Below are 72,089 nucleotides of genomic sequence, written 5' to 3'. Positions count from 1 at the left end.
TCAGCTTTGGGTCCTGTAGTGCCTTTTTTTCCCTCAAAGTATTTGTTCATTTTATCATATGTCATAAGATCAGTTCTCGTAAACTGTTGATAGGTTTTATGCAAGTATGAGTCTTCACATGCATTTCTATCCTTTCTATATTAGAGGGAGGAACAGAACAAAGCAGGACAGAACAAAACATATTCCTATAGACACATAAAACTAAAAAGACATAATATAAGACTGCTGTACAAGGAGTTCTACCATGGTTACCGAGTTGTCTCTTGTTATCATCTATATAATTGGCTATATCATTAGATAAAGTATAATTATCAGTACATAACAGTATTAATCATATATCAGCATATATCAGTACATAACAGTATTAATAGAAATACCACTTTGTAAGTAGTGTAGAACTACAAAAACTGGTAGCAATCAAACCAGAATGGGTATCATAGTGAATCACTGTCATTTTCAGTATAGTTGTCTATACTCTTTGACTTGATACTATCAACCTTAACAATTTTGAATAAAATCTGTCAATAACAAACAGCAATCAAGAAAATAATATTTAACTAAGATCACTCATGATATAACAGTATAAGTTATACAGAGATCCAGATTAAGTTAATAGGAAATTAAAGATGATTGCTGTGCTATATCCTGATATTTTTGGGATAGCTGTCTGTGCCCTTAGATCTAGTGCTTGTATACAAACTGGGATGGAATAAGTTCTATCTAAGCAGAGTAGAGCGAGTAATATGGGTTTTAATTCCTGATACATCATTAGCAATATCTTCTGCTGTCTTTTTTAAGACTATTCTTCCCCTTTCACTCCCCCCAGGTTGTACTGTGCATTTTTGGGTCTCCCCAACATCCTCAGTTTTATATTGAGAGGGAAATCTGTTGTTTACCTAAGTGTTTCTGAACTTTCTCATTCCTGGACTTGATCTCTAGTTGTATTTCTTTATTTATTAAATCTTGTCTTTCCAACCTAACCATAAATACTGGTCCAGTTGCCCCTATTACTCTCTGGTTCCCTATCGCATAAAGTTCTGTTTTCTAATATTTGATTTTTGGTCCATATACCCTTCTTCACATTAATTATATCTCCTATTAAGAGCATCTCGGTGGACCATACCTCTTGATCCACTCTGCCTGCAATTCTCTCTCTTTTTTCCCCTTAATTTAGTGTGGTTAGGCCATCTATATTAGAAATTATATCCAACTTTCTCTGCCTCATTTCTGTTGTGCTCTTTTTCTGTCATTAGTTGTCTGTTTGTCTTCTTCATTTATCTTTTTGCACCATTCATTGGGGCCTCTCGGCCACAATTCTTGGAATCCTGGTGCTTTTCTCTCTCTTTAGAATATCCTGCGGTGCTCTCTGTAGAGTTGGATTGGTGGCTGCAAATTCCCCCAGTTCCTCTTTATCTTGGAAGCATCTTGTTTCTCTACCAATTTCTAGGGACAATTTTTAAGGATACATCAATCTGGGCTGGACGTTATTTTCTTTCAGGGCTTGGAATACTGTGCTCCATGCTCTTTTCTATTTGATGGGTTGTGCTGAGAAGTCTGCCGTAATTCTGATGGGCTTTCTCTTGTAAATAATCTGTTTCTTGTCTCTGATAGCTTTTAAAATTCTGTTCTTATATTAGATTTCTGGGATCTTGATTATTATATGCCTGGGTGTAGCTCTGTTTTGGTTGTAGGTGGCTGGAGTTCTGTATGCTTCATACATCTGAGCATCTTTTCCTTTTCCTATATTTGGGAAGTTTTCCTTGATTATTTCTGTCAACAGCCTTTGCACTTCCTTTGTTTGTACCCCTGCTTCCTCATTCACGTTCTTTATTCTTAAGTTATAGATCCTCTTGTCATCTTCTAGCCTTGTATTGTTACTGCTTGTTTCCTTGCTATTTTTAAGAAATTTTTCCTTTCGTGATCCCACATTGCAAACCTGTCCTCCAAATTGGATAATCTATCCTTAGTTTCTTTCAAGCAGTTTTACCAGCTTTCAATGGAGTTTTTAATTTCCTGGTAATCTCTTTGAACCTACTACATGTATTCTATGTTTTCTCTATTTTCTTCATCAAACCAATTCTCCCCTTTTTTTGTGTGTTCCTCCATTCTTTCATCTGTTTTTTCTTGAGAGGTGTTTAGCATTTCTTTTATTATTCTATTTATATCTTGCTTTACTTGGTTAAATACTTCATTTTTTACCTCATCTATGAAGTCCCAGAGATATTGCTTTTATGTCCACTGGTGCTGTATTTGATATTGCATGTTTGTCATCCTCAATCTCCTTTGCATTTACCTTTCCTGGATCAATGTTCTCCAGGTTGGGGGCTAGGGACTTTTTCTTGTTGCTTCCTCTTCTCATATTTTTTGTTCCTTCCATACAGGTGTATATAGGAGGCCCCAGTTTCTTTCTTTGTTGGTTACAGTTCATCTGAAATGCGCTGACTAGGTGCTTCTGCCCACTGCAGTGTACTATGGAGGTACTGAACAGGGAAGCCTAGGCTGGGCCCTCCTCTCCAGGACAGTCAACCTGCTGAGGGCTTCACTGCATTAGGGTGCACAGCCAGGCATAGGGACTTGGTTTGGGCTAGCCTATTGGGTCTCAGTCTGGGGCATGAACCAGGTTAAGCACTCCCCACTAATCTCCTTGAGAAGGGAGCAGCTGATTGAAGTCACTAAAACTCCTTGTTCTCCCCAGTCTGCCTGGTCCCAGAATGTCATCTGTTGGAGCCCCTTTTTTCCTATAGAAAGGTTTTATTTCCATAACTCACCACAGGTCACTGCAGGTTCCCTACCAGCTCAGTTTTCCATTCAGTGCAAGTCAGTTTCCAGTGAGTTGATGCAGCGGGATTTCAGAAGGCTTGGTAAGTTGCCGCCAGGTGAGTTTGGGCACTGCAGCAGGAGACCCGAGCCTTTAGCTTTTCCAATCATACCACCGGGATTGTAGTTTGATTGGTTCTTCTCACTTTGGGTCAAGAGGATCATCTACCCATGCTGTATTAGGACTCTACACACTGTATTATGTTTAATTCTAAGTTGACTATCTCAGGGAGCCTCTGTAGCCTGCTGTTATCTGTCCACCATCTTTACCAGACTCTCTCTGTCTTGTTTTTGAAATCCAATATTGTTCTCACTGATTTGTTCTGTTTTATTGCTTTGTTTTGTTTAGTGTTTTGTTTTGATTGGTCTTGTTCTGTTTTGTTTAATTTTATTATGTCTGATGGTATGGGCAGCAATTTTTAAAATAACAAGATCCATTATAGTAGCCATGTTGATTCTCTTTTATTGTATTTTGCAATCCTATACCACTTTCACTGCTTTATTTTGATTAGCTTTATTCTGTTTTATTTTATTTGGTTTTATTCTTTTCAAAATATGCTTTGATTCCTTTTTTCTTGATTGGCTTTATTCTATTTTGTTTTGTTTGATTTTATTACATCTAATGGTATGGACAGCCATTTTGAAGAATACAACAGACTTTCTGGTAGCCATTGTTGATTTCCTATTATCTGGTTTTGAAGTTCTTTATCACTTTCAATGTTCTGTTCTTATTAGCTTTGTTCTGATTTGGTTTATTCTCTTTAAAATAAAAAACAAAAGAAAATAAAATTTGAAAGAAAAACAGCAAGTAACCTACAAAGGCAAGCCCATTAAAAAAACTATTATTTTTTCAGTATAAAGCTTAATGGCCAAACCAGCCTACAGTGAAGTTTTTCAAGTCCTAAAGTAAAATAATTGTTAGCTCAAATTGTTAGAACCTGCAAAATTAGTCTTCAAGAGTAACAGAGAAGGCAGGCATGCAGTATGGATAGATAGAACCAGACAGATCTGCCTCAACTTGCCCCACACTGCCACCAGAAGGCTCCTTCCTGTGGGCAGCCAGCAAGGGCAGAGAGAAGCAAACAGATATACCTCCACCAGCCAGCCACTGGCACCAGAGGACGTCTTCCTGGGGCAACCAGCATAGGAAGAGAGAGCCAGAAGATCCACCTCTGCCAGCTGGATGCCACCACAAGAAGGCTCCTTCCTATGAGCAGCCAGCATGGGCAGAGAGAACAAGACAGATCCACCTCCACCTGCCAGCTGACAGCTGCCACCACCAGAAGGCTCCTTCCTGCAGGCAAGCAGTGTGAGGAGAGAGAACAAGAAAGATCCACCTCCACCTGTCAGTTGCTGCCACTGAAAGGCTCCTTCCTGTGGGCAGCCAGCACAAGCAAAGAGAATCTGAAGATCTGCCTCTGCCTGCTGCACACTGCCACCAGAAGGCTCCTTCCTGTGGACAGCCAGGAAGAGCAGGGACATACAGTGAGGTAAGCCCTGGGCATCTATAGGCCACCACTGGAAGTCCTTGGTTCCTTGGGCAGCCATCACCCACTGGGAGGATCAGGCACACACACATCTTTGTGTCTGCCACCATCACGGGAGTCCCAGTGTAGACAACACAGGTGGAGAGAAGACATACACATCTGGTCATTGGGGAAGGCCTAGTGTAGCTGCACAGGTCTGGAGGAGCCCACATCCCTCTACCTCTCTGTACTCTAGGGTTAGAGGATCCCAGATGCCTATTCCATTCCTCTATACCACTGAGGAGCAGCCAAATTGGGAAGTGTGTGGGGACCCACAACCAGCTTGTTGGGAGAAACCAGGAAAGTGTAAAGACAAAAGAGCAAAAGGCAATCTCAGTCCTCCAGCCCACACAGAACAAGTCTAGGAGATATATTCATGGAATAAAATGAAAGTGACACACCTGAAATCTCTGAGAATATAGCAACTAAAGTGAAGAAACAACTTCATGAGATTGTAAAAGCAATCAAATCAGAAAAAATGTCAGGTAAAAGAATAAATCTCAGACACAATGAAAGAAATGCTCAGCATATCTAAAGAAGACATAGATAAAAGTTGGAGCATAGGAAAATGATGGAAACCTTGAATGAACAATATAGAAAGGAATTACAATGCATGAAACAGATTCAAAGAGATACCCAGGAAATTAAAAATTCAACTGAATGCTGGCAAAACCATTTGAAAGAGACTGAAGATAGACTTTCAAACCTCGAAGACAGGCTCATAGCTAGTGATTGTGAAAGGAAAGAACTTTAAAAAATAACAAGGAATTAAGAAATAGTTCAATGGCTGCAAGATGATGCAAAGAAGAATGTAAGAGTGATAGGTATAAGTAAAGAAGCAGTGGCCAACAAAATGAAATTACAAGGCTTTTTACAGAAGTAATAACAGAAAATTTCCCAAACATGGAAAAAGGATCTGTCATGCAGATAAATAGGAGGCATATAGAACTCCAACTAACCATAATGAAGGTAAATCTGCACCCAGACATATAATAATCAAGATTCCAGAAATTCAGCACAAGAACAGAATATTAAAACCTATTAGAAAAAAGAAACAGACCATCTGTAAAGAAAACCAATCAGAATCACAGAAGACTTGTCAACGCAAACCATCAAGTCAAAAAGAGTTTCGAGTGAAGTGTTTCAAATCCTGAAAGAAAATAACTTTCAACCCAGCTTGATATACCATGCAAAACTATCTTTCAAATTTGATTGAAAAAATCAGATACTTCCATGATAACGAACAACTGGAGGAATTCATGACCACAAAACCAACACTATAAGGTGTGTTTAAGGATATTCTAGAGAGAAATAAAGATGACCATGATTCCAGGAACAGCAGCAGAAGAGGACTGTCAAAGAGGACAGGCAATCAAATGAAGGGGGGAAAGTGGAGGGTCAAAGGCAGGAGGATAGCATGTCAAAGATAAACCAATAATGCTGATTATAACCATTAATGTAGATGGCCTCAATTCATCAATAAAAGAAATACAGGGAGAGTGGATCAAGAAACAAGATCCAACAATATACCAAATAGAAGAGACACGTTTAACTGGAAAAGAAATTGGTGGATTGAAAATCAAAGGAAAGAAAACAATTGTTCCATGTGACAGGAGACCAGAATAAAAGCAAGGGTAACTTGCCCATCAACTGCTGAATGGATAAGAAAGATACGGTATTTTCATACAATGGGAAGCTATCCAGCTATAAAGTAGAATAATCTCAAAGTTCTTGTAGGTAAATAGGTGCAACTGAAGATCATGTTCATAAGCATAACAGGTTGAACTCATGTGGGTGAACCCTAGCATAAAAAACAGAAGGAGTAAATGGGTCCAAAAAGCAAAATGATTATTGTCAAAGTGATAGGAGAGGAAACACCTGGGAAGGAAAGGTGATCACTACTGTTAATTTCTTATTGTCTTATCTTGAACTCTTATATTGTTTTCACAATTTTGTTAGGTTTGGCTTTGTTCTGTCTTATTTTGTTAGATTTCATTTTGTCTGATGGTATGGGCAGCTATTTTGAAACTAGAGGGATGTATTATGGTAATCATGGTTGGTTTCCTAGTATCTCGTTTTGAAGTCTTATAATGCTTCCATTCATTTGTTTTGTTGGTTTTATTCTGTTTTTTTTGTTTGATTTTATTATGTGCAATGGTATGAACAGCTGTTTTGAAGAAAATGAGATATTGTGGTAGCCATTGTTGATTTCCTATCATCTTGTTTTGAATTCCTATCATGCTTTTATTCTTTTGTGTTGTTTGGTTCTATTCTGTTGTGTTTTACTTAATTTCGTTGTGTGTGATAGTGTCTTAGTTACCTTTAACCCGTTGCTGAGACAAAATACCTCATGACCAAATTTGGAAAAGGAAAGGTTTATTTCTTACAGTTTTTGGAGGTTTCAGTTCATACTCAGTTGGCTCCAAGGCAGGGTGGCATGGCGGGGCCACAGTTCATGGTGGCTGCAAAAGGCAAGGCAAAAACCAGCCAAGAGAGCAAAACATGCCCTCTTCCTGCGATTACATTACATCCTGGCCTCACCCCTGGGTCAGTGTAGCACTCACACCCCTAATCCAAGTGCTAGACAATGAACCAATCACAAATGCATAATGCAAATGCATGAGGCCTGGAGGCCACAGACATAAACCATGATAGATAGCATGGACAACTTTTTTGAAGAAAATGAGATATAGCAATCATTGTTCATTTCCTGTTATCTGGTTTTGAAGTCCTGAAATGCTTTCATTCTTTTGATTAGTTTTATATTATTTTGCTATGTTTGATATTATTTTATATGAAGGTATGGTCAAATATTTCAAAGAAAACAAGAGACATTATGGTAGCCACTGTTGATATCCTGTTGTCTTGTTGTAAAGTCCTATGTTACTTGCATTGTTCTCTTCTTATTTGCTTTGCTCTTTTATATTTTTTGTTTTATTCTCTTTAAAATAAAAAATGAGAAAAAAATATTAACAGAGAAGTAAAATCTTTCCACAACAAAGAAATTCCAGAGAAATACATGACCACTAAACTAGCACTGAAGAAAATACTTATAGGAATCCCAGATGAGACAAGGAGGCCACTGGCACAAAGAGCTCAAAAGAAAGTCTACATGTAACTGGGAGAGTAATTAAAAGTAAAAAATAAAGGAATCAATGCCAGAAAAATAATGCAATAAGAGGATTCAATAAACATTTTACAATAATAAATCAATGTCAGTGATCTCAATTCCCCAATCAAATCAAATAGACTGGGAAATTGAATTAAAAATCAAAATGTGACAATATACTGCTCACAGGAGAAACACCTCATCCAAAAGTACACAGACTGAATGTGAAAGCATGCAAAAAACATTCCATTCAACTGGAACCTGAAAACAAGCAGGAGTAGCTGTCTTACTTTCAGATGTAGTAGGCTTCAATTCAAAATCATCCAAAGAGACAAAGATGGTCACTACTCACTGGTAAAGGGAACAATTCATAATAAAGAGATAATGATGATGTCTTGGTTACTTTTCTCTCATTGCTCAAAATTAGGGAAGGAAGGGTTTATTTAGCTACAATTTTTGGAGGTTTCAGTCCATACTCAGTTGCTTCCAAGGCAGGGGACATGGCTAAGGGGTAACCATTTATTGTGGCCACATGTAAAAAGAATGAAAAGAGCAAAAATGGGAAAGCATGCCTCCTTCACTATCTTGTATTGTATGCTGGCTGCCTGCCCCTTGGCTAGTGCAGCAGCCCTCACACTGCCAAGTCTAGTGCTAAACAATGAACCAATCACAAACATGATTCAGCTGCTTTCAAAAGGCCTGCCCCCCCATGACTACATGAGGCTTTGGGAGGACGTCCAAACACAAATCATAATAAGTGGCAACTAAGGGGGAAAAGTGGCAAGTATCTATGCACTGAAAGTCATTGCACACAATTTCATAAAGCAGGGTTAATCAACTGCAGTTGAAAATATTCAGAATAAAAGGCTAGAAAATGACAAGACGATATATAACTTAAGAAAAAAAAAAACTTGAGCAAAGAAGCAGGAGTAGCCACAAATGAATTACAAAGGCTATTAACAGAAATAATTAAGGAAAGCTTCCCAAGCATCGGAAAAAGAAATGATATCCAGATAAATGAGGCATACAGAACTCCAAACAACTACAACCAAAACAGATCTACACCCAGACATATATTAATCAAGATCCCAGAAATCCACCACAAGAACAGAATATTAAAAGCAGTCGGAGAAAAAAAGCAGATCACCTACAAAGGAAAAATCATCAAAATAATGACAGACTTATCAAGACAAACTATCAAACTGAGAAGAGCCTTGGGAAAATAGTCCAAGCCCTGAAAGAAAATAATCTCCAACACAGATTGATGTACCCTGAAAAACCCCCTCTCAAAATTAATGGAGAAACAAGATGTTTCCAAGACAAGGAGGAACTGGGAGTTCATGGCCACCAACCCAACCCTACAAAAAATACTGAAGGACATTCTAGAGAGAGAGAAAAAAATACCAGGATTCCAGCAACAGTGACAGAGGGGCCTCGGTGAACAGGACAGACAGTGGAATGAAGGAGAAAAGTGGGCAAATAGCAGAAAAATAGAATAGCAGAGATAAGGCAGAGAAGGTGGTCTATAATATCTAATATAGATAGCCTTGATACACTAACGAAAAGAAACACAGAATAGATTAGGAGGCAGGATCCATTGAGATGCTCTGAACAACCTGAAAGAGGGTTAATAAACTGAAAGTCAAAGATGGGAAAATGATGCTCTAAGTGACAGGGAACCAGAGGGAAATAGGCACAACTTGTCCAGCAGTCGCAGATAGGTTGGAAAGTTATGACACTCTTGTGCAGTGTAAAACTACACAAGAAGAAGGAAGGAAAGCCTTGTGGCTTTAGTAAGTAAAGGAATACAGCTCAAAGACAAGCTCAGGGGTAAAAAAGGTTCAGCACCACTCAGATAGATAACAGATTGACCCCCTAATCTAAAAACTAAAGGAGCTAGTGGGGCCTAAAATATACAAAGCATCCTGAGAAAGGGAAAGGTGAGGAATTGCCTAAAAAAGGAAGGCAGAGGATACTGTTAATAGTGTATAGTTTGATTATATTTTGTTCTGGTCTGTCTACTCATACTAGATTTGAGGGCACAGACAGCTATCCCAAAAATAGCAGACTATACGACAGTAACTATCCTTAATTTCCTATTAACTTAAACTGAAGCCCTGTATTACTTACATTGTCTTACTATAACTGATCTTATTTGAAGCTGTTTTGTGAGACTGCTGTTTTGCCTTAACTGAATTTATTCAAATTTGGTATGCTTGATAGTATCAAGTCTAAGAGTAGAGGCAACTACCCTGAAGATGACTAGATGTAATAAGATACCCATTCCAGTTTGATTATTAACTGCTTTTGAAGTCCTAAAATGTCTCCAAAGTTGTGTTCTTATTAAAATAGCTATGTAATTCTATGTTCAATTATATTATGTCTGATGATGTGGATAATTCTACTGAAAATAACAAGAGAAAGCATAGTAACTACTGTAGATCACCTAATATTGTGCTTTTATATGTCTTTTTCATTTCATGTTTTTCTAAGACTTTGTTTTGTTGTCTTCTTTTGATCTGTTTTTCCCTACAATACAGAAAGGATAGATATACATGTAGCAATTCACACATGGGGAGAATTTCTAAACAGTTTACGGGAACAGATTATATAATGCACGTTGTAATAAACAGATACTCTGAAGAAGAAGAGACACTAAGATACCCAGTGCTAATTCTGTAGCATTATGATATAAAATCTAGCAATACTATTACTCACTGTTCAGAGTGATATTAGTTTAGTCTATTATGTTTAATTTTAGCATATGTAAAGATAAGGACAGATACTCGAAGAGAATGAAAGACATTATGGCAGCCATTATTGACTTCCCCAAAGTCAGGTCTTGAAGACCTAAAAAGTCTTCATCATCGTGTTATGATTAGATTAGTTCTATAATGTTCAGTATGTACTCAATGTGTGTAAAGATGGGGACAACTACTTGGAAGAAAACTAGAGACGATAAGGTAGACAGTAAAGATCTCCAATGGACTTGCTTTAAAATCCATGTTTCTTAAAATTGTTTCCTTATGATCTGTTTTGTTATGTTTAATCTTACCCTCTTTAAAATAAAAAAAAAGACTCATGCATGTGTAGAACCTATAAACAGTTTACAAAACTGATCTTATAATGCATGATGAAATGAAGAAAAACTTTGAAGAAAAAGAGACTCTACAGTACCCAGTGTTGATCCTTATACTGTCATGACGTGAAATCCAGCAATACTATTATTCTTCGTTCAGAGTGATTTTAGCCTGCTATGGTTTGTTTAATCGCAACATAAATGAAGATATAGATAACTGTGTATATGTTTAAGTGTATAGGATTGATAACCATATTACTAAGTTTTTGTTGGATAGTTGACAGAACCATTTGCAGTCTCACTGTTTTAATCCCCACTTTGTATGTTTCACTTTTGTATCTTGAACAACTATTTGTAAGAGGACAATATGTAATCATCAACTAGTGATTTCTTACTGTTTATTTTTCTTTGAAAGTATGTATTTTTTCTACCCATTTTCTGTTTTGCTTAGTCTTTAAAAATAATAAAAAAGAGAAAATGTCCAAAAGGCTTGAATAGATATTTCTCAAAAGAATGCATACAAAAGACCAATAGGTATATGAAAAATAAACATCACTAACCACAGAGAAATGCAAACCAAAACCATGAGGAGATATCATCTCACTCCAGTTAGAAAAAGGTCTGATGAAGATGTGAAGAAAAGGAGACCTTTACACACTGTTGGTGAGACTATAAATTAATACAGCCATTATGGAAAACAGAGTGGAAGTTGCTCAAAAATTAAAAATAGATTTACCATATGATCCAGCAATCCCAGTTATATATATATATATATAATCTGCATTTCTTAAGGCAATAAAAATTTCCCAGGCAACGAAATCAGTAAGTTGAGGAAACATCTGCACTTCTATGTTTATTCCAGCATTGTTCTATGTCTTGGAATCCATAGAAATGTTTAACAGAATCAGAATACTATCTTGGGAGTGGTACAGCACTTGCCCAGCTTAGGCAAGGCCCTGGAATGGACTCCTAGCAATGAAGAAAAAAAGGAGGGGATACTGTTTAGTACAGTATTTAGTCATTAAAAATTAATGAATTTGTTCTTGCAGACAGAAATGAACTTGGAGGATAATATGTTTTTTCAAAATTTTATTTAAAGAGAAAAAAACAAAACAGAAAAAAGGTTCAAGTAATACAGAATTTCAAAAAAAAATAAACAGTAAGAAATCACTAGTTAATAGATTACATATTGTCATCTTAGAAATAGTTGTTCAAGTTACAAAATTAAAGCATACAAAGTGGAGATTCAAACAGTGAGACTACAAACAGTTCTGTTCAATGGTCCAACAAAAACTTAGGAGGATAATATGTTAAGTGTAATAAGCCACACATAAAAAGACAAACATCACATTAACTCAGTCATATACAGATTCTAAAAACAGTTGATCTCATAAAAATAGAGTAGAATAGTGATTACCCAAGAATGAAGATTGGGAGAGCCAGGTCATTGGGTACAAAATTAGGTAACAGGGATAAGTTCTGGTGCACTACTGCACAGCAGGGTGATTATGGTTAACAATAAAGAAATTGTGCATTCCAAAATAGCTAGAAGAGAGACAGTTTTTCCTTCAAAGAAGTTATAAATGCATAAGGTGATGCAGATGCTAACCACCCCCAAGATGAACATACACTATATATTTATTAAAATATCAAATTGTACCTCATAGATACAATTAAATAATATTTGCTGTATACACCAAAGTATACAATATTTGGTGTATGTTAAACATCCAAAATAATTATAAAATGCACAATAAAATAAAATTTCCTTTACAAACATTGTCTGTAAAATTGCAAGCCATTTTTTATGGTTGCTCTATAATTTAACCAATCTACTGTTTGGCAGTATTTAAATAAATCTAATTTCTTTTTTTATAAACACCTTTCTTGCAGACATACAAGGCTTTGTAGTTTGCCAATTGCATTCTAGAAAGTTCTGGATACTTCCAGAGGCATTTAAGGCAGATAGAATGGCATACCTTCCAGGGAGCCTACTGTCTTCCCAGACAGCAAAACTGCAGTTTAAAAAAAAAAAAAAAAAAAAAAAAAAAAAAAAAAAAACAAAAAAACTAGTCTTTATAATTTGAAAGATCTGTCTTACCCTACTTATTAGTTATGCAGCCTTAAGAGGGATATGGTTCTAGATATTCCATATACCCTCTCCCTCTTCCAGCCTCATTCCCGTCCCTCTCCCAATCCCCATCCCCACCCCCACGCGCTTTCACGCTCCGTGGCTGGGCCTATGGCAAAAGCCAAGAATTAATTAGGGGCGGGGATCTTGCAGCGGCTGTCAGGAGGTCGCCATATTTCTGTACGGCCCTGAGGTAGTCCAGGCGGTGGGTCTGGAGAGGTGCTGACGGGGCGGGGCCGCCGCTCTGCTCCGCCAGACTCACTCCTCTGGCTGGGGACAGGTGGCTGGAGTGCGCCCCGCCTCCACCAGCTGCCGGGGAAACTAGGGAGAACCAGTCCGCTAGGGCCGCCGCCAGCAGCAGCGAGTGGGAGTGAGTGAGTGCGAATCGGTTACGGCCAAGCGAGGAGTCCGGCAGCTGCAAAGGAGTACCGAGTACCGCGGCCGCCAAAACAATGCTCCTGTACCGAGGGGCCCCTGGGGGCCCGGGCGCGCCAGGCCGAGGGCTGGCCCGGCCAGGCAGCGGCCCACACGCCTTTGGAATCCGCCTGAGCACGGTAGGTCTGGGGCCGAGGGGGCGGACTTGCGCGCGGGTCCCGGGGATGTGGGGCGCCGGATGAGGACCCCGCAGGCAGAGGCCTCACGCCGGACGGGACCTTCTTTTGCCCCCAGATGAGCCCTCGCTACCTACAGAGCAACTCCAGCAGCCACACGCGCCCCTTCAGCGCCATCGCGGAGCTGCTAGGTGAGTGGCACGGCATGGCCAGCCGTGATGGCCCGCGGCACTGGTGCCAGCGTGGTGCGGGACCGTCTAGACACTAGGAATGCGAGGAGCCTCGCGGGGCGGGGCGGGGCGGGCTGGCTGGGCTGGGGACCGTAGGACTGGCCCCGGCTCCGCCTGGGGAGGAGTGCTATGACTCCGCTGGGACAAGGTTCACGGTGTATCCGAAGAGAGGATTCTGTGGAGTTTTCTCTCCACAGAAATATCCCGTGATGTTCTGGGCACTTTAGGATAGCTTAGGATAGGATAGCTTAGTTAATGATCGATCAGAAGGAGATGGATAAACTATCAGACCCCAAGGAAACTGGCACTAGTAAGGGTCAACGACAAACGGAAAGCTCCTGGCTAGTAAAAAGGCCTTGTATAGACCCAGCAGGGTCATTAGAAAGGTCTGAAAAAGAGATTTCTTTAACTTTTGAGAGAAGAACATCTAGGAATGATGGGACATGTCTTAGGAGATGACACGAGTGCATTTGGCTCCCTGAGACTGCAAAGGACTGAGTCTGTGATCCACGAGCGCCCTCACACTGCCGGAATCAATACTGAAGACACAGACACCTCTGGCTCTGTGGGAGTTTGCTTTTAAAGTGTTTTCAGTGGATCCCTTGAAGCCAAGTACACCAGTTTTTGAAGGAATGTGCTAAATGCTGTGTGGAAGGGAGGAAAAAACAATCCTGCACTAAATGCAGCAGCATATAAAGCACAATATAAATGCTTCAAAAATTGAAAGAAGGGAGAAAGATGTATGGGACAAGGTAGCACAGAAAATCTTGGAAAGGTTTCAGAGCTGCCTAAATAAGCCCCAGTCCCTGCTTAAGTCATAACTATGGCCATGCCATGAGAGTGTTTTTAAATTAAGCTTTTGGTACAATTTAGATATGTATAATGATAACATTCATTGTAGGGAATTTGTGTTTCTACATGATATATCCTGATTCCTCTTTTTTGCCCATTCCCCTCACCTCCCTTCAATCCCCTTCCCCTCCTTATTTATATTTTATCCTTCTTTTCCCTTTCTTTCTCTCTCCCCCTCCTTAGTTTCCCTTTCCTTTTGAACAACTTCTTCCTATTTCACAATTTCTTTGCACATTCAGTCTAGGACTTGAGGTCCCATTTGACCCACCCGTTATTCTTGATATCTTCACAAAAGAATTAAAAGCATCATACCACAATGATATATGTGCATCCATGTTTATAGCAGCAGTGTTTAATAGTTAAATCTTGGAAACAGTCCATATGCAAATCAACCATTGAATGTGTAAAGATGTGGCTTTTTTATACAATGGGGTACTGCCCTGCCATAAAGAAGGATAAACTTGATACATTTATAGCTAAATGGATGAACCCTAACACCATGCTCTTAAGTGAAATAAATCAGATACATGTGTAAATATTGCATTGTCTCTCTGACATTGAAAGTACAAATAAGAACCAAAATGTATAACAGAAATTGTTATTTTAGTCAAGAAATTGGCAGCAGGAGAGTCAGGAGAGTTACTTAGAAGATGATGAAGAATTTTCATGATTAGTTTGACTCTAACACAAAATGCTTTACATGTATAACTTAGAAGATGTAGGGAAAAAAGTGACACTGGCACATTTAGGTTTTGTGCCGGGCCTTCCAGAGAATATTAGAAGAGGGACATAAGATCTCTGTGGATGTAACTTACAAAAAAGATGAAAAGGGGGAGTTGACAGTGAACATAGTGGGAGGTGGGAGACAAAAAAAATGTTGTGAGAGATGTCTTGTTCTTTAACAGTTGCACCCTGTTATATACATTATGCATACTTACGCATTATAGGTGATTCATCGAGTTTCCAGCTTGTAATTTTGAGTACATATGATTGTCTTAATTGTTTAATTTTAAAGAACCTTGACTTGGCCTAAGATGGCCAGCATGCATGTGAGTATGTGTGTATATTATACGCACATATGCATACATATATACAAACATAGATTTTAAAAAGCTTATCACATATATTTGTGATAATAGAGAAAAAGAAGATCAACATGTTAACTGGTAAATCAAAGTTTAAATTTTGGATTTTTCTTCAACAATTTTCTGTATTTACAGCATTAGTTTTCTAGTACATACATTCAATAAATATTTAACGAGCATCTACAGAACATAAGGCAACTGTGTTCGATACAAAAATGAATATAACAGACTCATGCTTCTGGAAAGAGACATAAAACACATGCAGAAAGTTCATTCTTTATATAAAAAATAGAAAATTATATATCAGCAAAGATAGGTACAAGTGCTATGGAAATTTAGAGGAAAGAGGAGTGACTTGCAATTTATCTGGAAGAAGAGGTTGAAGAAAAGCTTTGTGGAGATGATAACATTTGAGCTGAGATTTGAAGAACTGGGACTGTGCATATGGTGGCAGGAGGGTATTCCAGGCAAAAGGAACAACTGGATGAATGAAAGTATAAAGAATACTGATTATTGAATTTAATTAGAGCATAGAGTTCACAGGTAGCAAAAATTATTGGTCCTTAGAGAATTTACAAAGAACTTTCACAGTTATCTTTTTAACTTTGCGCTTTGAGGTAAACAGAATTATTTGTTTTCATCGCACAGATGAAGAAACAGAAGTTCAAAGAATTAATTTCCAAGGTTACATGTCTACTAAGTGGCAGATCCAGGACTCAAACACAGGTCTTTTTACTCCAAGTACCAAGTAGGAAATGAGGTTAGAAAGGTAAGCTGGGAGTAAGATGTGACTGAAAAATTCTGATATTTGACATGATACTCTGATATTATCTGACCAGAAGAATGTCATGATCAGAGTGTGCTTTAGGACAGTCAGTCTTGCAGGACTGTATAAAATAGACAAGAGAAGAGAGAGACATTAATTTGCAAGATTAGTTAGGCTGCAATAATCTTGAGAGGGAATAAACTCTGTGAACTAAAAGAATGATAATGAGAATTAGAAAAAAAACTAAGAAAGTCTAAGGATGTATAGGACAAGAAGAAGTTTAAAATGATTTTTTTCAGTGCTAGAGATTGAACCTAGAGTTTTATGCATGTTAGCAAGCACTCTACCACTAAGCTACACCCTTAAGCCCCTAAAAATGACTTTTAATTTCAAATTTATAGTCATTTGAATGCTGACATTGTGTGTGTGTGTGTGTGTGTGTGAGCGCGCGCATGCGCGTGTGTGCATGTGTGTGCACACAGAACTAAAGAACAGGCCTGTGACAGAAGGTAAAGACCTTACTTTCAGGCAAGAATACTTTTAGGTACTTGCAGGATGTCTATAAGTCAGTAATTTGGCACCTCGTCAGTATCCACGGGAAAGGATGGGATGCTCATGAAGCACTATATCAAAGCCATCTTAAACTCTTCTGGGAGGCTGTCAGGTTTCATTCCGTACCAGTTTTTGATAAAGTATCAGGCTTTAATTACAATGCTTTTTCATAAGACAGGGGAATATTGGATCAGGTTAGGGTGTTAAATAGATTTCCCAAGAATCCTATGCTTCTACCAAAACAGTGGGTGATGTGAAGGCAGAGGTAGAGACCCCACTAAGAGATAACTCAAGTCAGTTTAGGTGAGAGAAGACCCCTTGAGAATGGGTAGCAAATGGGCTTGTAAAGGGTAAAGCTGCTCAGGCTATGAGAGTGCAGCTCTTGCCCAAGTAGTGGCTGAGGTGAGAAAAGTAAAGTTCTCTCATCATCCTATCTGTTCATAGGCTAAATGGGCTGGGCTAGTGGAAAAGTTGAATTCCCTGGTGTCAGATAGCATGTGCTACCTGATGGCCAATTTTTAGAGGGTTAAATCAACTATCAGATTGGTGGCTTATTCTTATAAGTTCATCTGTTGAAGCTGACCTTGTTATTATTATAATTTCATTTGTTGAGGGTAAATGAAAGGTCATATAGAACAGAGGCAGGAGGGAAGCTTTGCTTGCCCACACCTGTTTGCTGATTTCACTTTCCCTGGAACTCCAACTGACCCTGGCCTTTTATGTGCCCCTTCCCCCACATAGTCTGAGCTTCCAGCCAAGGAGATACAATATATAGCTGCTCCTGGCGGCTACTATGAAACTTTTGAAGTGCCTTTGTTAAAAGTTGTTGTATTCCTATAAGAAAACATCTAGTAAAGTTTGGGCAACACTTAGAGTTGAAAAAGTTGAAAAGGTGATTTTCCTAGAGAACTGTGAGCTTATTTGTTCAAGCCACTGTTGTCTAAATGTGCAATTAGAATTGACATGTGTTACGTGTTTGAATTGAGAATGTTCAAAGTGTTAGAAAAAAATTTCCATTTCTAGGATTTTCCGTATATAAATGATGCCCAATTGATTGATAAGTTTATCAGTGTCAATGTCTTTGACTGTTTACTAGGGAGAGTGGCTGATAAGGGCCTGCTTGTGAAGTAAAATTTCTTGAATTATGTAGGCAGCCATACAGTGCTGAGTTCTTCCATCAGTTAAAGAAACAAAAAACTGCCTCTTACAATGTAAAGAACTATATACCTGATAAAGTTTCTATTCCATGCCAACTTATAATTCTTGCCCAAAGACAGCCCACTTACCTTACCATGTTATATGGGCCTAAGCCCCACTTGGCCCTTAAAGATCGATTATCAGATTTCTTAACCCACTTCTGGAGCTATTGATAATACCTTATAGCCTCTTGGATTTTTTCAGATTATAATCAGTGACAGTTTTATTGATCAGTGAATCTAGCGGTACTACCATGGCTTTCCAAGTTAATCTGTGTATCACTTTATTTAGTCGACATTCTACATGTCCAAGTGAGTGTCAACTCTTAACTGTATTTGAAAATTTGTATTTTTGAATATGTGCAATACTCCACTTTGTTGTAAGGGTTGTTTCCAGCAGAGAAATGACACGGTTTGATTAAGGGTAATTGGACAAGTTTACAAATAAGGCCCTACCTGACCCTCAGCCTAGCTATGTGGTATCAGTAAAACAGTATAGGGTGCCAAAGCAAAGAAAAAAGGTAGAAGGAAAAGCTGCTATCTTTCTTAAAAAGATAACAAGGACAAGAGTGGTTAAGGACCCTATTTATGTTAGTCTATTTTGTGCTACTAGTGCAAAATACCTGATACTGAGTACTTTATAAGTAAATAATTTTATTTAGTGCACATTTATGATAGGTGGAATGTCCAAGCAGCATGATACTAGTGTCCTGCCAAGGGTCCCATGGCTGCATCACAACATGACAGAGAAGCTAAAAAGGAACAGGGTCATGTGCAGACAGGGCCAATCACACAGGGCAGCCTCACTTTGTAGAACTTACTGCAAAAAAATAATCTTCTGTCTTAGTTACTTTATGCTCGTCGCTGAGACAAAATACCTGATGCCCAAGTTGGGAAAGGAAAGGTTTATTTCTTACAGTTTTTGGAGATTTCAGTCCACACTCAGTTGGCTCCAAGGCAGGCGGGCGGGCATGGCTGGGCCACTTTTCATGGTGGCTGCAAACAGCAAGCTCAAACCAGCAAAGAGCAAGACACACCTTCTTCCTGCCATTACATCACATCCTGGCTCCACCCCTATGTGGTGGCACACTGACACCATCAATCCAAGCACTAGACAATGAACGATCACAAATACACAATGCAAACTCATGAGGCCTGGGGGACACAGACATAAACCATGACATCTTCTATCATACCTGACCACAATAAATCCCTTCCACGAGCAGCATCCTCAATGACCTAATTACCTTGCACTATGCCCCACCTCTTAAAACTTCTACCACCTCAATACTACTACACTAGGGACCAGTACATGAACCTTTGGAAGATAAATCACATCCAAACAATAGCGTTATCCAACCGCTTGTGCTGAGTACCCTTCTGCTCAGACCAGTGAACCCTAATCAGATTTGTGAGTTACATATGTCACTATTTGACTAATACCTGTGGCCAAAAGATGTAACTATTAGATAGTGACATCCCTGGAGCTGGGGACATGGTGCATATGTTAAAATATGGCTAGAGTTGGTATCTTTATAGCCTTAGTTACCCCAGTGTGAAGATGCAACTCAGGAGGAATTGTTATCTTATATTTTCTACTTTTAATCAGTGTTCTCCATTTCATAAATAGTAAACATCTTCACCTTTAAGATTGTTAGAGACAACAGAATAGGTCTTATTCTCTAAGCAAGCTTGCTACCATTCCCTGATTTTTTTCAGTGGTCCTTATGCTATAAAAATAGATCATGATAATGCATGCATTCTTTAAACAGAGGGGGTGCTGTAAAAAACAGAAAATAAAATTATCTTTAATCAATCATAAAATATATAATGTGCATCTATTTTACTAAAATTGCTGACTCGAACTTTCTCTGTAGCCACACTTTACTATATGCATTCATGAGTAGTAAAATGACTAAAAGACCAGAATAAAGCACAATCAAAGCAAAGTGATCTGTAAACAATTGTACTTTTCCTACAGACCCTAAAGATTAAAAGGATCAAGGCAGATTGCTGATAGGTCATTATGTGAAATCTAAAAATCAACTACATAATTCTGTCATATCTGTTGTTCTCTCTAACTCAGTAAATGCAGTACCATTAATGCCCCTGCATACCTTCTGGGACATCCACATGAGGCGAATAAAGGACAGTGTTTCATGTCATGGGGGTACTGAACTAGAGATTTTGATAGAAAGTTGGAAAAGGGGATCTAATATCACAGATTTCTACCTTTTGCAGATAATGCTGTAGACCCAGACGTATCAGCCAGGACAGTCTTTATAGATGTTGAAGAGGTCAAGAATAAATCTTGTTTGACCTTTACTGATGATGGATGTGGGATGACACCTCACAAACTCCACCGAATGCTCAGGTAAAAGTGTCCTAATTTTTTCATCTTGTGCTCATGAATTCTATTTAAAACTTAATCATTTTCTTTAATATTTTACTTTCCTTTTATTCATTCATTCAACAAATATTTATTAAACATATCTTAGTGCCAGGGTACAGATGATGAAGACAACATTTTTTCTGCCCTCACAGAACTTACAGTCCAGCTTGCAATTAAAACAATTAGATAATCAAGTAATGATAATACAATGTGATAAGTATGACAGGAAAGCATAGGATACAGGAGATGAATCAACAGGGGAACCTAATCTGATCCCAGCATTTAATAAAAGCCTCCACAGTGATATGCTGAGATCTAAGAGCAAGTAGAATTTAAATAGATTTTTAAAAAGTGGGGGCCAGGGAGAAAATAATGAGAAGTTAAGCAAGGAAAACAGCAACTATAAAGACCTGGGGACCTTCACTGATCTGAGACCTTTTTCAAAGCCTACTTAACCAAAACTCACTGTTAAATCAGAAGTATTAGGGTTGGGATGATTTGTGAATTAGAACCATGAAGATGCCTGGCTATAATTAAAATTCATAAAAGATAAATAGATGACATTTACATATATAATATTTGAAAAATTTACAGTAGAATCACAAAGTTAGGAAATTCTCTTTTCTGTTAAATCTGATAACAAATTTCTGTGGCCATTCTCAGTTCACTTAATTACTTTAAGAGGTCTATACTTAAGAATAAAAGTGCATACTTTATTATCTTCACATATCACTCGGTGCAAAATCAGTGTTTCCTTAATTCTTTCCTTCTGTCTTCCTTTTTAGCTGATGGAGTTGATTACTGTGTATGTGGCTTCCTGAACTAGAGTGTGTGAAGCCCAAGTAACAAAGGAAGGGTGCTGAGGAGGAGGGAAAGGGCTCAGAACCCTAGAAATGGAAAACAAATTCATTTGGTCATAGTTCTTTTTGAAGATATTCAAAATTAATAACACTGTAGGGAAATTCCTTTGATCCAGCAAAGAAACAAAATGAAATTTGCTCAAAATAAGTGGTTATATTTTACTGCTCAGCAGTATGTATGCTTATGTCTTACACTTCTAATTAGAATGTTAGTGGAAAGCATCTAGAAGTGAGACAAAAATGTGTTTAGTATATTAGTGAAAGGAGAGAGCTGGTCCTATCCTTTAACTTATAACATTGATTTTTATCTCCTAAATGTAAAAAGAATTAAAATGTGTTATGCATCTGTACCAATTCAGAACAGTAAAAGTAATCATTATGTACTATAAACATGCATCTAAAACATAAAAATCAAAAATATATTTTAGATAGGGTGTCTAGTTGTGTATGTACTAAAATTAATTATCAGTTATCAATTTTTTATTTTAAAGAGAATAAAACAAAACAGAACAAAGCAGATCAGAGCAAAGCAATGCAAGTGACACAGGATTTCAAAACAAGACAACAGGAAATCAACAGTGGCTACCATATTGTCTCTTGTTTGCTTCGAAATAGTTCTCCGTACCTTCACATACAATAAATCAATATAAGACAAAATAGTATAAAACCAATCAAAACAAAAGAATGAGAACGTTACAGCCTTTCAAAACCAGACAATAGGAAATCAATAATGGCTACCATGATGTCTCTTAGTCTCTGCAAAATAGCTGTCCATACTTTTATACACATTGAAATTAAATAATTGAAAATAGACTAAAACCAATCAAAACAAAGAATAAAAGCATTATTACACTTCAAAAAAAGATGATAGGAAATCAGCGATGGCTACCATGATGTCTTGTTTTCTTCAGTGTATCACACACATATTAAAAACACACATAATAAAATCAATTCTTGTAAAGTCTTTAGGAGAAGTTCTAGGCATATATATACCTATACATGTACATCTATCGTTTCTGTATTAGAGGAAAACCCCTCAAATTGGGAAAAAATCTTAGTCAACTGTCCGTCAGACAATGGACTTCTGTCTAGAACATATAAAGTGTTAAAAAAAATCAGACCCCAAAATTCAAAGGCCAAAACCAAAAATGGGCATCTGAGATAAATACACACTTCTCTGCTGAAGAAATACAAATTGCAAATAGATACATGAAAAAATGTTCAGTATCATTGGTGGTCATTAGAGAAATGCAAATTAAAACCACACTGAAATTCCATCTCACTCCAGAAAGAATGGCCAGGATAAAGAAAACTTCCAACAACACATGCTGGAGAGGCTGTGGGGAAAATGGAAGTCTCCTATACTGTTGGTGGGAGTGCAGACTTCTGGAACCACTGTGGAGATCAGTGTGGGGGTTCCTCCAAAAGATGAGATTGGATGTCCCATTTGATCCAGCTATTCCACTTCTCAGCATATTTCTAGAATAATTGAGAATATCATACCACAGTGGTATGTGTGCACTCATGTTTATAGCAGCAAAATTTGTAATAGCTAAGTCTTGGAAACAACCCAAATGCCTATCACCTGAGGAATGGTTAAAAAAGATGTGGTATTTTAATAAAATGGAATACTTCTCAGCTGTAAAGAAGGCCCTCTGTAAAGAGACTTTTATAGGTAAATGTATTCGACTTGAGACCATATTCATAAGTGAAATAAATCAAACTCACATGTGTAAATACCATATTGTCTCCTTTGTGTAACAAACTGAGAGTTAATAAGATACAGATCTTCAATAAATATGGTGAAAGGGTAAGACAGTACTCCTAGAGGAAAAAATAACTCTGATAGTGAAGAGAAAAGAAGGAAGAGAAAAGAAAAAAATATAAATTTGTGTATATATACACTTAAGATTACTAAGATGATTGTAATACGAATTCTGTTAATTTTGGAACAAAACAGTTAACATTCACAGGGTTAGATCAGTTTTGCATGTCTATATATGATAATTTGAGTAACACTTTTGAAGATTATGTAAAATAACAAAATTTGTTTTGTTCTTACTACCTTGTTTGAAAGCCTGCATTGTTATTGTTTTGGGCTCTTTTTTATTGTTATTTATTTGTCTCTTTTGTTTCTTGTTTTTCTTATACTCAATTGTTTTACAAAAAACAATTGCCTTCTTAATTATTTTTCCCACTACATCTTATCGCAGTGACATGGGTGTCAAACAGTAGGCACAGCAACTCTAATCACCTTCCATTTCGTCTGTAGAACTATATATGTAAAAATTGGTGTTTTATAAGATAGGAAAAAAGGGGAATGATTTTAAAATAATTACAACAATTGTTTTATTTTAAGATGAAAAAAGAATAAAAATGATGATACGGAATTTCAAAATATTAGATTAACAATGCTTCAAAGTAGTTGTTTAGATTCCAAGATATAGGCATGAAAAAATATGATCAAACAATGAAAGCATAAGCTGTTCTTTTGAATGAACTGACAGAGATTAGTAGTATATTTATCTATCTTGTATATATATATATATATATATATATATATAATCTTTTACCTTTTTTCTTTTCTCCTTTCCCCTATCCCAGTTGTTCTTTCCTTTTGAGCAGTTTCTTTCACTTTCGCAATATCTTTTGTGCGTTTTGGCTCTTATTTACTCTTTCATTTTTTTCCTTTGGTACTGGGGATCGAACTCACAACCTCACACTAGCCAGGTAGGTGCTGTGCCACTGAGCTAAATTCCTGGCCCCCCTCTTTCATTGTTTTAAACGAGGGACGCAATGTGATATTTACACATAGGAGTCTGATTTATTTCACTTATGAATATGGTTTCCATTTGTGTCCATTTACATATAAAAACCTCAGGATTATACTTCTTTGTAGATGAGTAGTACTCCATTATATAAAAATACTTCATCTTTTTTAACCATTCCTCACTTGATGGGCATTTGGGTTGTTTCCAAGATATAGATATTACAGGTTATGCTGCTATAAACATGAGTGCACATATATCATTGTGGTATGATGTTTTCAATCTGAGAAAATACTCAGAGGGGGAATAACTGGATTGAACCGGACCTCTAATCCTAGTTTTTTGAGGAATCTCTGCACTGATTTCCACAATGGTTGTACCAGTCTACACTCCCACCAACAGTGAAGATGTGTTCCTTTTTCCCCATAGCCCCATCAGCGTTTATTATCATTTGATTTCTTGATGATAGCCATTCTTTTTGGAGTGAGATGGAATCTCTCAGTGTTATTTAAATTTTGCATTTTACAAATGACCCGTGATATCTAACATTTTTCAAATATTTATTTGGCATTTGTATTTCTTCATCTGAGAATTGTGTTTTCATCTCAGATGCCCATTTTTGGATTAGGTTTTTTAATTTGGGGATCTGATTTTTTTTAATTCTTTATATGTTCTAGATCAAGTCCTTTGGCTCAGGGACAGTTGACTATATTTTTTCCGAATTCGTGGGTGTTTCCTCTAATACAAAAATGATAGATGTATATGTGCAGGTATATATATGCCTAGAACTTCTCCAAAAGAGTTTACAAGAATTGATTTTAATATGTGTGATAGTATGAACAACTACACTGAAGAAAACCAGGCATCATGGTAGCCATCGCTGATTTCCTATCATCTTATTTTGAAGTGTAATAATGCTTTTATTCTTTGTTTTGATTGGTTTTAGTCTGTTTTCAATTATTTAATTTCAATATGTATGAAGATATAGATGACTATTTTAAAGAAAACAAGAGTCAGCTAAAATTCTTTTCCCATTCTGAGGGTTTTCTTTTCATTCTGTTGGCCATTTATTTTGTTGTGAAAAAACTTATTGATAAGGAAATATCCCAGTTGTTGATTATTTGAAGTACTTCCTTGCAGTTTGTGTTTTGTTCATGAACTCTCTGCCTACCCATATGTCTTCAAGATTTCTACCTACTTTCTCTTCTAGTAGATTTAGTGTTTCCATTTTAATTTTTAGATCTTCGATCCATTTTGAGTTTAGTTCAGTGCATAGTGGTAAATATGGATCTAGTTTTATTCTTCCACAAGTAGAAAGACAATTTTTCCAGCACCACTTCTTAAAGAGGCTGTCTTTTTTCCAGTGAACATGTTTAGCCCCTTTGTCAAATATAAGGTGCTGAGTGTCTATTACAACAATTTTTGTTTTATATCCACTCACTTATCCATGTAGTGAATTTTTACTGAAGATTTATATGCAAAATACTGGAAAATAAATTTGAGAACCAGATAGACATCCTTGCTGTCAAATTGCTGACTGTTTAGTCAGAAAGAATAGCTGACCTGTAATACAATTAAATAAGCTATTCTACACAGCAGGAAGTCTATGAAACAAGAATACAGTTTCTTAACAGAAGGATCTACTCTAGCCTAGAGAATCAAAAAAGAATACTGTGAGACATTTAAAGTGAAATATGAAGAATTAATGTGTTCTTTCAAAATTTTGTTGCCTCCCCAAGGAACAAACTAGGCTAAAATTTCTTTCACCATAATATTATACCTATCACATCATGTGTGTTTCCTGGTGTTTGCTCTAGACAATTGTTCATCATATTTAAAATTTTACTTTAGAGACAATTTTAGTGAGTCCTTAATAGAATATATACTGGATTTTTTTGTGATTGTACCTTAACCTTGCATCAGCTACAAGATACCATTTATTTAAGAGATAATTTATTTGTGTGAACTTCTAACCAAGAACTCCACTTACCCCAACTTCTTTTAAAATAATTGAGCCAGACATGCTGATATGTGCCTGTAATCTCATTGCTCAGAAGGCTGAGGTAGGAGGATTTCCATGAGTTCAAATAACCATATATATTTGTTCCATATGGTAGATAAGACTCTAACATATCAAGACTTCTGAGTTTTCAGTGTGACACTAGATCTAAAATAGAGGCAGGTTTTAGCACATGAAAGATCTCAGAGTTAGTTTAAAATTAAAACATGACAGTTCTCAGAGTTTAAATTTAAAGGCTCACAGACAATACTAACTCAATGCTCATGAGGATTTTTTTTGACAGAGCACTTCCCTAGAACTTGCCTTTCGTTGTCATTAGATTTATTCATGGCTAAAATGTATCCTTTAAAGGACAAAATTATATTACTGCATAATACTTTGATATAGAAAATTGAAAGGTGGTCTCCTTTCTTAAAAAAAAAATCACAGCCTTTAGGAAATGGAAAACAGGTACATCAAATCTATCTTGCTTGGAAGAGAAAAGACAAGACTAAGCAGTTTGGGATACAGAGTCTATTTTATTGATGTTGCATAAGTGTCTAATCTGTCTTATTAAATCTTTCCTTAGACTTTAAACTTTGAGGGCAAGAATCGTCTCTTTTATTAACAATCATATCTCTAGTGCTTAGCTCAATGCATAGCACAAGGTAAGTGTTGAATAAATCCTTATTGAATGCATGATAGTCTACTTCATTTTAAAATTAGTGTTTCTGGAAGGAAGAATTCTTTTTTTGTTGTTGTTGGTACCAGGGATCATACTTACAACCTTGCGCTTATCAGGCAGGCACTTATACTGCTGAGCCAAATTCCCAGCCCATGAATTCTTTAAAAAATACTTTCACATTAAGAAAGAGATAAAGGAAAGATCATAATTTTCTAGATATTGTATCTTTGAATTTTTAGGTTCCGTTATTTGTTATATTTGAATGAAAGTAAAAGGAAGAAAAAAATTTTAGCTCCCATATTAAGCTCATTGTAAGAGGCTACAGAGTTTGCTGTGGTGACTCAGTGAAAGGACCTTACTACAACAAGAGAGATTTTATACTGCAGTTGTTTGCAGACATTTAGAGGAAGAACTACCTATTTTTATCTCTTGGTCATATCACAGTGGCCTCACACAGCAGATGGAACAAAGGGTAAGAACTGGAAGATTAGCTGAGGACGTAGCTCAGTGGCACAGCACCTGCCTGGCAAGCACAAGGTACTGAGTTTGATTCCCAGTACCAAAAGAAAAAAATTTTTCCAAAAAAGAATTGGAAGGTTCATCATTTGAGTATACAGTTAAAATTATCCAGATACACACTACACAGTCATGCTTGAAGTGATGGTTTATCCCCGTAAGCCGAGCACTTGGGAGGCTGAGGCAGGAGGATTGCTGTGAGTTTCAAGGCCAGGCTTGGCTGTATAATGAGTTCAAGGCTAACCTAAACTATGTAATGAGACATTGTCTCAAAAAAGAAAAGAAAAGCTAACAAGTCAAAAAAAGATACATGATCTCTTTCAAATTTCTAGAGGGAAGTATAACCAGGTTAGAAATACCAAGTCTAATGCCATTGGTTAATGCTAATATCAGGTACTTTTATTATCTTCTCTAGATAACTACCTTTTTACTTTACTCATTTCTAATAATCAGGACCATTTTATCTAGACAAGAAAGGCAGCTAGCTAACAAGGCCTTTTATAACTGTCTTTGTTAAACCAGTGAAAATGGGCCTTCTTTACATTTTTAAGTGACTCTAAGGAAATCAAACTGTTTTAAGTACACACAAAGCACATAGGAAAATTAGTGCCATTACCTCAAGAATAATTTCCTATGATTTTAAACTTAATAGTTTTGCCTGGAATAGCATAAGGAATAAAAAAGGAAAAACTTATACAAACATTCTTCAAATGTAAACCAAATATTTTGCCTGTAACCTGGCATAGGATTCTTTTTAACCTTTCTGATTTACTTTTTCAGATTTCTCTTTTCTTTTATAATTACAGCTTTGGCTTTACAGATAAAGTGATAAAGAAGAGCCAGTGTCCCATTGGCGTGTTTGGTAATGGTTTCAAGTCAGGCTCCATGCGGCTAGGAAAGGATGCTCTTGTCTTCACCAAGAATGGGGGTACTCTCACTGTTGGACTCCTGTCACAATCCTATCTGGAATGTGTCCAGGCCCAGGCAGTTATTGTACCAATTGTTCCATTCAACCAGCAAAACAATATCCTTTCTATAAATGGAGAATTTTGCTTAAAAATTAGTCTAATCTGTTTTGACAAAAACTTTTTTCAGGTCAAATCCAATGCATTTGATATCTTATATTTCAAATAAGGTTTCAATATATGAAGAGGAATTGAAGTATCTTAAATTTAACTGGAATTTTCTGTATTTTTATTTAAATATTTTTAAAGTAAGTAGACGAGTGACAGAGCTTAAAGATGCTTTTGCTATACTGAAATTTTCCTTGTTATGCAGTTTGATTTATGTGTGGTATCTCTCTCCAACCAACCTGTGGCAAAATTTCCAGGGCCTTCTCTTTTCTTTCCTCTAAGGAATGCTACAGTTGTGTTTATGCTCTGATAGATTTGTAGCTTATCTAGACAAGCAGTTATTTCTGTTAGACACCAGACTGTTTTGATGGGAGTAGCATAGCAGTTAAGACTTGAACATACTGCTTCCAAATAGTTTAAAAATATAGCACTTTTTTGGTCTTTTTCCTTTTTATTGGTACCGGCGATCAAACTCACGACTGCCTGCTTGCAAGGCAGGCGCTTATGCTGTTTTTTGATAAATGTAGCACTATTTTTGCACTGAAACTTTGAGCATGTGCTCTTCAGATATAACTGATTTTGATATTTGTCTCCCTTCATTTTCCCTCTTTCTTTCCTTTTGTGACAGTAGTGCCCATGTATTAATGTCTATATTTTTGTCTAAGCAATCCAAACGGTGCTTTTCCTTCTTTATAGCATTTTGTAATAATTTTTTTTCTTTGACTGGTTTTACAAAAAATGATTATTACTGAGGATTCCTTGCCCAGTCTAGAAGCCATCTTGAACTATTCAATTTTCAACAATGAAAAAGACCTGCTATCCCAGTTTGATGCCATCCCAGGCAAAAAAGGCACTCGTGTTCTCATTTGGAACATCCGAAGGTATAGTATCCCAAGGGTGACAGATTCTGACAACCAAAGGTATTATGAGGAAGCACACTTTAATAAGTCTTTATAGAGGAGAGTAGATAATTTTGATACATATTTATATCTCATTGTCATAACTTTCTGTAGCTTTCTTTTAGTTCTGTTTGAGATAGAGGTTTTTGTTGATACATGCCACTCATTTAAGGTAAAAATATCCATATCCTGGGGCTACTGCCACAAGTAAGAGTGCGATGTTATTCTAACATTCCCAGAATTCATTATAAATATGTATTCCATATTTATGGACTTTGAGATTGGTAAATGGTAGTTATTTTATATGTTTCACAATAATTATTTATGAGAAAGAGAAGTTAGAGCAGCAAAACATTATATTTAGACTCTTTTTTTGGTACTTGGAATTGAACTCAAGACTTTGTGCTTGCCAGGCAGGCATTTATGCCACTGCGCTATATCCTAGGCCCTAAAACATTATCTTTTTAAAAAGCACCTCTGTGTTAGTGTTTTTAGAGTAGCTGGAATAGAACAAAAAATCCTTGAAGCAGAACAATTTTATCTATAATGAGGCTGTCTTAATATTATTTCATTAGAGCTAATACAACAATTCAGAAATACTCTCTGATGTATTATTTCTTTAATTTTGACATGTCTAATGGAATAAAACCTAAATGCTAAAAATTTCAAACTCGTATAAAATAGAGGTGTCACTGGTATGTTTAATAGAATAGAATATTAGATATACTCATTTTTCCTTTTCTACTTAGGCAACTATTTTGTCTTGTTTCTTTTCTTGATAAAACTAAGAAATACTGATAAATGCAAAGAGTATTTAACATTTAAAAAAAGAAAAAGTAAGGAGAGTTCACAAGGATTTTCTCTGTTTTACTGGAAAACCTCAAAACTGTATTATAATTTGTATTACAAAGGATCAATTTCCTGAGGGATTTCTAATGGCTTACACATATTAGGCAGACTTTTTCCTTTGTACATTGTTTCTCAGTTTTATGGTACTGTCATAGAAATAATTGCATGGTCAAATTTGGGGAAAACTGACAGAGCCTATTATATTGCTTTATTTAGTCTTTTCAGGCTTTTGTATGCTAATTTGCATTGGAAATACTTAAGAGAACAATATAGTATGTAGATTTTCTAACTTCAAACTCTTTTTCTTGGATGGAGAAAATGAGGAGCATGAAAAACAGAGAATTACCTCAGGGTATGTACTAGAGTGGAGTAGGGTAGTGAGAATCGGAATTTTCCTAAAAAATCCAGAATATATTATTACAATGTCATGGGCTTTTTATAGGCCATATGCAGCAAGAAGCTTGGTTCAGCTCTTAAGAGCAGAGCTAAATTTTTCACACAGCAACTTTGAGCTTAATGAGCCTGATGTATGACAGAGGTATCAACTGAGGTTACTCTGAAGTGTTTTATTCTGCTTTATTGAATCATACAACTTTTATTTATTTCTAATTTATCTGAAAGAACTAACATGCCACAGAGCAAATTTTTGAAACTCTTGTTCTGATGTATACATTTTCTGTATAACCAATCATTTGTTTTGAAGTTTTCCAGGAACAAAGATGGGTCTTACCTTTTTTTCCCAGGCAATGTAGCCCAAGATGTTAGAATGGACCAATACTAAATGGCCACAAAAGATTATGGAAATAAGAAAAGTCCTTATGAGTGTTAGCGTATTTAAATCCTAATTCCATAAATTGTACTCTTGAGTACTAGTAAATATATACTGTTTCGATTATCTTTTCTTTTTTAAAGATATGTGAGTAGATCTGAGGATATATTGGTTTCTCATTAGTCCTTATACTGTTGCCAAAGTTAGTAGAAATAGATTTTTATTCATCTATTCATTTGGGAAAAGTAATACTGAGTGACTTATCCAGTAATACCCAGAAAGTTGGGCTCTATTATAGCAGCCTGTTTGAAGCTAGCTGACATGAATTTAACTTATCAAATTACAGAAATATTCATACCTTTTCTTACAAATTTGGCATCGCCAACACTATTAAACAATAGATTTCTGTAGATAAGAAATGCCTTAAATAGTATATGATCCTCAAATTAAGTGGCTTATAATTTCATGGCCATGTTGGTCAAGGGGCAAACAAAAACAGATACCTGGTATTAGTTCATTTTGTTTCTTCTCTCTTGGGTACCTAGTGCTTTTTTGTCCTTTGGTGCCAGTTTTTGTTAGATTGGTATTTGTTTCTTTTACCCAGAAACAAAGATGGAAAGTCAGAGTTAGACTTTGATACAGATCAGTATGACATCTTGGTATCGGACATTGATGCAGAAGAAAAAGAGACTGATGGTATTACCTCTGAGCTGCCAGAAACAGAGTATTCTTTACGGGTGAGTAAGGGTCGCTTTCCTTCAGCAATGAGAGGTAAGATTTCCTATAACATGAAAATATTATAGAAGAAAATTGAGGTACAGTTAATATAAAGATGACAACCTTTTAGGATTCTTTTTATATCTCTATTCAGATAGTTTAACATAGCAGCATTTTTAGTGTGGTAATTGACATAGTGTAACGAGATACAAAAACTGAGCCAAATCTTTGTCCAGAAGGGATGCGCTTAGCTAGCAGTACTTTATGGGGATATCAGAACAACTGGCAATATGACATAATGACTTTCCCTTCATTGTTCCATAGGCATTTTGTAGTATTCTATATATGAAGCCACGAATGAAAATTTTTCTGCGTCAAAAGAAAGTGACTACCCAGATGATTGCCAAGAGCCTGTCCAATGTAGGTTATGATATATATAAGCCTACCTTCACTGTATCCTTATAGCTTGATGTAGTTGATCTGTTCATTGTAGGGTTATATTTTTAGTTGATTAAAAAAAATCAAACACTTGCTTTCTCTAATTCACAATTGTATGTTATATAAATATTATACTTCTAAGGAAGTATTTCTTAAATGTCAATCTATGCACTAGTTTTATCAGAAACCACATGGAAAATTTTTAGTTAAGAGCCCTGATATTTTGGTTCAGTAGATTTTTAAATTTATTCTTCCTTCCTTTCTTTCTTTCTTTCTTTTTCTTTCTTTTCTTCCTTCCTTCTTTCTTTCTTTCCTTCCTTCCTTCCTTCCTTCCTTTTCTTTCTTTCTTTCTTTCTTTCTTTCTTTCTTTCTTTCTTTCTTTCTTTCTTTTATTACTGGAAATTGAACCCAGGGCCCTTTTTCTTTAAACTTTGAGACAAAGTCTGGCTAATCATTGAATTGCCCAAGCTGTGCTCAAACTTATGAGCCTTCTTTCTCACATGCCACATGCTGAGATTATAAGCATCCACCACAATACTCACTTCTGAAGTATGTTTTTTTTAAATCTATTTTATTCAAAGATAAAAAAAAAACTATAACAAAATTTCAGAGCACATTGTAATCCCCAAATCATTCACCAAGAACACAAGATGTCTGCATTCAACTGCTCTGTGTTTGTCTGTGGTGAGCTGGATATCTGAGGTTGCATCTTGTTTTCTCATTTCTTTTCTTTTTTTAGTTTAATTCATGGGATGATGCTTGTAAGTTGCCTATGGTGGGTTGCTTTATTTGTAGTATTTTGGACCCTTAGGTGATGATTATTTCTCTGAGGTGTCTTCCGGGGGTAGCTGTTTTTTGGGTTTTGAGTCTGTTGGAAGATCTTATTTGTTCAGTTTGTTAAAGATGAGAAGTTGCTGCTCGCTTTGCCGAGGCCCTGGTTCTTTGGCACTATGCCACAGTATTTTCCATGACCCTAAATTAATCTCAGTCATGCATTATCAGGGCCAACAACTAACAATTATGTGAATTTTGGCTGTAGTGGTACCAATAGCATCAGACATAGCCTATAAGACAACAAACTGAGCTAACCCTTATTTGTAATTTTTAACTGTGTGAACTACATTTGTGATGTAACAAAATGTAAAAGAAACCAAATAATTATATGCAATATATAAGTTTGTAATGTGTCAATTTTTCCCTTGAGGTTAAAATTTAAAATGGATTAAGGAGAAAATGGAGAAGTGGAAAAAGAGAAAGAGATTACAAGTAAAGTTGGAGGACAAAGATAGATCTTGCCAACTTGGGGAAACTGGTACAGAAGATTGAAAGAAAAGAGAGATGGAAAAGATAAAAGGTAGAACAGAACACAACCACACCCACAAAGAGGTTGTGAATCACTCTAACACTCATTTAAAAATACAGTGAAAAAAATGAAAAACAAACTGAATAAAATAAAACAAAACAAAACAAACAAAAGAAAGAATAAAAACAAATAGTCCACTTCCATGTTTTTCTCTAGGTTCACTAGTAGACAGCCTGTGGAAACAGAGTCCTAAATCGTGCCACTCTATCCCAGCAAGCCAGCTGCGGCTTTATGATAGAGTAATAGATAACCTTAGTAGACTTGCCCCAAAACCAAACTCACTTGGCTTGCTGCAGTCCAAGCAGTTTCCATCAGTCTGTGCCCAGCTAGGGCCTGCTGGAGGAAGCCTGCAGCAGTTGTGGTTCTAGGCTTATCCGGCCCAACTACAAAGTGGCTCCTGGCCAAGTGCTCTCTCCTGCAGGATGACTGAGTCCTCTGCACTCACCGCCAGCCAGTGCAGTCCTCCATGTCTGCAGCTCCCCTCCACTGCCAGGTCTCTCTGCAGAGGCCTCTGGGGTCACCAGCTGCCACTGTCACTGTGACCATGTGTTCTCAGATTTTAACAGCTCTTCTCAGACACTTGAGTCCAGCTCAGGGCAAAGGCACCACCAGCTACCACCTTCTTCATTGAAATTTTTCTTTTTACTCTCTTTGTGGGCTTCAGTTCACACTTCAGATTCTTCCTGTCCATGGGACCCACTTCCTTCCTTCTTGTCTTCCTCATGATTATATATTCCAATGTCTGCTGAAATATTTTTTAAAAGAAATACTTACTTTAAAATCCTCAGCTTTTTTCAGTGAGCATATTTCTCACATGACTGCTTCCAGTGAATCAGCCATAAGAAATAACTCTATATCATATTTGATTTGTACTGGAAATTTGTCATATATCACATTGATTCAAATGTAATATTGACTAGGCTTTGTTAATCTTTTGGGTATAAAGTTATTTTTGTTGTACCAGGACCAGATACAGACACTGATACTAGTCAAGAGAGGAAAATTAAAGGTTAGTATTTCTAGGGAGAGATGAATTATTAACAAGTTTAACATGAATTTTCAACTGACAGCCACTTAGAGGAACAGTTACTCATTTTCATTTCTGCTCCCATTGCATTGGGAATGGATTTCATATATGTACTAGATAAAATCTTAAGGTAAACAATGGAAATTAGGTCAGTCTTCATTGATGAGTTTTAAACAATAAAAAAGCTGAGAAATCAAAAACTGTTATGAAGATTCACTTTTTTATTTTCCAGAAACCAAGCACACATCTTGTCCAAAGAAACATGTTCACACTCTATTTTCTCTATTAAAGGAATTAATCTTACTTTGTCTTTTTTTGCCTGACTGAGAATTAAAGATTGTTGTTCCTATTCTAAAAAGCCAAGTGGTTTTTACTTATAAGCAGACTGCATTTTTTTCCCTTTTCAAAAAATACCTTGTCCACTAAGAAAGTATTTTAAATCCCTAAATAAGCCCAATTTAACAGTCAGAGCTAGCGTTGTGATCAAATAAGTTATAACAGCATTTTATATGGTCTAGAATACTAATGTTATAGGTTTAACAGAGCCAGTCTAAAGAAATGTTTTTTAACTACTATTTTAGGATATGTCACATTTCTGTTTCCAGCTTATTCCTTTGGTAGGTTTCTATCAGGCCAACTTCTATGCATGTATTTTATGCATACCTCAACTTTTCTAATCCCTCTCTTCCTGTCAGACTAGTTGCCTCCCATGTTACAGTTTGGTTTAAACATTTTCAATATAGGCATCAAAAAAATGAAATTCCTTGGAGAATTTTCCCAAGATCACTGATTCTGATTTATGTATTCTTCAGTTATCAATTGGATTTGGTTTTTTTTGTTTTTGTTTTTATTTTTGTTTTTTTTATACAAGGTCCCTGTTTATAGTTCTGTCTGACCTTGAACTTACTGTGTAGCCCAGGCTGCTTTGAGCTTTCAGTGATCCTCCTGCCTCAGCCTCCCAAATGCTGGAATTACAGGCTTGCACCACAATGCCTAGATCCTCACCTTGTTCTTTTTCTTCAAATTTGAGGCACTTTCTACCCCAGTATACTCCGATTCCTTGTTCTTTAGTGATCTTCCAGAGTGCTGGGATTAGAGGCACAACACCTGGCTATGATTTTGGTATTGTTGCTTTTGTTTTCATTGTATTTTGCATGTTAAAAGGACTAACCAAATTGCATATAAGTGAGTGGATTTTTACTGTACCACATATAACTCTTATCAAAACCGGTGAACCCTAGCAGCAAATTTAGCAACTGGGTTAAGGAATTAGCAACTGGGAAAGGGTTAAGGAATATTTTTTGATTTTTTTTTGTGAATTGTTTATTCACTACTAGTATGTTGGTATAGTTTCTTACAGTCTTTTCTATTCATATGTGTATGTATATGCATGTTTGTGTATATTATATACATATATACATATATACATATGTATATAAGTATATATTATATGCTTATATACATATCTATATATATAATTCTTGTTATGAGCATTTTAATGCTTTCAAATATTTTTCTTTTTTATTTAAAAAAAGATTAAGATAAAAGAGGACATAACAAAACAGGTCAGAACAGAACGATTTAAGCAACATATGTTTCACCACAAGACAACTCAACATAACAGTAACTACCATAGTATCTCTTTCCTTGAAATATTTGAGTATACCTTCATACACTATAGTAACAAACATAACAAAACAGTATAAAACCATTTAAGAGAGTGAAAGTATTGCAGGGTATTCAGAATCAACTAACAGAAAATGAAAAAATGGTTACTATATTCTCTCCTTGTCCATAAAAAATTTTATTTATACTATCACATATAATAAAATCCAGTAGGATACAACATGATAAAACCGATGGAGACAGAAGAACAAAAGCTTGGTAGGACTTCAAAACAAGATGATATTAAGTCAACACTATTATAATGTCTTGTTTTCTTCAAAATAGCTGTTCATACCATCACAGACAACAATCAAACAACCCAGAATAAAACCATTCCAACTAATGAATGAAAACATTATAAGGCTTCAAAGCATATAATAGGGAATCATGATTACCACATACTTTTATATATTCTTACCATTTCTTACACTAGGGAGACTATTCAGTATTTATACATGAAAAATATGGAACGCTTCATGAATTTGCGTGTCATCCTTGTGCAGGGGCCATGCTAATCTTCTGTGTATTGTTCCAATTTTAGTATATGTGCTGCCCAAGTGAGCACTCAAATATTTTTCAAAGATGTGATCTGAAGAGCTGAATGATAGACCATGTGAATTTATCTAATCATTTCCTTTTGGTTGGACATTTAAAATATTTATTTTTCTACTACTGTAACTGCTTATTTTTCCTCTACTGAAAAAACTCTATAACTTATAAAACTTTGTGGACTTCTGTGGAATAAATTCCTAAGAAGAGAATTACTTGGACAATGGTTAAAAATATTTTTCAACTATTGTATAGCTTCAGATTTTTAAGTGCCTTCTAGAAAGTTACCATTTATATACAATGGCTTTTGTTGTATTTTGTCTGCTAAAGCCTCTAGTGTTTGTCTCCTTAATGATTATTCTTAGAATAAGCAAGTTAGAATCACTTTTGGATTCTCCTGCGAGAAAAGTAACCACTTTGGAATAATGATGTATCATAACAACCGGCTCATAAAGTCATTTGAGAAAGTGGGATGCCAGGTGAAGGTGAGTGTTTTGTTTCTTTGTCACAGAAGACTAAAAATTATATGAGCAGAATTTAAAACTTATAAAGGAGATAGATTCATTAATGGTTTTTGTTCCCATCTCATGTTGTTTGTTAATTTCTGATATTGAAAGTCTGTGTTACCAGTGAATCATTTTGTGTTCAAAAACTCCTGCTACTTCTCATTCTTCTCAGATGTTAACCCAGAAACTTCACTGAAATGCATTTTCTCGGTGACTGTTAGTAAAAGGAAGTTAGAATACCAGCAACTCTGCCAGGTGCATCAGTTTATTAGTTGTAAGGTACCTCTTTCTAATACCTTAGGGAGATAATAAATAATAAAAGATGACACAACTTGGTGATGAATACCAAGATTTGAATATGGGATTTTCAACTTATGAGCTATGTCCTTGGATAAACCATTTAATTTTTCTGAGGCTCAATTTTCCTACCTGTAATATGGAAACAATAATATTAATATTGCCGAGCATGTTGGCACATGCCTATAACCCCAGCATTCGGGAGGTTGAGGCAGGAGAATCACTGGATTTCAAGGCTAGCCTTGGTTTCCTAAGTGAGTTTCAGCCAGCGTGAAACTACATAGTAAGACTCTGTCTCAAAAAAATATTGTTACTCTTACTTTCTTTACCTGAGAGCTTACAGGTTTGACTGGTTTGTTTTTGTATATGTATCATCTCTCCACGAGGAATGTAATTACTGTGCTACAAACATGTATTAATAAAAATTTGGGAGAAAAGAAAAGATTTAACTAGGATAAATTATGACAATATTTTCTTTTCTTTTTTTTTTTTTTTGTCTTTTTCGTTTTTATCGGTACCAGGGATCGAACTCACGACTGCCTGCTTGCAAGGCAGGCGAATGACAATATTTTCTAAATCAAACTATATAAATGTTACCATTATTTTTAATGGTTTAATGATAATCCAAAGTAGTAATTTTCACAAGTATCACTTTTGTTGCTTGTAGATCAGATTGCTAAAACAAAACAAATAATAGATTGCCCTATATTACATAGAAGGATATTTATATAAGGCCCCAAATAGCTAATTTTTGGCCTATCTTGGTTTTTTCCTTGTTATGCACCTTAGGACAACTCACGTTTGCGTAACAGTCTATAATTATATGTTAATTCAGTTCCTTCCATTAAAGAATTTATATAAATATATATATATATATATATATATATATATATATATTTAAATCCGCAAACCTCTTGTATCAGCTGTCCTTAATAATCACTGCAAATTGTATCTTGTAGTTCTTTGGTAGGCTGTATATGTGAGGAGAATGCTTACTTTAATAGGTAGTGTGAGGGCTTAATGTTCACATAAAATCTTTAAAACTCTTTTCCATTTGAAATTTCATTTCATTTTAGAAGAGTAGTATATAATTTTGCTTTTAATAGTATCCTAATTCTTTACTCAAATGAACTCTTAGGGAAATCTTAGAATATAAAGCAAGTGAAAGTGAAGATTGTGTGGGTGAATGAGTTATTAATCTTAAATATTCCTAAGAATTTATGAATCATTGAAAATCTCTGCTCTAGAATTTATTAGTTTCTAGTTCTACACAATACTTACAATGTATCGAAGTACATTCTGAATATTTCTCTAGATCTTGATAGCCTTTCCTTGCCCATAGACATTATGTAACCTTTCTATTATTGTTTGGAATAAAATGGAAGTGCCTTCAGGCAGTCAACAGTAATATAAATGTTGAAATTAATATTTTTCTTCTAAGCCAACTCAAGGAGAAGGTATGGGAGTAATTGGAGTCATTGAGTGCAATTTCCTAAAACCTGCCTATAACAAACAAGACTTTGAATACACCAAGGAGTACCGGTGAGTCACTGCCAAACTGAGGTGTTTCTCCTAACTGCGTTCAGATATGAGTCTATACTCTGAAACCTCTACAGCCATCTCTAAAACTCAGCTGAATAACTTAACTGAGAATTACTTGAGGTCTAGTTTCAAAGATTAATGATGAAATTATTTTATTTTTAAAGCTTATAGATATTTGATATATGAATCCAGTTGAGATAAATCTTACTTTTATAAATTATAGCAAGAATATGGGAGTCATTTGGTAAAATAAAAAGCTGTATTGATGTTAATGTAAAAACATGAGTGTATCTCAAAATACTGAGTATGTTGGGGGATATTTTTTGAAACATGTTCCAAAACTTTTTCATGACTCTAATGAATAGACTTAGAAAGTATTGGAACAGCAAGAAATATGTGTGCTTTCATAGATGCATTTTAAGAAAGGAGGAAAGACAAAGGTTTAGAATCAATAAGCAATTTGACATAGCATCTGAACCAATAGCAGTATTTTTATGAGATAAAGAAAGGAATTATGAAAGCCAAGTTAGAAGAGGTTTGAAAAACATTTATGAGAAGAAAGGATCATTTTATTCCTTTCATCAAGAATTATGAATCTACCTATATATCAGGTATAAAGGACATAAGGATCAAAAGTAAGTCCTTGATGCTTACTTTTCATTCTTATGGAGGATAAAAGGAACAAGTTTGATAAGACATATACCAATATGAAACTTAAATATCTATAAAGTAATCTTGTTAATGAGGCAATATGCAAAATGAGAACTTTTAAATATACCTAAAGGAAAAAAAAGAAAAAAATACCTAAAGGAATCAAGGAAGGCTTGACTAATAGATTACATTTGAGTTTAAACCTGAAGGGAAAGTTGAAGTTTTCTAAGTGAATAAACAGAAGAAGGACATTCTAAGTAGAGGGAAATATATGTAAGGCCAGAAAAAGGCTATCCTGGAAGTATGGACAAAAGTCATCAGGATAAGTTGGTATCATTTCTTTGATGTCACAGTAAAAAAATATTTTTTTAGAGTGGGAGAAAAATTATTTCCTAAATCTCTTTTTGTGTGACCAAAGCTGTAAGAAAGTTAGTTAAGACTTGTGCCTTGATTTATGTGGAACCATAAGAATTCATTCAGGTTATTCAATGGTTATGACACCTAGGTGCCTTCAGTCTAAATAAGTGGTCATTTAAATATGGATCTGACCCATAATGGAGATCTTTTACCAGGACTTGACTCTTAGGAGGTTTACAAATTGCATTGATTTAACAAATGTCTCAGAGCCACATTGGTCTCTCAAACAGAAAGAGTAGTGAATTTCCGATGTTTACCTAAATAATTAAGATTTGTTAAAATTTAAAGAGTTGTTAATTAAATGGTTGTAGCTATGAAAGATTGTTTAACATATTTCTATATTGTCTTTGCTACCCTGCCACTTCATATTTACATTTCAAATTCTGGACACATTGGTCCCTTGGTTTTTCAATGTCTAGTTTGTATGATGAGTTTGAGGTCCTTGCCAAATACTTTTTAAAAGTTGGCCCTAAATACTCTATTCAGTTAAACATACAGTATTCTATTCAGTTAAGCATACAGGATTAAGAAGTTTAATCTGTGAAAATAAAGAACTAATGTGCTTGCACACATTCTTTTGGGAATGATACATTTGCATAATTCTTAGCCAATTCTGATATTATTACCACACCTCTTTTATTCTGGGTATTGACTCCAGGGCCATACATATGCTAAGCATGTACTCTACCACTGAGCTACACTCCCAGCCCTATTGTTGTTTTGTACTTATTTTTTTTTTTACTTAAAATGAAAGGTGTTTAGATTAAAAATATGGATATTGGAAAGAATGTTTGGAGATGGTTGCCTGCTATCACAACAGATCCCATGTATATTATGAATATTAAAGCTCTAAATAAGAGATGCCAGCTGTAGGGGGTGGGGACTTAGTTCAGTAGCATAAGTGCCTGCCTTGCAAGTGTGCGGTCATGAGTTCGATGCCTGATACTGATAAAAATGAAAAATATGGTACTGGTACTGATAAAAACGAAAAGAAAAAAAAAAGAGATGCCAGCCATAATAGCGCTTCAGTATCTATAAGTCATCTGTATTATCATTTTTAACATTTATGGATATTAGATTTCGGCTACAACTCTGAAGGCTGAAACTTAAAACATTGCTAGCTTGAACTTCATCTTAAATGCATATTTGTTGAACACTACTCTGGTGCATAACACAGTGGCTAGCCCTTGTAGAATTTTCCAGAGAAATTCAAAACATAGTTGATTTCTTTCTAATAATAGATTGTCACATATATGAAACAAATTAGACACTAATAAATGACTGTGATCATTCAGAACTTAACAGGTACATTATAAGAAAAATGCCCTGATAGAATAAAATAGGTAAAAGTATGATTTTAGACATACCTTAAATAACACCAGGTTTAGAGTAAAAAAGGAAAAGAATTCCAAGGTGGAGTTCTAGTTTAACCCAAGGTAGTGACAGGACCTCAGAATGTTATCACTATGGGAGCAGAGAGCAAGAAATGTAACTGGAGTGAAGGGAAATCAAGTTAGATGGATAAAGTAGAGCCAAATCCGAGAGCAAGAACTAGCAAACATATTCTAAGAACCAGAAAGTAAATACTTTGAGCTTTGAGGCCAGATGGTCTCTTTCACAATCACTCTACTTCACCATAGTATGAAAGCAAATATTAACAATATGGCGATAAGGCTGAGGATTTAGCTCAGTGGCATAAGTGCTTACCTTGCAATCGTGTGGTTGTGAATTCGATTCCCGGTACCCATTAAAAAAAAAAAAAAAAAAAAACTTAAGCAATATGGCAATAAGTAACACACACATTTTTCTAGGAAATAAAGTGATACTCAACTCCAGTCTATGAACAATAAGGTCTTCTATTGTAATGAATTGTCACTAATATAGTGACTTAGAACACTTATTGTCATAGAATTCAATAGTTTGGAAGCCTCATGAAGATTCCAGTGGGTAAAAATAAGGTGTTGGCAAGCCTTATTCCTTTCTGCAGGTTAGGAGAGAATCCATTTCCTTCCCTTTTCCAACTTCTAGAGGCTTCCAGCAGTGCTTGGCCCAAAGCCTTCTTCCTCCAATTTTAATATCAGCAATGATGATAGGTTGAATTCTCCTCACTTTGTGTCACTCTGGCGACCTTGCCTCTTGTCATCACAACTCTACTAATTCTAACTCTTTGTACCACCCTTCCACTTTCAAAGACAACTGTGATCTCATTGGCTAATTTAGGATAATCTTCCCGTTTTCAGATCAGCCAACAAGTAACCTTAATTCCATTTTCAATCTTGAGCTTCCCTTTGCTATATGACTTGACATAGTCACAAGTTTCAGAGACTAGGTTATAATATCTTTGTAAGACTTTTATTTTGTTTACCAAAATCTGCTCCCTGGTCTCCTAAGATTTACCTTGTATCTTAGTTACTTTTTATTCCTTGCTGAGACAAAATACCTGAAGCCCAAATTGGGAAAGGAACGGTTTATTTCTTACAGTTTTTGGAGGTTTCAGTCCACACTCAGTTGGCTCCAAGGCAGGTGGGCATGGCTTAGGCCGCAGTTCATGGCGGCTGCAAACAGCAAGCAGGAACAAGCAAAGAGCAAGATACACCTTCTTCCTGCCATTACATCACATCCTGGCTCCACCCCTAAGTGGGTGGAGCATTGACACTGTCAATCCAAGCACTAGATAATGAACTATTACAAATGCACAATGCAAACTCATGAGGCCTGGGGGCCACAGACATAAACCATGACACCTTGCATATGTGAAATGTGCACCCCATCCCCACATCCCAAAAGTCTTATCCTATTACAGTGTAAACTGAGAGCATAAAATTTCAACTACGTGTCATCAGCTAACAAGTTCCAAATCTCATTATCAGAATTAAATATTGGTTATACTGTGAGCATGAGAATCTTGAAGCAAAATTCCTCTCCATCTCCAGATATCTTCCTACCACCCTTTCTCCCTTCCTTCTCTTTTTTCCTTCTTTCTCTTTTTTCCTTCTTCTTTCCTTCCTTCCTTCCTTTCTTCCTTCCTTTCTTTCTTTTTTCCTTTTCTTTCTGTACATTTTAAACCTAAAATGCAGTATTGAGACATCATACCACTTATACATATTCTAGGTCAAGTAAGCGGAAATGGAACAGAAAATAAAAGGAATCACCAAGATGTTTCAAACACCCATCTAGGCATATTCAATCCTATTCAAAAACGGAATTCAATCCTATTCAGTCATATTCAGTCCTATTCAAAATCCTACTCAAAAACTGAATTTCAACTCTGGGGCTTGAACCTCTGTCCTCTGGGCTTATGCTTTCACCCTCAAAATAATCTTACCTTGTTCATGAAGTTCATGTGGTTGCAGCTGAGTTTTATCGGTCTGTTTTCTGACTAGAACTGTGAAGGTCCAACAAGCTCCTTTTATTCTGTACTTTCCACATACTTTTCAGTCTGGAAGACCTTTAGTGTTTATACCATTCTCAAAAACTTGTAGGTCTTCCTCAGTGTTATAGATATTCACACTCTCCAACAAGAGATTCTTGACACAGATTTCCTAGATAATATATGTTCTTGTGTCTTAGTTACTTTATGCTCGTTGCTGAGACAAAATACCTGAAGCGCAAAGTTGGGAAAGGAAAGGTTTATTTCTTACAGTTTTTGGAGGTTTCAGTCCACACTCACTTGGCTCCAAGACAGGCAGGCATGGCTGGGCTGCAGTTCATGGCGGCCGCCAGCAGCAAACTCGAACCAGCAAAGAGAAAGACACACCTTCTTCCTGCCATTACATCACATCCTGGCTCCACCCCTATGTGGGTGGAGCACTGACACCATCAATCCAAGCACTATATAATGAACCATCACAAATGAACAATGCAAAGTCATGAGGCCTGGGGGGACACAAACATAAACCATGACATCTTGTTTTCAATTGAGATAGTTGTGGAGATCAGAGTGATGTGCTTAATCTTTTCAAAATGCCTTTTGTGTGAATACTGACCTTTTGATCTTAGTGAGATATTACTAAAAGTTTGTGTAATCCCAAGGGTAGCTTTTTCTATAGATAGTACTTTCTTGGTAGTCTCCAAGTTTGTCTTAATTATTTTTTTCATTGCTGAGACAATACCCAACATCAAAAGTTACATGAGGAAAGATTTATTTTGGCTCACAGCTTGTAGAGGTTTCAATCCATTGTTCACTGACTCCAAGGCATGGTGGCATAACAGAGGGGCATCACAGAGGAAAAATAGTCCATGGTAGACCAGGCAGGAAGGATCAAGCAGCAAGCAACAAGCCTTCCTTTTTCTTTTATCCCATCCAGCCTAAAAGCCTTTTGGATGGTGCCACACACACTCAAAGTAGGCCTTTCTGTTATCCAAACCCAGAACTATACTCCACTAATTTAGTTATCACACACACTTAATTCACATACACCTATCCTAGACTCATCATAATCAAAAAGCCCCACCTATGAGTACATGAGGTTTTGTGGGGAACATCTAGATATAAAACATAACAAAATTATACCATCTTTTGGAATTTAGATGGTCTGAGAGGCATATGCTTGTAATCTTAGCACTTGGGAGGCTGAGACAGGAAGATTGCTGCAAGCTTGAGGCCAACCTGGGCTACAAAGTGAATTAAGGCCAGCCTGAACTGCATAATAAGACTCTGTCTCAAAAAGCCAAAAAAAAAAAAAAAAAAAGATGGGTTGAGAATTTTCCAAATCATCAAATCTTGTTCATTTTTGCTTAGCAGTTCTTCCCTTAGTTTATTTCTTACCTCTTGTGTTTTACATGAAGATCCAGAGAATCCCAGCCTGTCAACACTTTGCTTGGAGATCTCCTCACTTAAAATTTCAGTTTCTTCATTTACAAATTGTGCTTTCTGCATTACTGTAGAACATGGTTCTGATAAGGTTTCTACCACTTTCCTTCATTTGTCAATAACATGTTCTCCATTTCCTTCTGAGACTTCATTTGTAATGCTTTTAACATCCATATTTCTAACAGGCTGTTTACAATGATTTAGGCTTTCTCTGAAACAATTCGTGTTATTTATGCCGTATTTCTCTATTTCATTCCAAGTCTTCACCAGTGAAATATTTGACATCTACATTTCTATTAATAGTCTGTTAAATTTCATCTTTCAACTGTCAGTTGAAAAACTTCAACTTTTTTTTGTCTTTTTGAGACAGTCTCACTGGCAATTTAAGCTGGTCTTGAACTCACTTTTAGCCCTGGATGACCTCAAACTTGTGGTGATCCTCCTGCCTCAGCCTCCTGAGTGCTGGTATTACAGGCATTTACCACCATGCCTGGCTCTTCAACTTTCAAATAAAAATTTAATTCCATGTTTATTGATAGGAGGCTTCCATAATAGATCCGTTCTATGTATTTCAAGTTTCTTTTAAGCTATATTTTACATTACTTTATTTGTGATTGAAAGCTCAATGTTCTTTAAAAGACTGTTAACATAACCATAGTTCTAAAAGCTCCTGCAGTGTTTAGTTGTTTTTTCTGGTTTGAGTGTTTTAGTACTGGGGTTGAATCCAGGGCCATGCACATTCTAGGCAAGGGCTCCATCACTGAACCACATCCCCAGTCTTATCAAAAGGCATTTCTAGAGTATTCCACATATTCTTTTTATCCACATTTTTTGGTAAATCATAGTCATGTAGATATCTGAATGTTGAATAATTGTTGTCTAGGTAAGGAGATACGGTCCCTGTGCTTCCTAGTCTAACACCTTTCCAGAAGCCCATGGAATCCTCTTCTTTTTGAGGAAGTTTAAGTAGACTTTTAAGGGGAAACAAAGAATTTTTCTAAGTCTGTAACTTGAGAGAAGGATAAACATAGAAATAGAAATGTTGGTAGGTAAGGGGGAACTAAGAATTTATAAGAAAACTCATGATTATTTTAACCTCTGTATAGTGAAGATCTAATATGAGTATTTTGAAAGTGGGAAAGAGATTATCTTATGATGATAAGTGGTCTTCAGAATTCTTGAAGAATGATCCAGAAGGTGAGATTTTTAAAAATTCTACATTCTTCTCGACATGGTGACACATACCTTGTAGGTACTCCTACAAGCCTGAAACAAAAGCATCACAAGTTTGAGACCAGCCTGTGCAACTTAGCAATGCCCTAAGTCAAAATAAAATTTAAAACAGAGCTTGAAATGTAGCTCAGCAGCAAAGGACTGGCCTAGTATATGTGAGGCCCTAGATTCAATTTCTAGTACTGCAAAAATAAAATCTAGGTATTAAATTCAGTATTTAGGTATGTATAGATCTGCATTGGTAGTAATCCTGGGATGTAGAATTAAATATGAACTACTAATTACAAAGTTATCAATTTTTGTAAAAAAAGAAAGTTAGCAGATTAAAAAGTAAACTCAGGTTTTAACTTTTAATATTATATTTGTTGTTGACCCTGAACCTACTGTTGTGTGTTTGAGAAGAGAGGTAAGAGATAATCCAAGAGCCATAACTCAGATATAGCCTCCCATAATAACTATTGTCTTAGTTATTTTCTCATTGCTGGGACAAAATACCTGACACTCACAAGTTGAAAGAGGCAGGGTTTATGGGGCTGGGGATTTAGCTCAGTGGCATAAGCGCCTGCCTTGCAAGTGTGTGGTCATGAGTTCAATCCCTGGTGTCGATAAAAAAAGGAAAAGACAAAAAAAAAGAGGCAAGGTTTATTTTAGCTCACAGTTTGTAGAGGTTTCACTCCACAGTTGGCTAGCTGCAAAGCAGGGTAGCATGACGGGGAGAAACAATCCATAGAATGGCAGACAAGAAGGCAGTAAGCCTGTCTTGTTTCTGTCCCTTTATATTCCATCTGGGCTACAAGCCTATTGATTGGTGCCACTCACACCTAGGATGGGTCTTCCCACTTCAGTAAATCCATTTAACCACACTCACACACACACAAACACACAAACCTATCCTAATCCAATTAAAGGACTAATCCAGATATCATACACCCTAGATCTAACCACCTCTAAAAAGCCCCACTTATGAATGCATGAATCTTTGGGCAAGGACACCTAGATAGAAGCCATAACATTTCACCCCTGACCTCCAATAGACTCATGTGCATCCCTTTATGGAAAATGCATTTACCCCATCGCCAAGAGTTGCCAAAGTCTTACGTCCAAATTCTCCATCTGAGATTTAAGGCAAACTCTTACCTGCAAACCTCTGTAAAGATGAAAAGAAAATTAAGCATTTCCAACATACAATTGGCACAAGATAAATATTACTATTCCAAATAGGGAGAATAGAAAGGAATGAAATTGAAACAAGACTAAAATGCAGCAGGGTGAAAAATAAACCCTGTAGTTCCATGTCCAGTACCTGGGGCAATCAGTAGCAAGGTGTGAACTCCAAAGGGCTTGGGTGACTCCACCCCTGTGGCACTGCTAGTGGTTTTAGTTCTTACGTCTTTCTTCTGGCCTGGCTTTGCTCACTCTTTGTGGCTTTCTTCAGATAATTCACATTCCCGGCTTCATCTTTCTGGAATCTCCACTGCATCTTCAGCTTCACACTAACAGCTTCACACACTGCTCTTTTGGGTGCACTGGCTGGCCTCCCAGGCATTCTTCTAACATCTGAGTGGAAACGTTCCTAGCCCCGCAACTCTTGCACTCTACATGTTCCTAAAGCCAGTACTCATCATATGGATGACGCCAAGGTCTGCTGCCAGCTGTAGCTGTAGCCAGGTTTCTTTCTGTCTTGGCTATAGGCATTGAGTGCCTGGATTGCTGAGCACTATGAACCCAATCCTGAGAAATTTTCTAGTCCATCACCATTCTGGAACAGAGTACTCAAGGAGTCTCTTCTCAAAGCAAAGTCTTTCACTTTTGAAATTTTGAAGGTGCAAAGAGTAGAGTCCTATTGGTTCTTGTGATACCTTCAGGCCATCTTTTCTATTGTCATCTTTCAAAATACTTGGTTTTTTACTACTAGTCTTTTTCAGCAACCAAGTTCTGCTCTGTTTTGTCTTTGCAGGCCACAATTTTGCTGGAGTTTTCTTTCTAGCCAAACTCAAATCTTTCTGCTAAACCCTTTGCTTTTTATTCTCAATACAGATCTGGCTTAGAGCTTCCAACTGTAGCCATGCCACCTTAACATTAGACTGCCTTGAAATTTCTTCTGCCAGATTAGTCTACTGTTCCTTATTCATGGTCTCCTTTGGTTTCTCCATACATCAGTAAAATGTAGACATATTTTTCTGGCAGCAAAATATGGTATAGAATCCAATTGCCTGTGGAGTCCTTCTTCCCAACAGAAAGCTTCTGAGGCTGGTCTTTACCAGAAGCACTTCTATCAACATTTTGGTCTTCTGAGCTCTGACTAGAATCAAGTTCTGCTTACAGCATTTCCATGCTGCTTCTTCAGCAAGCATCTCTAAACCTTTCCAAACTCCACAAGCCAATTCCAAGGTTTCTGAACTACATAGTCAGGTAGTGTTACAAACATAACTCTATTTCTCTTAATCCAAATTTGTCTTAGTTACTTTTTATTTTCTGGAGAAAATACTCAACACTCACAGGTTGGAAGAAAAGCATATTTTAGCTCATGTTTGTAGAGGTTTTACTCCATAGTCAGCCTGGCCCAAGGCAGGGTAGCATGGCAGAGGCTAAATCATCCATAGCATGGCAGACAGGAAGGCAGCAAGCCTGTCTTTCTTCTGTCCCTTTACATTCCACTCAGCTATAAGCCTACTGATTGGTGCCACCCACATTTAGGATGGAGTTTGTCTCTTCACTAAATCCATTTGACCATACCCAGAACTATGCCATCCAGTTAAAGGACTAATCTTTAATGCATGTTCACCTTTAATCCATGTTCACACACCCTAGATCCAGCCACCTTTTGAAAAGACCCACCTGTGAGTGTATGAGGCTCTGATTCAAGCTAGAATAGCTAGGTGGTAGAATGTTGAAGGTTTTTTTTCACCATTAGTGTTGTTACTACTGTGATCACCATTTGGATGCAGAAGCTATAGATATGTTAAAGTTAATACTTCAGTGATTTATAGTAAAGTGCAGTATTTGAACATCTGAGTTTTGACTGGGTTATGAATCATTTACCTGTCATCTGACAAATAACTTACTATCAACTTATCAGAATTTGCCTACATCCTATCTCTGCAAAGCGGTCTTCTGTTGCAGTCTCTAAGGTTAACTTACCTATTCCATGATTCTATAACCCCTCAAATTTTGTAGAACTCTACGTTTTAGGCCTCATATCCATTTTATCTTTTGAATTAAAGTAGTTACTCAACAGTATGATTTTAGTATGATACATAGTTTTCAAATTCAGTGGGCTGCCATCTTACCTTCTTAATGTTTGTTCCAAACTAAGCTGAATACTATAAATTATTGCTTTCTATTAAATGAGAGCTTCTTAAAAATGGAAAAAAATTAATAGTGCTGAACTTTGACATTTGTCTTACATTTTCTTTCAGATTAACAATAACTGCCCTTGCTCAGAAGCTCAATGCTTATTGGAAGGAAAAGACATCACAAGTGAAGTTTGAAACTTCAACTGTAACCAAGTCAGTACCATAAGTAATAAAATTCATTATATGTAAAAGTATTAGGGGTAATATCCGTAGAACAAATGGAATGAACAATGGTGAAAGGTGGTTTTTACACCAGAAAGTTTATCCAAAAATGAGAAAGCACGGGTACTAATTGCATCATTTTCTTTCTTACCTTCTTCATTCTGGCTTAACACTTGTACAGTTTGGATCATAAATGTGAAGAATTTGGTACTGTTAGTTTAGTAGTGGCAGTATAATATAATGGAAGATGATGATCATTTACATCAGACATTCCTGACTTGAAAAGTCAAGATCTGCTTCTTAATAGTTAGATGGACTTGGATAAATAATTTACCTCACTTCTTTAAAGTATATTGAATTAGGTGGCATCACACTTTTAGCACAGTTCCTGGCAGAGTAGCTGTTTAGACATGTTAGCAAATTTTCCTTTTATTCCTAATGAATATTGTTGGGAATGAACTAGTATTTCAGAGTAGAAATATAGAACATGGCATATGAGAGAAAATGTAGAATTTGCGTCTAAAATAGGGAATTATATACCAAATAGGATGAAATACATTAATAAGTGAGCAAAGTAGTATAATACAGAGGACAGAGTGGATATCAACACATATACTGTTATGTCACTTTCAGTATAGAGATTAGAGTGTTGAAAGTTCATTTGGGAGAAGGAAGGGAAAGTAGTGAAAGGGGAAGTAAAAATGATCATGATGTGATAGGCATATCTACCATTTCTCCATGGTGAATGTATTTATTATGAATTGTAAACATACACTAATGATTAAATAAATAGAAATGGAAATCACCACCTATATATTTATTTTCTCCTTATTCTAAGGATGTCAATTTATGTTCCTCCTCCATGGCTTTTAAAGAAATGCAAGTTAAGATGAGACACCATTTTATCTTTCAAGTTAGCACTGTTTAATGCAGTTAAACAGATATTAGTATATTACTAGAGAGTGTATGTATTAGAGGCAGAATTGTAATTCTGATATGTATTTCTGAGTAATTAATTGATAGATATTATTCTAAGTTCTTTACATGTCATTTATTTAATCTTCACGATAAGTCTGAGATAGATTATTATTTCTTTACAGTTGTAGAAACCAATACACAGAGAATTTAAATAACTTCCTCAAGGTTAGCAAGTAGAAAGTGATAGAACCAAGGTTCAAATATAAGCAGTCAGGCCCCTAAACAAAGGTTCTGAACCACCAAATTTTTGTGGAAAATAGAGTATGCAGTATGACTTCCCCAACTTCTATTTAATACAAACATGAGCTAAAAGCCTCTCCTTCTTGCCTGGAGTGAAGCGTCACCATGTTCCACATGTAATCCAAAGCAGAGAGTTACTGTCACTAAATAGGCCTGTCCCTCAAAGAACAATATTTACATCTTTCTACAAGAGACTTTCCCATAACCATGCAGTAGAACCAAAGCTGATATAACACTCCATGTCCTAAACTTTTTGCTGACTCTGGCTCTCAATGAAACGGCAGCTGTGTGAAAATATACATAGACATCAGAGGCCTAAACTACATAGAGAGACCCTGTCTCAAACTAAAAAAGAATTTTACGAAAGAAAAAGACATTATGTTTGAGTGGTAAAGGAGTTATTAGTGTTTTCTATATTTTCTAGTTTTTGCAATTGACCTGCTATCACTTTTATAACCAGAAAAAAGAATCACTTAAAATGATAAGAAAATTGCTAAACTAGGCTTAAAAGAACCATACCACTCTGGGGGAATATCTATAAAAGCAGTGTAAGTGTAACATACGCGGAATTTACTGGACTGGTGAAATTAACATGAAGTGCCTCTCTTCCTTCTTTATATCTTTTCTATAGCCTTCCTTCTTCTTGCTCCATCCTACCTTTTCACACCATAGGTACTGACTTTGTCTATCATATATAAGCCAGTTCTTTTCATAGAGAAACAGATTCACTTTAAGATGTAGGTATCTGGTGTCCAGTTCCAGCTGTGAATGGGATTATGAATTTTAAGAATCGAGCTCTGGAAGACTATTTTAATAATATAACACAATTGTTGGTTTGGTGCCACCAATTCTGGATATGAAATTTAATAAAATGTTTAGTGCTTTTAAAAGTTAAGTTTGAAAAATATCAACCTAATAAATTTTTGATTGAAGCACTTGAAATTAATTGTTTATTTTGAAATATAAGTGAGAACAGGGGGCATCTGCAGGGAAATGGCAGATGTTTTCATTGACTTCATTGGTTCGTTGACTCTTCTAAATGCATTTTAAGTCTTGTTATATGACTAAACAGAAGCAACTAAAATGAGACTATGGATTTTATTTCTTGGTAATAATATATAAAATGATTTTCTCAAGTTAATTTTTAATTAATTAATTAATTATTTGTCTTTTTGAGACAGGGTCTTACTATGCAGTTTGGGCTGGCCTTGAAGTCACTTTGTAGCTCAGGCTGGTCTCGAACTTGCAATGATCTTCTTGCCTCAGCCTCCTGAGTGTTGGTCAAGTTAATTTTTAGAGTTAAAATTATTTATTGATTTTTTTTTTGTCTTTTTCCTTTTTATCGGTACCGGGGATCGAACTCACGACTGCCTGCTTCCAAGGCAGGTGCTTATGCCACTGAGCTAAACCTCCAGCCCTATTTATTGATTTCTTAAAACAAGAGATTTCAGGATAACTACTATTACACTCCATAAGTAATGATAATCTTATCATGTTAATATGTACTTGTTATTTTTCATATCAATATCTGATATATTTCCATCATTTTTATCTATGAAGCTCAAAATATACACATTTAGACATCTAAACTATAGTATTTGTAACACATTTTATATATAAAATTAGGATTTTCACTTGATTGTGCCTTTTTTTTATTGTGCCTTTCTAATATAAAACAAAGCACAGAACTAGGGGATACATAGTTACACTTCTGTTTTTGTCATTCAGGAAGATTCCTGATCAGACATGGGTACAATGTGATGAATGTCTAAAATGGAGGAAGCTTCCTGGCAAAGTAGATCCATCTACATTACCTGCAAGATGGTTTTGTTACTATAATTCCCATCCAAAATACAGGTAAGGTTCCGGGACTCAGTATTATTCCTGAGATTACACCTGATTTATCTTTATCTTTTAAAACACTTGATCTCAAGTCTGCGTTCTTTGGCCTGTCATTCAAGCCTGTATGCTAACTGGACTCACCTGAACCTATCCAGCCTTATTTTCGTTAGATCTTAATACAAACTTTGCATTTGAGCCAGTGCTATGGCTTCACTGTTCCCCATACAAGTCATGCTTGCTCTTTGTTCTGTGACTTTAAGTTATTTTTCTTGTTCGCAGTGAACTTGTACATTCCATCTGCCTGTCCAAATCATCTCTACTTAAGGAGCTAACCTCTTGTATAGCATTTTTTTCTATTGACAGTAGTTGGTGGTGATTTTACTGTGATTTCCCTGTGATATTTCATTCTTGATATTTTTTCACATTTAGTTTTATATTTTTGGATGTTTTTCATATGCATATGATTTGGCTCTTCAGGAAATTTTAAATTCTTTGAAAACAAGGTCTTTATATTCCAGATTGAGTTGATGATTTTTGTATACCTTCTATATGAAATCAATGTTAACAGTACCTATTTTATATTCAGTACTATCTGTTTACATGTTTGTCTTCCTGATTCACCCTATGTTGCTTGCTACATCTGACAACTAAATAGCATTTGGCATATTTATGAGCATTAGCTTCAATGTAATCATCATTTTATTTGACTCAGTAATCACATGTGTTCATAACAAGTCAGTTTGCTTCAATCCAGCTGTGACTATATTAAAATTCTTCTTTTTCCTGCAGGACAAAAAATCCCAATAGAAAAGTGTTAACCAAAAAAAAAAAAAAGGAAAGAAATAAAAGAAAAAGGGTGCTCCAACAGAGTATACTTTTTTAGATAAAAAGTCTAAAATGGAAGAAGTTAACCAAATGAAATGTGGCTGTGTAATGTTAAGCATTCCAGATATGCCTAAGCACCTTTCATTAGAGGATAAATGAGATTGTGTGATTAGAATATGAGACAGATTATTTAAGTTTCATTTTTCAATTGTTTAAGTTTTATCTGATTATACTTTGTTCAAGAGACAGCCTTCTAGGCTGCTTTACTTCCTTAAAGTGAATATAACATCGATTCTAATTTTTTTTTTTTTTTGGTCTTTTTCGTTTTTATCAGTACCAGGGATCGAACTCCCAACTGCCTGCTTGCAAGGCAGGCGCTTATGCTGCTCAGCTAAATCCCCAGCCCCGGTTCTAATTATTACTAAGTTTTTTTTTTGTTTGTTTGATTTTGAGATTACTTTTGACTATTGAATAAATTTTCAGTACTCTTTTGGTTTTTACTCCTAAAATTCTCTTCTTCATGGTTTATACTGTGTTATAAAGGTTTTATACTGTGAATGGGTTCTGCATTCTATACTGTTAGAGAGTTGTTAAAACTATCCTTTCATAGTCATAAGGAAAATAAAGTATAAAAGTAAAGAACATATTTTTCTTCCGAAAGATGATTTCTTATCTATACTGTAGGAGATGCTCTGTTCCAGAAGAACAAGAACCTGTTGATGACGATCTGTACTTGAGCAAAGCTAAGAAACAGTTAAGTATATATGAAATGGTGTTCTATATCATACAGTAAAGGAGCCTAACGCCTTGTTATAAGACAGGAGTTTTGGGAACACAGATAATTTGAGAAGTTTCTGGTGATTTCTCACCTCACTCTGCTAATTCTTTATTCTTTTTGGCCATTCTGAATGTTTTCTCTCTGTCTCTCTCATCTCTGCCTCTCAGTCTCTCAGTCTCTGTCTGTCTCTCTGTCTGTCTCTCTCTGTCTCTCTCTCTGTCTCTCTCTCTGTCTCTCTCTGTCTCTGTCTCTCTCTCTCTCTCTCTCTCTCTCTCTCTCTCTCTCTCTCTGGCTCCCCTCACCCCTTTTCATTCTGGCATAGGAGTAACATTTGGAAATTCTCTTCAATAGCATAGTTCAGGAAGGCAGTCTTAGTTACTCAATGAGGCTCACACTATTTCTACTTTCGAATGAACATTATAACCTAGAAGTACAATTGATAATCTGTTTCAACCTGAGATGTTTCATGAGTGAACTCAATAGCACTTTTATCCTCTAGAGATCAAACTATTGAAAAGAAGATACCTATGGAAAATGAGACCTATCAGGTAAGAGACAATCTTTTTCTTTCATTTCTCACCTGAAATTTTCCACAATGGAAGACACAGGTTGAAGGAAACAGCAATCTTAAAAGCTTCATAGAAATTACAAACCATTTCTTCTTGTGGTCTTTTCTTTGTATTGGATTTTTGAGTTGTGTTGATCTGCTGCTGTTATTGATGTTCAGATCACTTAAAATAGAAGACTCAAATCATTTGTTTCCCAGATTTGGATTCCATACTGAATTTAGGCCATGTAAATGTGATATTCAGAGTCACAGAACATCTACAATTGCCTTCCATTCTCATACAGGATGTTCCTGTTGAGTGTCTGGTTTTCTTGTCTCCTTTCTTCCAGGATTCGGGGATGATTCCTTTCTCTTTTCTCTCGGGAAGAATGGTTGGTTCTTTGTGCCCCTTCCTGATCCCTGCTTTCAGGCTGGCTGGCTTTATAAAAACTCTGCTGTTTTAAATTTTCAGGAGCACTATCTCCCGGACATTGTTGCCCAGCTCCGGACGCTGAAGGGTGCAATAAGGTTGGCCGTCCTGTTAGGGACACTTCTCTCCTGACAGCCACCATAGCACCCACATACTTCCCTACTCAACCTTGCCTTTCTGCATGACTTCCCTTTTGACCCTCTTTCCAGGAAAGATCTGCTAGTCGAATGTTAGATTTACATTCCCCCCACTCAGTCAGGGTTGGTCAGACTGGTGAGGATAGAGGTAATATAATACTAATTCTTCTTCTGATATCCTGCCAAAACCCAGGCATATGAGCAATAAAGGTTCTCTGATGTCTTAGCTTAATGCTCTGATGTAGAGACCGAAAGATCAGTTAGGAGTGCCCTGTCCTCATTCAGTTTACCTCCCTTCATATTTCTTCACCTTACTTACTCATATTATCTTCATAAGCTGGCTCTCCCACAAGATCCCAGATGCATGTTTCTGTGTGTGTGCACTATGAATATATGTTGTCTCTTGCATGCATTTCTCCCAACCCAGCGCAGACACTTGCTGCATTGCTTTTTCCCTCTATGCCTGCTCTTAACACAGATCTTAGAATGAAATCCTAGCCTTTCACTGGGTCAAAAGAGAGAAACATACAGTGATAGGGAGCGTAGGTGTATGTTGTGATGGGATAGCTCCAGGAGCCAGTAAGTGAGTTGGGGGACATCTATTGGTGTCTAGTGGATAAAGTTAATAACTGAATGTGCCTGCGTTCAGTGTTCTAGTGTACATTATTGTACACTATTTGTTTGTGTGTAAGAAATAGTTTATTTTTATTTGGCCAAGCATTCTTTCCTAGCATCAGAAGGATTGACTCAACCTTTGGTATTTTGTTTGAATTCAGGATTTTTATGAATCATTTCTTTCTTTGCTAGGTATTTGGTAATCTACCAAAGATTCCTATGGTTCAAGAAATGGCTGAACTGAATGACAAGACAATTGGACATAAAGGGATGGATACACCTAACTTGCTTCCGTATGTTGGAGAAGAATACCAATCACCTTCTCTCCAAGTTAAACGTCTGGATTCCAGTGTTTTTCAGTTTTCCAGGTGACTAAAAAAGTATAGTTAATGTATTATTGATAGTAGGACTCGGGGTCTGTTTTCCTGTTCAGTAAGCTGGTATGTCTTACTGTGTTTATGTTTTTCCAAAGGCCTAGCATGGAATTCATAAGGAGAAAAACACTTTTGGGTCAATAGAATTGTGTTGTATGTACTCTAAAATTTTCCACATACAATGGCTATGTCAAGTCTATGTATTTTGAGGTGATCATTTCCTGAGACTCTTCTATGTGTTTTGGATTCACATTATGTTGGGAATTGTACAAGTGAAATGAGTATGAAAAACAAAGTGCTATTAAATAAGATAATGTTATATAGATGAGCATTGGTCATTTCCTTCAGTTCGTGGATATTGAATCTTTTGGGGCTTCAAATGCTTAATAAATGTTGGCTGCATATGAATATAACTATTCAAAAGCTATGCTGTTAGGTTAGCTTTATATTGTTCATTACTTCCTAGAGTAAATCATTAGTAAAATTTCATCTTGGGTTATATTTATTCATTTTCTAGCACTTCATCAGTGTCATTTTGTTAGTTCTTATAACAGGAAGGTACATAACTATTCATTTTCCTAAACACTGTATGAGGAGTATTTGAAGCACTGAAAGATGATGTCCATGAAAATCGACTCATTACACCTAATTATGATTGCTTAGTTTCTCTTGTTTTTCTCACTCTTGCACAACAAGCTGTAGAGCAAGCACAGAATTACTCTCTAAAAGTCAAAACTTATACAGTCATCAGTACTATGATTTTATAGTGGATGTGAACTTGGCAGTGACTCTTTTCAGTTTGAGTGTCTTAATATACTGTAGGATAGAAGCAATAGAATATATCATAGGATAAAATGAATCCTGATTTTTCTTTGCCCCTAGTGTTACTGATTCCTTTCCCCTTTGTTGCTTCTTAGGTGGAACTTTTCAGCCTCTCATCTAGATAAACATCTGCACAGGTGTGCAAGTCCCCTATTCATTGATTCTTCTACAATTAAACTTTGTAGATAAAGGAGGAACCTCAAGACCCCTTGAACATGAACAGTCTCAAGAGGAAATAAGATTTTGGAGCAAAACTGATAAAACTCTTAAAAGAGTCAAATGAGAATTTATATGAAAGCATCTAGATCAGTGTCTTGGAATATAGTAGGTACTAAATAAGGAATGGTTAAATCTGTCATTGAAGAAACAATTTCTTTCTTTTGTTTTTTGTTTGTTTGTTTGTTTTTGTTTTTTGAGACAGTATCTTGTGTAGTACAGGTTGGCCTTGGACTCACTGTGTAGCCCAGATTGGCCTTGCAGTGATCCTCTTGCCTCAGCTTCCTGTATGCTGGAATTGTAGGAGTACATCACCATGCCTTTTTCTAAAAAATTGAATTTTTTAGGAAAAAGGTAAAAAGTATATAGTACATCCTTAGTCTCAGAAGGTTGAGCCTAATTTTGGCCTATACCAATCAATACTCTTTAAATTCTCATGGGGTGTACAATAAGTACTCTTTATTTTGAAACACATTGTTCCTTCAGTACCTTGGTCCTCTGAAAATATTTGTATCATTGGTTTTGATTCTTTCTCTGCTGTGACGACTTTTCCTTTTCTCATTATTTCGTTTGTAACTCTGTAGTGGACTTTGGTAACCTTATCAGGATTACAAATGCTAATTTTCACATTTTATTATGCATTTGATGGGTGCAGTACTGCAGTACATCCATTGGGTGGCATACTTCATCAGTCTTTGTTGGGATTTTTGTATGAGTGTATGGAACCCTATTCGAGTGAGGTTCTGGCTGTAGAAGACAGGTAAAGTACTTTGACCATTCATGCGTAATTTTAATTTATTGAGAATAAGATTCTTTCTGAAAAAGATATGTGATAACTGGTGCTGCTCATATTATGCAAGGTATGAGTTGTATAAGGTTAGTAAAATAAGGACAGGGATATAACTCAATGGTACACTGCTTGCCTGGCAAGCATGATATCCTGAGTTCAGATCCTGGTATCAATAAAAGAAGTTAGTAAATAACAGTTGTGTTATTTTAAGATGCCTATATAAAGGGGTTCAAATTGATTAGAGAATTAGGTACTGTGATATGTGTCTATAGTTTCAGCTACTGGGAAAAGCCTGCCATTTAAGGAAAAAGGATGGAAGTACTCACAATTTAATAAAATATACAAATAAACCAGTGTTCTGATACCATATTCTGATAAACCAGTGTTAAGGAAATAATAGGCTTATCAAAAATTGCAAAGGTCTCCTTTGTTATCAAAAGCTAAAATTAAAGAGTCCTTGAGTCATATAGTTCAGATTACTAACTCTAGATACATAAAGCCTAAAGAGAACTTTAAGAAGTTGAATGGCTAGATTAAAAGGGTTTCCAGAGACATCATGAGAAATAACTTTAACAGTTTTCAAAATCTAATAAAAGGAAAAGACCTTCAATAAATAGGTTCAGCCAGAATGTAAGCTAGCATAACTTCTTAGGGGAAGACAGCTTATTTCTATTAAAGTAAATAACTCTTTTCTGTTCATTTATTTGCCTTAAAAGTTTAGTCAGAAAATTAGAGCACTTTCTGTATAAGAGGACTTCTTTTGGGTAATGAGAGGATCTAAGATGAAGGAACTTAGAACAGTCAGTTTTATATGTAAATATAAACAGTTCTAAGGGCATACAACAAATATAAAAATATTAATTCATGAAATCTACTAAAGTAATAAAAAAGCAAGAGTAAATAGCATTTAAACTGATTTACTTCTATCATTTTCCAAACTCTGGTTTGCATAAAGTACTTAAAGGAGCACTAATTCAAGTACTGGGGTGTGATCAAGAAGATGAGGGCTCCTTCTTCCCTTTGTTCCCTGTCTAGAGTTATGATTTCCCCTAAAAGGGACATACCACTGATTTTTTTCATCTTCCCCAGATCTGTTTTGTACAAGTTTTATTACCGGTAAACCCAAAAGTGACTTGAGTATCTCTTCTTCTATTTGATTTTCTTTTCTTCCCCTCAGCCCCCAATTGCAAGATAGAGGCATTCACTCAGGTACAGAAAATCAGTAATACTAGGCCACCCTTGCTCTACCCCAAACTTGTGCATATATGAGAAGTTCATAAAGGAAAAAGAAAACCCCAAAATCACCCTAGCACCAATTCATGAAATGTGATTTCACTCTAGAAGTAGGGCACTCTTTCTGCCTCCATTTCTTGCAGTATTACAGAGTTTCTTAAAAAGGCAGGCCTCAAGGATGAAGCTTTATCTGAATAAAACTGGCTTTATGTAGAACAGAAAATGGAGAATCTTGTGCCTAAAGGCATTGTCAAAAATAAGAGATCATGACAAAGGTTAACTAAGAAGCACTCATAACTCCTTGATACTGCAAAATGACCACATAATAACAAATTTGGTAATAGAATTAGGGAAAGACAGTAAAAAAGACCCCCTCCTGTGATGTAAGTCAATCCTGGGTGTCAGGAAGGCTGTGCATAAGCACAAATCAGCACCCACTAAAGAGTAATTAGAGCAGGATGTAAGGTAGACTCAAAAGTAGGAGCCTGGCTACTCACAAATCAAACAACAGGGCAAGAACCTCATTGTCATAGGGGCTTGAGCGCTACCACTGACCAACCGCTGGCTAAATAATACATTGATCCAGGGGCTATCCTGGGAAAACAAGCAAAAAGTAAAATCACACTCCTGCCTGAGAAACTGTAAGATAGTGTACATGCTCAAGGCTGTGATTTGTCTCAGTAACTAAAGAGGGAAAATCTAAGCTATTAGTATCTGGATGAATGTAGCACAGAAACATAAACTCTTTGAATTTTGATAGCCTCCAACCTATACACATTTCCAGTAATAAAGGATAACAATCCATCTGACTAAAGGAGCTTAAGCACAGCCTTTGGCCAACAAGTGGCTTATATTGAACCAGGGATGAACCCCAGGTTCCCAGGCAAAATAATAAAATCAGTTAAAAAAAGAAAAGAAAACATAAGCAAAAACCTCAGAAGCTGAATTCATATTAAAAAACAAAAGTAATTATAATGGACATTGTAATGGCATATTTCTTCCTCTTTCCATTATTAACCAATTTCAAGAAAAATTACATAAAACATATATATTTGTATGTAACTATGTATATCACTTTTGTTGGACTTATATACAAATATAAAATAGTTGACAGTAACAGAACAAAGAGGGTAGATGGGAGCAAAATTGTCTTGGTAATAGAAAATGGTGAAGGAAATGGTAATAGATAGTGGCTCAGACCCACAGTCAAAAATGAGTAAAGCAAAAAAAAATAGTACAAAAGAGAAGGCAAGTAAAACAGACTATAAATATGTACTTACTGTGTTTTTGTCCTTTGGCTGATTCAAAAGGTATAATATTGTATGAAATAATTATAGCAATAAATTTTAGATTTGTAAATGTTATACTAGAAAATGTCCACAAAAGATAAAGAGTAGTAAAAGGACAAAACAACAAACAATGTATGACTCACAATAGAAAAGAAAAAAATTAATAAGATAGAAATTCTAGCAGATAAGTAATAACATTAAACTTGACTACAACATATGTAAATGATCAATTCACAAATGAAACTATGCTCAACATCACTAGCCTTCAAAGAATTGCAAATCAAAACCAGAATGAGCTGCTACTCCACACCCACCAAGATGACTATAATTTTTTTTTTTTTTTTTTTTTGAGTCAGAGTTGTGCTATGCAGTTCGGATTGGCCTTTGGCTCACTTTGCAGCCCATACTGGTCTCAAACTCACAATTCTTCTGCTTTAGCCTCCTGAGTGCTGGGGTGTACCACCACGCCTGGCATGGCTATAATTTTTAAAATGACCAAGAGCAAGTGTTAGTGAGATTGTGGCAAAATTGCAGCTGTCATATATTGATGTTATAAATGTAAAATATTGCAGTTACTTTGGGAATGACTCTGGGATTTCACCAAAGTGGTAAAAATAGAGTTACTATGAAACCCCATAATTCCACTTCTAAGTACATACCTATGAAAATTGAAAACATATAGTCACATAAAAGATTGTACTGTGCATACATATTCATAGAAGCATATTCACAGTAGCCCAAAAGTGAAAAGAATCCAAATGTCTGTCAACTGGTAAATGGATAAATATAAAATGTGGATTATCGAGACAATGAAATATTCCTCAGCTATACAAAGAGATTTTAGTAGTACTCAACTTTTTCTTACTATAATGAAATACCTGAGGCTGCGTGAATTTATAATGAAAATAGATTTATTTCACTCAGTTCTGTAGGCTGCAAATCCAAACAGCATAGCATTAGCTCTGATGAAGTCCTTTTTTCTGGCCAGGCATCGTGGTGCACACCTGTAATCTCAACATTCTAAAGATAGAGGCAGGATTGGTGCAAGTTCGAGGCCAACAAGGGCTACATAGTGAGTTTAGGACCATCCTGATCTACATAGCAAGGCCTTGTCTCAGAAAACTTAAAGTCCTTTTTTTCTGACACTCCTGAGGTGGTGCAGCGTATCACATGGTAAGAGACAGGGAGTGTGCATGTATGTCTATATCTGTATTTTCTCTCACTGTCTCCCTCTTTCTCTCTGTCTCTCCCCCTGCCCCATGTAACCATCAGTATTTAATCATCAGGGCTCTTCCCTGAAGACCTTATTTAATCCTGATCACCTCCTAAAGATTCACACTTCCAAACACCATGGTTGATCTAGTGTGGTAGCACATAAGTGTAATCCCATCATTTGGGAGGCTGAGCTAGACAGATCACTACAAATTGGAGGCCAAACTGGGCTACATGGCAAGTTAAAGACTAAAATGAGCTACATAGCAAAACCTTGTCTCAAAAAGCAAAGCAAAACAAAACAAAAGAATAATAATAATAATAAACACCATAGTTGAATTTAGTTGTCACTCTTTTAGTATCGCATGATGAAGATTAAATTTCATCATATGAATCTTTGAGGAACACATTCAAACCATATCAATATCATGGCAGCAGTGAAATGTTACAATATAAATGAATGTTTAAAACAAGACCACAAAAAGCCAACTATACTGGTGCATACCTGACTGAGGTAAAGATCACTTGAGCTAAGACTAAGGCCAGCATGTATCATAAAATACAATATATTTTTATCATTCCATTTGAAATGCCTATTTGAAATATATCAGAAATTAGACGAGTGATTAACCTGGTGGTAGGCGAAGGTATGGAGAGTGGTAGAAGGTTTCATAGGATGATATACATTTTCTAAACTTAGATTATGATGATGTCATATAACTGTGAGTATAGTAAAGCAATTAAATTGTACACTCATGTGAATTTATTGCATTTATATTTCACTGAAGATGTTTAGAAGTATTTCATCTGGAAGGAGAACGTATACACCATTAAAGGAACCGTATATTTTGGTCCTTATTCTTGCCTATCATAGTGCCCTAAACATGGGAAACATGGAAATGACTGCATAAAAAATAAAATATCGTAATTTACATATAATGTTCTCTGTCTTAGTGAAGTACTAAAATGAGAGTGGTCAAATATAGAAATGTTCAGAAAGCACTTTGAAGGGCAGAAGCACAGTAGATATATATTTTTATCAGAAAATAAGAAATACTTAAAAGACAGAATAACTAAAAATCTATAAAATTCATAACTACACAGAATTATGACAAAAAGAAGAAAAAAGTATATAGTTTGAGAAGCATTCCTACTATATAAAACCCTTAATTTTTACTCTAAATGAATGCAGGTCTAGTATGAGAATCAATTTCCAAAGGGAAGAGTTAGACTTTTTGGAGAAATATACAACCAATAAATAAAATCCATTTATTCTTTCATTTACATAATTGTGTGTGTGTGTGTGTGTGTGTGTGTGTGTGTGTGTGTGTGGTACTGGGGATTGTACCGAGGGTCTTGTGCGTGCTAGGCCAGTGCTTCACCTTTGTACTACATGGCCAGCCCTTTTTAAAAGTGTATTTATTTTGACTCAAGACCTTGGTAAGTTGTCCTGTCTAGCCTCAAACTTGCTATCCTCCTCCTTTAACCTGCAGAGTAACTGGGAAAATAGCCTTATGCCAACATTAACACAGTACTTCTTTTTGCTTGTTATTTATTTGAAAGTTTCATTCCCTCATCTTGATTTACCAGAATTAAGCTCTCTTATGTTGAGGTTATACTTTTGAACCTTAGTAAGGTACCTACATGATACACACATATGCATACACACTCACAAGACAGACAGTGATAAAGGTTAAAAGAGAGGGCTGACAAGTGTTACAGAAATTCAGAAGTAACATTTGAGTTTGATTTAGATGTGCAATGTTAGGGAGAAGGGCATTTTAATCACAAAGAACAGTGTGAGAAATAATGGAGCATTCACTTTGTAAAGAGAGTAATGGAATATAAAGTCAGGGTTATGTCTCAGCTCTATTGTGTACTATCTTTAAAAAGTTACTTAACCTTAGTATCTTTTTAAAAGAATTGAATTGCCTTATCTTGAGTTTATTGGTAGAATTAGATAAGCTAATATACATTAAGTACTTACCACATTGGTGCATAGTAAGTATTCAATAGTGTTTCCTGTGTTTTGATGTAGAATGGCTTGAATACCAGTCTAACACATTTGACTTTTCATGCTGTAAGAAGTAACAAATAAAGTTCTAAATAGAGGAGTAGCATAATCAGACGTTTGGAGATGAAAGAAGGGGAGACCAGAAACCAGACAAAGTCACTGTAATAGTCCTGGAGAGGAAATGAGAAATTGAGCTGGAGTATTGACAATGTGCAAGTCATGCATGAAGCAAAAAATCCTCACACTGTAAGAAGTAACAAATAAAGTTCTAAATAGAGGAGTAGCATAATCAGACGTTTGGAGATGAAAGAAGGGGAGACCAGAAACCAGACAAAGTCACTGTAATAGTCCTGGAGAGGAAATGAGAAATTGAGCTGGAGTATTGACAATGTGCAAGTCATGCATGAAGCAAAAAATCCTCACAGTTTGTGGTGTTAACATAAATAGGAGAAGGAGCGGGTTTGAAAGTAAAGTTTGAGATACCAGTGAATCCTCCAAGAAATGTGTTATATAGCTGTTAGAAATTCAATAGAACTTGGGAGAATGTGGGAATTACTGCCCAGAGGTAGCCAAGAGGTGATGTATAATTACTCAAAGGAAAGAATATGGCCTACAGAGAAGATTGTTAAGGACAGAACCCTTAAAAGTGGGAAAATAACTATAAAGCAAATAATATGATTTGAATGCCTTTCATAAAAGTTTGTTGTTCCTCTCTAGTATTATATATACCTTTCCTTCTTTCTTGCCAACTTAATTATTTTACTATCTTCTTCAATACTACCGCAAAGTAAACCATCTGTAGTGCCCATTATGTGTATATAAGAGGGATATATTTGTTTTCACACATCCGCTAAATCCTTTAGATTTTCCTATAAGGCTATCACAGTAGAATCTATTGAAATGTGGAACTGTTATGTTTTGTTTTGTTTTTTGTCTTTTTGAGACAAGGTTTCACTATGCAGTTCAGGCTGGTCTATGCAGGCCAGTCTTATTCCTATAGAGTATTGTAAGTAGCTAAGGTTTGAGATGTTGTGAATATTTATAAAGTTACAGAGAGATATAGGCAACCTTTAGGTACTACGAGGTAACTAATAACATGCCTGATTCTCGTTACAAGTTCAAAGTTGATTTTTATCTTGAAATTTCTTGGTTTTACTGAGAGAAAGGGCAGAATACTTAAAGAATAACAATAAAGTTCCCATCCTGATGGTACACGATATGAAATTGCCTGTAGATTTCCCAATTGTTTTGTTAGTTCTTTTAACCGTTAGTGTTTATAGTAGCCAGGCATGGAAGGTGATCTGTGGTCTGTCGGGCTTCTCTGAAGAACTGAAGGAATGTCTGTCTATGCTTGACAAAGGAGAGTTCTTTGTTATAATGAGAAAATGATTTGAATTGTCTGATTTACTTTCGTTGTTTGTGACTGGGGCCTTGTGTTTTAATTAACTTTTACAAGTGAATAATGGGCAATAGCCGTAATCCAGCTGACTGGCAGATGAATTGTACTGTTTGTACTGCAATATAAAACTGTGCATAAGCCTTTTATAATGGAAGGGTTTTGTGACACTTTAAATTAACAAGCTGGCTTTATTCTCTGCATACACCATAAGGCTTTTTATGATCTTTTTATTCTCTTCTTGTGTTAAGGGATATTGGGTATATATATATATATATATATATATATATATATATATATAAAACCTTGTTGTTTGTTTTGTTTCATTTTATTTATCTATCTTTACTTGCATTTAAGAAACTTCCCAAATTAAGCTGTTTTCAAATATACTTTTAGAATTTCACTGAGTGCCTTTTTTGTTTTGTTTTGTTTTATTATTTTTTTTTGAGACAGAGTCTTTCTATGTAGTCTAAACTGGCTTTGAACTCACTATCCGAGGCTGACCTCACATTCACAGTGATGCTTCTGCCTCAGCCTCTCAAATGCTGGGATTATAGGTATGCACCACCATGCCTAGTTACTTACTTTTAGAATTTTAACCAAAGTCAGCCTAGTCCTGTTGTATCTAGATACTGACCTTTAAAAACTTTCAAATTGACTTCCTGAACAACAGTTTGCTACTTTAGCCAGCTACATGAATGAAAGGGTTGTGACTTGGCAAATAGATGTATATTAGTCTATTTTTGTTTACTATAATGAAATATATGAAAATGTGCAACCTTATAAATAAAAGAGGCTTTTTTAGCTCACTGTTCTGGAGATTCAAAGACATGGCACTGGTATTAGTTTGGCTGTGATAAAGGCCCTATAGTGGATAGGATCATGATGATTGGAGTATGTATGAGAGGTAAAATATCATGTTGCCAGACAGGAAGCCAAGAGCATGGCTCAGGAGTCAGGGCCTCTTTTATAACACCTTATTCTCATGAGAGGACAGTAATCTCAGTGGTGTAATAACTTCCACTAGGCTACTCCTCTTAAAGGTTCCATACCATCTTTTAACATTGCCATCCTAAGAATATAGCTTCCAACATATAAATCCTTGGAACACAAACTATATCTAAACCATAGCAGTTATATTCGTAACTTTAAATAATCTGTGAGTAATATCTAGAGATATTTTTTGGGAGGTGTCTTTCTGTTTTGTTTTTGAGACAGGATCTCTTTTAAGTAGTTCAGCCTGGCCTCAGACTCATGATAATTCTCCTGTCTCAGCCTCCCAAGTGCTGGGATTACAGGCACAGCCTAGCACCTAGGGATACTTTTAATGTAGAAAATTTGAGGTGAGGTGATAACGTACTTGTCACAACTTACAGTTTAATTTCCTCTTGCAGTAAGTGCAAATGGATACTTGGTGAAGAACCTGTGGAAAAACGAAGAAAGATCCAGAATGAGATGACTGCATCTCCTATAGATTATTCTATGCATAGCTCTTGCAGGAGAGTAGAGACAGTTGTTCCCTGCCCAGAAGGGGAGAATAGCAATGATAAATCCAGTGCTGAGAGAAGTACACCACCATATCTTTTCCCAGAATACCCAGAAGCAAGCAAGGATTCAGGACAGAATAGAGAAGTTTCAGTTGTATATCCAGGGGCCCAAGACCAACACCAGGAGTCCCATCTTTCTGAAGAATTAGAAGATCAGATGCCAAGATTGGTAGCTGAAGAATCTAACAGAAGTAGCACATGTATAAACAAAGAAGATGTGAACAAGGGACCATTTGTAGCTGTTGTTGGTGTTGCAAAAGGCATTAGAGATTCTGGAGCTCCCATTCAACTAATCCCTTTTAACAGAGAGGAGTTTGCTGAAAAAAGAAAAGCAGTTGAATCTTGGAACCCAGTGCCTTATTCTGTGGCCTCTTCTACAATTTCTGCTGTAGCCATTGGAGAGAAACAAAGAAGCTACAAGGTAGCTGGATGTCATAATACACAAAAGATGAATAACCAAAGTGAGCTAGAAGAATTGAAGAGAACTACAGAAAAATTGGAACGTGTTTTGGCTGAAAAGAATTTGTTCCAGCAAAAGGTTTGGGCAACATATTATCACTAGGAATAAGAGATTTTTATAATCAAAGGACTAGGGTGTTGGTGCTCTGATGATTCTATGTTTTGAGGTCTTTAAACAAAATACAGGTATGTCTTTAAACCATTCTGCGGTATGTCTCAGACAGAGGAAATTCTTATGGGCTTCCTTCCCATATGTGACTGAACAGGGATTTCCATAAGTAGAAACATATAAATATGCATAATGGAATCACAGCATAATTAGGTAAATTTGGCACTCTCTTCCCCTTTCAGTAGTATATAGAGCCACTGAATTTCTGTTTCTTAAACTGCAGGTGGAAGAGCTAGAACAGGAGAAGAATCACTGGCATTCTGAATTCAAGAAGGTTCAACATGAATTGGTAACCTACAATACCCAAGAAACAGAGGGCTTGTACTGGAGCAAGAAACATATGGGTTATCGCCAAGCTGAATTCCAGATTCTGAAAGCTGAGCTAGAAAGAACCAAAGAAGAAAAGCAAGAATTAAAAGAGAAATTGAAGGAAACACAGACACTCCTGGAAGTACTACAGAAGGCTCAGGTCTCCTGCCAGACCCCAGAAGGAGATGACCTAGAAAGGTTAATTACTAGGGTTTAGTTATCAGCTTGTGAGTGCTAATGGGAAGCATCCCTTAAGGACCCCCCCCCCCAGCTACTGTTTATACACAGTAAGGAAGCCTTAATTCATAGGCCACCAAGACTGAGTAAGTACTTAGAAAGATGCAGCCAGTAGCCCTGTGCTTGGTGGCATTGTGCTTTCTTCTTTTTTTCCAGATAATGGAAACTTAATTTTTGAGAAAATTAAGGCCCATTTTGAAGGAGCTTCATTTTATTTTGTTGGCTAATGACTTCATGTCATCTCTTCTCCTGCCCCCTCACTCCATCATACAGGGCTTTGGCAAAGCTTACGCGGCTGCGTATCCATGTCAGCTGTCTCCTTACTTCTGTCCTCCCTCACTTGGAGCTTCGTGAGATCGGGTATGACTCAGAACAAGTGGATGGGATCCTGTACACAGTGCTGGAGGCAAATCACATACTGGACTGAGCATACTATATAAATAATCCTTCACTTCTCTTTTCAGCCTATGTGGTATATATGCACTTTTCTACTGTTCTCTATTCTCTTTCCCCTCCCTTCTCCTTTTTTAAAATCTTTTCTTCTCTTATTCTCCTCTACTCCCTCCTTTGTCCTCTTTCTATGTCTATGTCTCTCTCCCCCCATCCTTTATTCCTTATATAGAGAATCTGAGTTAATCCTGGCTCTTAATCAGTCTGCTTCTTCCTAAGTTTTGGTATGGAGAAAGATGCCACTTAAACTTTCAAGAGTCCAGGACAGAAAACCAATAGTCACTAAGCTAAGTGACCAGAACACTTTAATTTTCATGACTTAGATGCTTGTCCTGTTTCATATCTTTCTGAAGTGATTCATATCCACTTAGATTTCATCAGTGAACAAATATTGGGTACAGTGTACCTGGTATTTGGGAATAAATTAAGAAATATAACTCATGGTTTCAGCTTGTGACAGTTTTAATAGTCTGGTTGGAAGTATAAGACATTCCAAATTAAGTGACTATATATAAAAGTGAGTGGTATGAACATGACGTAGTGAGTCTAGGAGAGGAAATCTGAGAAAGGCATCACATCAGAAATGGGACCTACTCTCTAAGATTTAAAGAATAAGCATTATGATTATGGTCATTCCTTAGGTGGCAGAACTCTGGTTGATATTTTTCTTCTTCCTTTCTTCCTTTTTCAAATTTTCTACAATACATTTGTTATTCTTCTTACATTGGAAAAATAAATTATTTTTTAAAATGACAAGTAGGCTTTGGATTTGGGTATGAGACTTATGAAATTATAAAATAATATTCTCTTTATAATTTATGATAATCTTGACATTACCTTGAGAAAAATGGCATAAGCAAAGGCATGGAAAAACCTAGAATGTGAAAAACATGTTTGATAAGAATGGTAGGTTAATGTAAAATACAGTAATGTTAAATCGAAACCCACCTACCCACCTTCTGTGATATTTAGATTTTAATAAGAAGTTGTTGCTGGGCATGGTGAGGCACAATGTAATCTTGGTTCTCAGGAGGCTGAGGCAGGAATATAGTTGTGAGTTTGAGGCCAGCCTGCACTACGTTGTGAGATACTGCCTCAGAGAGAGAGAGAGAGAGAGAGAGAGAGAGAGAGAGAGAGAGAGAGAGAGAGATTCTTAAAAACCTTCAAGTCTCAAAATTTTAAAATATATCACTAAATTGTGGAATTTCAGTAGAGGGGTATTTTGGACTGTCTTCTGTCCCTTAGAATATGCCTGCCTAATCTAGGCTACTCTGAGTGGAGTATATATCTTATTAGAATTAATCAAACTCACACTTTTATAAAAGACATTTTATTCACTGCTTTATTGTATTTATATAGTAATACTCTCCAAAGTATTCAGAGGTACTCTTCAAATGACATTGAACAAGGAACACATAAAATATATACCAACAGTGAAATATAAGTAGAAGATAAATAATAAAAGGAAGGTATGACTCAAGATATGGCAAAAAAGATTAACTAGAGAAAATGCTTTGGTTATTCATTGTGTTTCTCCTCTGCAGAGTTCCTTAAGTAGACTTTTTCGAACATCTTTTGTCTCCTTTTAAAGGAAATGCCATCTATGATAAGACTATAGGAAATAAGGAGCAGCTAGAGGCAGGCTTTACCCTTTGAATGCTTTAAAGATTTCCCCAGGCCCTACCAATCTATCATACCCCAAATCCACCTTGCCAAAAGATAACTTCCATGTTAGACATGATAGTCAAAGAACTTAGTTATCTCAGTTTATGAATATTACCAAGGGAAGGATAGCATATTCAGCCATACTCTCAGTGGTACTTGTGCATCAGATAGAGGCTGGTAGGTGTAGGACTTTGCACAGATATGAATACAGTAATATGAATGGGAGTGTGATGAAGAAAAAGTTTCAGAGCATTGAAGGTTCAGCCTGTATGATAAGCTTTAAAAAGAACAACATGCAAAAATATAATTCATCTTTACTAGTGCTTATTGTCAACCCCCTCCATGTTCATGTTCTATCAGCTAATGGTTTTGACCCCACATTCCTTTTTCTAGCAACAGTTATCTGTGTAGTTTACTTCAGTACCATAGCTATTGCTTTGTTACCTATTTACCCTGAAATGCACCAGTATGAGGTAGTAAATACCACTGTAGAGAGATTAAAAAGTGTCTCCCAGCCTTACAAGAGTTCATGATCTGGTATGGAGGCAAAGATACTGGGAAGAAAAAAGTAGGTGCCTTCCCCTGGCTTTCCTGTTATGTTAGCATGATCATAATTCTCCTTTTAGATGTTCCTCGCATTTGCCTTTTAACTCTGCTTCCTTGGTCAGAATGTAGACCCTCCAACTTCATGCCTTGTTACTTGAAATAGACTTTGAACTGGCTTCCTTTTATCCTATTCTTATTCCTCAATTTTCCTTATTCAATATCACTAAATTGTTTTTAACAGTTTTTTTTTAATGGTGCCTCAGCTCAACGACTTGCTAGTGCTTATAGTTGGTCACCAAATGCAATACAAATTGCTTAGCTAAAGTGCTTAAAGCCTTCAGCCATCTCTCTAGACTCAGCATTCCAAACACACACTATATTCCACCAAATATGAACTCTTTTAGTTTCTGAACATGCCTTAAAATTTTCTCCTCCACAGTTGCTAGTTCATTCCTTTTGTTCTCCCTCATCATATTTCCTCTGGTTCAAGTGCCAGGGATTTCTTTTTCTTTTTTTCTGGAAATGACTCTAAATAATCCACCTAGGCATAGCATTTCTCTTTGAACATTTAAGTTTTATATCATATATAAGTCTCTTATCACAAACTTTCTTGTCCTGTCTTCCTCATTTGAAAGCTCCAGATACACACCTCATAGAAACTTCAAATAAAGTATGTTAAAAATAAACGGTGGCATACCCCAGAACTCTTCCTCTCACATAATTTCCCTCATTTTAGAAAATGGCACCTCCTCCCATCAACTTGTTTAAGCTAAAAACCTGAAAGTCATACTTGTTTCTTTTCTCATCCCGTATCCAATCTATCAAAAAGTGTGTCAGTTCTATTTCCAAAGTACAGTATATCTTGAATCTACTAATTTTTGCCGGAGCTGCTTTGTCTCCCATGGATTATAATTACTCTTAACTAGAGACTTTGTTCATTCCCATCCCAACAATTGCATTACCCATAGAGACATTGTGATTGTTTGAGTAGTAGAAACTATATTACATAATTCCCCTGCTTAAAGCCATTAAATGATTTCTTATTGCACTCAGAATAAAACCCCAACCCTATATTGTCCTACAAGATTGTCTACTTATACTTTGTCTCATGAGTCCTTTCATCACAGTCCACTTTTCCCCAGCTCAGTGAAACATGTCAAGCTCTTACTTACCTCAGATTCTTTACCCATAGTCTTCCTTCTCCTGAGACACGCTTTACCCATACTGCTCCTTTTCTTAGAATGCTTGTATCTGTAGCTTTGGCATGGCATGGTTCTTCACCCTTTGGGTCTTGGCATGTCATTTCCCTAGACAGGCCTTCCCTTTTTATTCTACCCTATTATTCTCTCAGGTGTCCTTTTTTTCCCCAATTCATGCACCTCTTACTATTTATATACAGTACGTATACTTATTAGGTCACATACCTTTCACTCATTCAATGAATGCTTACTGGGTACCTAACATGTGCAATGTGATATCCAGCAATAAATACAACACACACTGCCTTCTTCAATAGTGAGTTCCATGAG

At 36.1% G+C, this 72,089-nt stretch overlaps 1 protein-coding gene and 1 non-coding gene across 3 annotated transcripts; one reads left to right on the top strand and one right to left on the bottom strand.

Annotated features, from left to right (window-relative positions):
• The first annotated feature begins 12,812 nt into the window (after positions 1-12,812).
• Morc4 (MORC family CW-type zinc finger 4) lies at positions 12,813-69,105 on the top strand. 2 transcript variants are annotated; one of them, XM_013150231.3, is made up of 17 exons: positions 12,813-13,216; positions 13,332-13,404; positions 20,136-20,268; positions 27,921-28,138; positions 28,921-29,068; positions 31,309-31,441; positions 31,746-31,874; positions 36,829-36,948; positions 38,708-38,808; positions 49,342-49,431; positions 52,387-52,515; positions 54,010-54,078; positions 54,603-54,651; positions 56,025-56,200; positions 66,573-67,263; positions 67,577-67,860; positions 68,173-69,105. In XM_013150231.3, exons 1-17 carry the CDS (start codon positions 13,115-13,117, stop codon positions 68,324-68,326), a joined length of 2,799 nt encoding a protein of 932 aa, XP_013005685.2. In that variant the 5' UTR covers positions 12,813-13,114; the 3' UTR covers positions 68,327-69,105. The 2 variants fall into 2 exon arrangements, with proteins under 2 accessions (XP_013005685.2, XP_063102312.1); XM_063246242.1 differs by lacking the exons at positions 12,813-13,216; positions 13,332-13,404; positions 20,136-20,268; positions 27,921-28,138 and adding an exon at positions 57,124-57,165 and having other exon boundaries at positions 28,900-29,068.
• Positions 36,373-36,479, bottom strand: LOC111756163 (U6 spliceosomal RNA). Its single transcript, XR_002790640.1, has one exon. It is a non-coding gene; the product is annotated as a U6 spliceosomal RNA (small nuclear RNA).
• Positions 69,106-72,089: the final 2,984 nt, after the last annotated feature.

This window comes from Cavia porcellus, unplaced genomic scaffold (genome assembly GCF_034190915.1).
Source record: "Cavia porcellus strain 051 isolate PalLab524CR breed Dunkin Hartley unplaced genomic scaffold, mCavPor4.1 scaffold_3, whole genome shotgun sequence".
Lineage (NCBI taxonomy): Eukaryota > Metazoa > Chordata > Mammalia > Rodentia > Caviidae > Cavia > Cavia porcellus.
This window is presented reverse-complemented; position numbering and strand designations above follow the sequence as displayed.

Coding starts and splice junctions, on each gene's coding strand:
- Morc4 (XM_013150231.3), top strand. CDS start 13,115: ATGCTCCTGTACCGAGGGGCCCCTGGGGGCCCGGGCGCGCCAGGCCGA. Junction 52,516..54,009: donor AATTCCCATCCAAAATACAG/GTAAGGTTCCGG, acceptor TCTATACTGTAG/GAGATGCTCTGTTCCAGAAG. Junction 56,201..66,572: donor AGTGTTTTTCAGTTTTCCAG/GTGACTAAAAAA, acceptor TTCCTCTTGCAG/TAAGTGCAAATGGATACTTG.